Genomic DNA, 70,557 nt, shown 5'->3' on the forward strand with positions numbered 1-70,557 from the left:
TTCTCTTTTGAGGAGAATGATCTTTGGGATAGGAAGGATCGGACACCACAATGGATAATGGGGAATGGAAGCCCCAGATCAGTGTGGAGGTGGTAAGTCCATTCAGCTCTGTATAATCTGAGAAGTTCTTGCTACATTGTAGGGACTGAGATACAGAAAGAGCAGTGAAGTGGCCTCTGTCCTCAGAGAGCGTCTCTTCTGTTCCGTGTACATGAATGAGTCAGTATGAGGATGGCGAGAACCCTGACAACTGGGGCAGGGAAGGCATCGGATAAGAGGAGGCTGCTGAGATAGGAGCATGAGGATCCTGAGCAGTCTTAGCTATGGGCTCGCCACCAGGTGGTGACTTTTGGCCATGGCAATTCCTAAAACAAAAAGACAAAATTTGTGGGCATCCCTCTTGCAGGACTCCAGTGATAACAGACAGTGTCAGAAAAGGAAGCAGAAGGTGGCTATGAAATTGCAGCTTTGAACCTCATTTTCTTTTCTATTTAAAAAAATACTTCTTTTCAGCATTCACTTTTATAAGATTTTGAGTTCCAGAATCATTTTCTCCTTTCGTCTCCCCTTCCCTTTCCCCAAGACAGAAAACGCTCTGATATAGGCTATATGTGGACAATCATATTACGCGCGTTTCCACATTAGTCATGTTGTGAAAGAAGAATCAGAAGAAAAGGGAAAAACGAGAAAGAAAAACAGAGAAAAATAGTGCTCTTAAATCTGCAGTCAGACTTCACAGTTCTTTGTCTGGAGGTCGATGTCATTTCTTCCAACGAGTCTTTTGGAATTGTCTTAGAGCCTTGTACTTCTCAGAAGAACGAAGTCTATCAAAGTTACTTATCACACAAAGTGGCTGTTACTGTGTACAATGTTCTCGTAGTTCTGCTCACTTCACTCAGCATGAGTTCATGTGAGCCTTTCCAGGTTTTTCTGAAATCAGCCTACTCATGACTCTCATAGCACAGTAGTATTCCACTCCATTCATACACCCCAGCTTGTTCAGCCATTTCCCAATCGATGAGCATCCCTTCAATTTCCAATACTTTGCTCTCACAAAAAGCTGCTATAAACATTTTTGTGCATGTGGGTCCTTTCCCTTCTTTATGATCTCTTTGGAATACAGACCTAGTAGTGGTATTGCTGGGTCAAAGGGTACATATAACACAGTTGTATAGTCCTTTGGGTATAGTTTGAACTTCAGTTGAACTGCACTTCCTTAAATGTGAGATCCTTCTCCATTGATTCCTATTCAGCATTCCATTGGAGGATAGCATGTGTATCAATATTGACATTTTTGCTATAAATGAAGCCACAGAAATCAGGAAATGGAAGGATGGCTCACAGGCTCTTTGAGAAATCAAGAAAAGGATTGATATCATTGGATCTAACAAACAAGAAGTGACTCAGGTGATTCAGCCTACTTACTTTACAGATCTCATTAGCCAAACACAAATAAAGCAGCTCCCGAAACCTCCTTGGAGCTTTGGAGTCAACATCAGAGCAAAAGATGAGGACAAGAAATTCTATGGAGAAAAACGGTAGATTTCTCCAGATGAAGTCAATATACACCTTGATATTTGGTGATTTCAGTGCAAAGGTGGGCAGAGAAAATGGCAAAAAAGACATTGCAAAGTGTAACCTAGGATTAGGAAAGGAAAGAGTTCAGTCATCTATGTAGCAGAAATACTTGTTTCAGGAAGAGTTAGAAGAATTGAAAAAAATTTAATTGCAGGAATTTGAATTGTATATATTTATTATAAGGGGTTTTTTTTCTATAGATAAGGGAGACCAGAGGTGGATTTTCGTTAATATGAAAAAACATGAGTGGGGGGGCGGAGCCAAGATGGGGGACTAGAAAAACACACTTATGTAGGGTCTCCCCACACAGCCCACAAAATACCTGTAGAGAGGGACTCTCAACAAATCGTGGAGCAGCAGAAGTGGAGAACAACAGAGTGGAGGAGATTTTCAGCCGACGGTGACCTGAAAGGCCCACAGAAACATCGTTTGTTCTGGACGCTGAGCGGAGCGTGGAGCCCAGCCTGGCCTTGCCCGCCTGATGTGGCGTGGAGCAACGCGATGAGACTCTGGAAGGAGGACACCTCAGGAGTGGAATTTCCAGTTGTGGAATCTCCAGTTGCAGCAGCAGGTTCTCAGATCCCTCAACCCACAGGCGCCAAAGATCTGTGATGTGGTTTATTCAGTTGGCCAGGAAGGGAGCAGGGCCTTCCTATAGCTCCAGCAGCAGGCAGCAGCCACAGAGGGTGCACAGCAGCCCATACAGCGTAAAAACCCCTGGGGGCACTGAAGAGCTGAGTCTTACCTCAGCCCTGGGTGGAGGACCTGGCCTAGCTGGTCTTTGTCTCACACTGAATGGCGGCCCTGCCTGTTGGGGTCCCCTAGACCATTTACGGGAACCCCTGACCGCGACCCAAGGCTCTTGTCCAGCAAGAGGCCTTGATCTCGTGAGTAATGAAATGGGGCGGGAGACAAAGGTGGTGAAGACTCCGTGTATTTCATCTCATTCACATGCATATGTAGTCTTTATGTAAAACATTCCTAAGCCTTACGTTGAACCTATCAGCTATCACCTTTCACATTGAACCTATCACCTATCACCTTTCCTTATATGGGTGTCTTCTCCACTGGACATCCGGAGCCAGGACAAAGAACTGCCACGTTGCAAACAAAGACGAGACCCTTCCTCCTGAAATCCATCTAGTTCCACCCCTACTGACAAGCCCCTAGGTTATCTAGGCAGGCTCTCAGTGTGGCGTCCTGAAATGGATAGGGGTTGGCTCTAACTCGTCCCGTTACACCTGCCCATACAGCTTATCTGAAAATCAGCCCCCAGTGCTGACTTGATGGAACTGGAGGCTAGGTGGCTGTGGAGAGGTAATTGCTAAGATTCTGGACATAAAAATCCCTTTCTGCATCCAGAGCAGCACATGCTTGATTGTGCCACCTTGGAGCAACTGAGATCTCACAGATTCTCAAAGTATACCCTACTCTTGACAAAGGACCCAAGAGTCAAGTAACTCGTTGGGAAAATGCCCAAAAAATGGAAAAAAAAATAAGACCAGAGAAGGTTACTTTCGTGGTGAACAGACATCTCTTCCCATCCTTTCAGATGAGGAAGAACGAGGCTTACCATCAGGGAAAGACATAGAAGTCAAGGCTTCTGTATCCCAAACATCCAAAATCAACATTCAATGGGCTGAGGCCATGGAAGAGCTCAAAAAGGATTTTGGAAATCAAGTTAGAGAGGTGGAGGGAAAACTGGGAAGAGAAATGAGAGAGATGCAAGAAAAACAGGAAAAGCAGGTCAACACCTTGCTAAAAGAGACCCAAAAAGATGCTGAAGAAAATAATACCTTTAAAAATAGGCTAACTCAATTGGCAAAAGAGGTTCAAAAAGCCAATGAGGAGAAGAATGCTTGAAAAAGCAGAATCAGTCAAATGGAAAAGGATGTCCAAAAGCTCACTGAAGAAAATAGTTCTTTCAAAATTAGAATGGAACAGATGGAGGCTAATGACTTTATGAGAAACCAAGAAATCACAAAACAAAACCAAAAGAATGAACAAATGGAAGATAACATGAAATACCTCATTGGAAAAACACTGACCTAGAAAATAGATCCAGGAGAGACAATTTAAAAATCATGGGACTACCTGAAAGCCGTGATCAAAACAAGAGCCTGGACATCATCTTTCATGAAATTGTCAAGGAAAACTGCCCTGATATTCTCGAATGAGAGGGCAAAATAAATATTGAAAGAATCCACCCATCACCACCTGAAAGACATCCAAAAAGAGAAACTCCTAGGAACATTGTGGCCAAATTCCAGAGTTCCCAGGTCAAGGAGAAAATATTGCAAGCAGCTGGAAAGAAACAATTCAAATATTGTGGCAATACAATCAGGATAACACAAGATCTAGCAGCTTCTACATTAAGGGATCAAAGGGCGTGGAATATGATATTCCAAAAGTCAAAGGAAGTAGGACCAAAACCAAGAATCACCTACCCAGCAAAACTGAGTATAATACTTCAGGGGAAACAATGGTCATTCAATAAAATAGAGGACTTTTAAGCATTCTTGATGAAAAGACCAGAGCTGAAAAGAAAATCTCACTTTCAAACACAAGAATGAAGAGAAGCATGAAAAGGTAAACAGCAAAGAGAAGTCAAAGGGACTTACTAAAGTTGAACTGTTTACATTCCTACATGGAAAGACAATATTTGTAACTCTTGAAACTTTTCAGTATTTGGGTAGTTGGTAGGGTTACACATACACACACACATGCACACACACACAGAGCACAGAGTGAATTAAATAGGATGAGATCATATCTTAAAGAAATGAAATTAAGCAGCAAGAGAGAAATGTATTGGGAGGAGAAAGGGAGAAATGGAATGGGACAAATTATTTCTCATAAAAGAGGCAAGCAAAAGACTTTTCAGTGGAGGGAAAAAGAGGGGAGGAGAGAGAAAAACATGAAGCTTACTCTCATCACATTCGACTAAAGGACGGAATAAAATGCACACTCGTTTTGGTATGAAAACCTATCCTACAATACAGGAAAGTGGGGGAGAATGGGATCAGCAGGGTGGGAGGGATGACAGAATGGAGGGCAGTGGAAGGAGGGAGCTATTTGAAGTCAACACTTAGGGAGGGACAGGATCAAAAGAGAGAATAGAAGTAATGCGGGGCAGGATAGGATGGAGGGAAATATAGTTAGTCTTACACAACACGACTATTATGGAAGTCACTTGCAAAACTACACAGATATGGCCTATAGTGAATTGCTTGCCTTCCCAAAGGGAATGGTTGGGGAGGGAGGGATGAAGAGAAGTTGGAATTCAAAGTTTTAGGAACAACTGTCAAGTATTTTTCTTGCTACTAGGAAATAAGAAATACAGGTAATGGGGTATAGAAAGTTATCTGGCCCTACAGGACAAAAGAGAAGATGGGGACAAGGGAAGGGCAAGAAGAGAGGGCAGACTGGTGATTGGGGCAATTAGAATGCTTGGCGTTTTAGGGGGAAGGGGAGAAATGGGGAGAAAATTTGGAACCCATAATTTTGTGAAAATGAATGTTAAAAGTTAAATAAATAAATTAATTTAAAAAACAAAAACAAAAAACATGAGTGTAGGAAATCCCTGGGTGTGTCAAATGCCAAACAATCTCAGCCTAAAATGTATCTTAATGGATAAGAAATGATTGGTTATCGATGTGGGAATCATTTCTGAATAATCTTTGCAGTCAAATCATCTTGTTAAAGCAGAGGACAAAACCCCCAAATTAGAGAGAAAGATAAGATGGCATGCAATCCAAATAGCTTCAACTTGACCCACTCAAGTAAGTGAAAAGTGGTGAAAAGTAGGAAACAGAGGAAGGAAAGGGCAGAAATTGAATCAACATAAAGCAATTGCCACCTAGAGGAGGTCAAAATATCCTAGAAAATATTTAGCCAAGCACCACCTGATCCCATTATCAAATAGAGAAATGTGGCAACCAAGGGCAACACAGGTTTAGAACATGACCTCGTTCCCAAAACCTGAATTAGGGCGATGGAAGATCATGAAGAAAGATCCCCTCTGCCTTTATAAAAACGGAGAAAAATTGTGGAAGGAAAAGCTAAATTTCCAGCAATCTAGGTGTGAGATTGAACCACCCCGAGAGTATATATCAAAAACGAAACTGCCAAGGAGACAACAAAAATACTAAAAATGCAGCAGATGTGTTGGTGTTTCTGTAAGAAATGAGGTTACCATTGACCACATTTGGATGTTTCTGTCCCTCATGTCCTCTGCTGGATTGAGGAATGTTTATTGATTGGGTACATTGTCTACAAGAGGCACATTCACTTCCTTTCTTTCACTCTCTTTACCCTCTGTAGTCTGGCCTCCAACCTCATTATTCCACCCAAACTGGTGACTTCTTGACTGTCCGATCCTCTCTCAGTCCTCTCTCAGTCCTTATCCTCCATCCATCGCTCTGCAGCTTTTAATAGGATCATTCAGTCAATAAATATTTATTAAATACTTATCATGCACCAGGTGTGTTAAAAGGTAGGAATAGAAAGAAAGACAAAAACAGGGTGCCTGCCCTCAAGGGCCTCACAATCTGATGAGAGAGACAATGTGCAAAAAATGAGTACAAAGAATGTACTGAAAAAGAGGGAAAAGTCAGCAGAAGACAGAATGAAGGCGAGTTGGGGGAGGCTTCTTGTAGAAGGTAAGATTTTAACTGGTGCTTGAAGGGAGCTAGGGAAGCAGAAAAAAGGAGGGACAACATTCCCAGCATGGAAGATGGACGGTCATGTGCAAGGAAGAGTCAGGAGGCCAGTGTCACTGGATTGAAGAAGTGGGGAGTGAAGTGCGAGACGAGTGGAAAGGCAGGAGAGGGCTAGGTTAGGGAGGGTTTTGAACTCTCGTTCAGAGAGGATTCTGTATTTGATCCTGGAGGCAATAGAGAGTCACAGGTTTATTGAGGAGTTGAGTGGCATAGACCTGCACCTCAGGAAAATCAGTTTGACAACTGGAAGGAGGAGGGAGAGACTTGAGGGAGGCACATCCACCAGGAAATACTGCAGTAGTGCAGGCATGACCTATCCTGTCTCTAGCTTTGACTTCTTCTAGTGGGTGGAATGCCTGTTAGTGAAGGTTGTTGTGTAAAGATGGCTAAGTCTAAGAACCATACTAGCCACAACCAATCACAAAAATGGCACAGAAAGGGCATCAGGAAACCTAAGTCACGGTGATACATGTCTCTGAGATGGGTCAACTCCAAGTTTCTGAGAAACACATGCTTTGCCAAGAAACACAAGAAGGAGCTGAAGAAGATGTAAACCAAAGAAACCAAACAATTCCCAAGGTCCAAGCAGAAGCCATGAAGCCACCAAGGCCTTCGAGGTCAAACTTCTTAGGGCTAAGATCCCTGAGGCGAGTGCCCAGCATGCTGGCCACAAGGTGGCCACTAAGCATCCAGGCCCTAGGGTTGCCACCAAACGTCCAGGCTTCAGGATCATGAAGCCTGACTCTAAGGCTCCAAAGCGCACTGACCTTAAGGTCACCAAGTCTGCCATCAAGGTCACCAAGTCTGATCCCACGGCAGCCAAGTCTGATTCTAAGGACACAGAGCCCAGTGATTCCAAGGCTGGGAAGCCTGCTGAGTCCAAACCCAAAGATGCTGGAGCTAAGATTGCTAGTCCCAAGCCTTCAAAAGAGATGTTTCAAAATGAAAGAACTTGTTTAAATCCTAAAACATCATTTTCCCCCAGCCATGGTATGATTCTTCACTACTTTGTACAAATAAAATAAATGGTGAGTCATAAGAAAACAACAGTGCACAGGAGATGAGGCCTGGACTAGGGTAGGGGCAGCATCAGAGAAGAAAGTTCTGTTTTTGAAAGATGCTGCAGAGGTGAGCCTGAGGAGAGATGGTGCCAAGGTGAAATCTGCAAGAGACGTTGAAGGGTGAAATCTGCATGACATATTGGAGAGGTGAAACCGATGAGAGATGCTGTAAAGATGAAATCTGTGAGAGATATTGGAGAGGTGAAATTGATGAGAGGTGCTGCAAAGCTGAAATGGACAAGAGATGTTGGAGAGGTGAAATTGATGACAAATGTTGCAAAGCTGAAATGGACAAGAGATGTTGGAGAGGTAAAACTGATCAGAGATGCTGCAAAGATGAAATCTGAGAGATGTTGAAGGGTGAAATCTGCAAGGGATGTTGGAGAGGTGAAACTGATGAGAGGTGCTGCAAAGCTGAAATCCACAAGAGATGTTGCAGAGGTAAATTGGACAATCTTTGGCAATCCCTTGGACAGAAGTTAGGATTTGAAGATGATGCCAAGGTTAGGAGCCTGGAAGATGGTGGTGCCCTCTACAGTAATAGGGAAGGTAGGAGGGGAAAGAATAGGGGGAAGATGAAGAGTTCTGTTTTGGACATGTTGAGCTGAAAATATCTACACGACATCCAATTTGTGACATCAACAAAGCAACGAGAGATGAAAGACTGGAGGTCAGCAAAGGGTTTTAGGCAGAATAGGTAGATTTGAGAAATCATGAGCATGGAGAGGGTGATTCAATCCATGGCAGCTGATGAGATCACTGAGTGAAGTAGAATGAAGAGAGAAGAGTAACGGACCCAGGATTGAATCCAGGGTCTTCTTCTCCTTCCCACTCTTTTCTCTCCAGGTTTTCATGGGTCCAACCTCACCTGTTTTTCTTCCTTCATGTTTGACTGCCCTTTCTCAGTCTCCTGGTCGGGATCTTCATCCAGGTCATGCCTGTTAAGAGGCTGGGCTCCCTAGAGCTCTGTAAAATCTCTGCATCTCTGCCTACTGGATTGGACAGGTTACCTTTAGGTAATTGTAGGACCCAGATTAACTTACTTTCCTTTTTAAACTCTTCCCCCCCACCACTCCCCCCTTAAGTTAGAAGCATAGAGGCAAAGGTTTATTAACCTCACTCTCCCTTCTCTCCCATCTCAAGGTGAGCTCCAGCCTATTCTAAATGTCCCTTAGGTAACCCTGATTTTATGTTCTTGCCCCATTTGTGCTTTGTGCCTCAATGAGACATTATGGGCAAGTGACTCTGGACAGAGAATCCTGAACTCTCCCTTCCTGTTCACTGCTTTATATAAGGTGCATGAGTTCATCAAGCAGGTGGGAACTGCTCCATCAAGAAAGCCATTTCCAACCTCAGTTGAACAAGCACTTTTTCAGACTCTGAGCACTCTCTCTCCTTTGGTCCACGAAGCAGTTTGTTTTCGTGACAGGAGGGCAGAACTGCACAGGATAAAAATGTGCATTTCCTGCCTACGCTGCCAAGATCCCAGATCCCTTGTAAAATGGTGTCTGATGAGCTGCTAGTCTTTGCTTGGATCAGAGCAATTCTGCAAAGTGCAGTCAGATTTTAGCACAGTCTGAATCTCAGATGACAGGTGGATTTGGAAAGGGTTAACGGGTTACATTGCCCTACCTGTCGAGTGCTGGCTAATGAGCTGATGCCAGCTCCCTGGGAGGTCTCAGGGGAATTGTCCTGATTGCCCCAGGGATCTCCCCTTTTCTCCGTGCTTGTTCAGCATTTTTATCAACGACTTCAGTGAAATAGCACAAGGTGTGCTTGTCCAAATGTGCCAATGCTAGAGCTGGGAGGGAGGGGTGGAGATGTCACATGACTGATAGGATGGAGGAGGTTTCAGCTAGCTAAAATTTAGGATTCTATCCAAATGAAAATATCCAGTGGAGGTAAAAGCAGAGTCCTCAACAAGAATTAGAAAAGAAAAACCAATGAGTGGGGGAGGGTGATGCAGCCATGGCTCCTGTTAAAGGATTTGGGGATTTTAGGGGATAGCAGTGTCTGTGTGAATCACTAGTTAAACTTGATGGTTGGAATGACCAGTGCCTTCCTGAGGGGCATGGAGAGGCCTACGATCTAGGAAGGGGGGTCAGTAATAGGTCAGCCCAAGTCTGTCCTGAGGAGACCACAGCCAGAGGGCAGTGTTCAGGCCTGAGCATCACAGTGTGGGAAAGAAATGACCAAGGTGAGGTGCATTCAGAGAAGGGTGAACAGAAGGATGAAGGGCTCCAAGAACATGGTGTAAGGCCCTTGAGAAGCTGTCAGAGGACCATGAGAACTGTCTTCAGGTGGCACAGGAGATGGAACTCTGCACCTGGAAGCAGGAAGATCCAAGTTCAAATTCTCCCTCAGATACTTACCAGCTGTGTGACCCTGGACAAGTCATTTCACCTCTGTGCCTACATTTCCTCATCTGCAAAATGGGTCTAGAAATGGTGCCTACCTCACAGGGTTGTTGTGTGGATCAAAGGAGATATTTGTAAAGTGCTCGGCACAGTGGCTGGCACGCAGTAGCCACTCTCTAATGCTACTATTTGAAAAGTGATGTGGAAGGGGGATTAGCGTGTTCTGCTTGACCCAGGATGAAAGAACGAGGAATAGTGGGTGGAAGATGCCCAAAGATAGATTTCAGCCTGATTTCAGGACAAATTTCCCAACAACTTGAGCTGTCTGAAAGTGGAAGAGGACGGCTGGCAGTTTGTGATGTGTTTAACCCTTGCTGGAGCTGTCAAAGGCATGCTGGTGACCCCTTGTTGAGAAGGCTGTAGAGTATATTCTTTCTTTACACCTGAGTTGAAGTGAATAGCAATGCTCAGATAAAGTGTCTGCTGGGTGGCAGGCCTTGTGCTAGCTATGGGGGAGACCAAGGCAGACACAAAGCTCTTTTCCTTAGAAAGCTGTCCTGCTCCTGAAAGATGGAGCAGGCACACAGAGGAATGTCTGTCTGGATAGGTGTGTGTTTATGTATGGATATGCAGACACACACAAGGAAGTATAAAACATCAATTTGGGCGCACTGAGGGAGGATTAAGACCAGGAGAGGCCTTGGGTGAGCTTTAAAGGAGCAGGCAGAAATGAGAAAGCCTCCTCTGGTTCCCTTACCCAGCTTTGCTTCTCCCAGCCCAGGCCTGGGCTTAGCTCCCTCTCGATGCCCAGGACAATCCCTCCCAGGCCTCACTCAGCAGCAAGGAAGCCGCCCTTTAACCAGGGAGTTTCTACCAGAATACCACCTTCTTTTCCCCACTACTCCAAGTTGGCCTCAAGAGCAACAGGTGGACAAGGAGAAGCCACAGATCCCAGGGAAAATTTATATTTGCATAGGCATAAATTAGAATTTGTTGATTAAAAAATCAAAGTAAAGAATTAAACAGTAGCCTTTGTGATGGGGAAGAACTAAGACCCCATCTGTAGGTTCCTATGCAGGGCTGCTCAGACGCCAGCTTCCTGGTAAGCGAACAGAAGCAGAGGGAGCAAACTGGGTTGAGGGCCAGCTAGGGTCAGCCTGCCACTGTCTGCTGGTGACCCCCAAAGCCTGCAGATGAGTGAGTGCCCCTGCTTGCTTCAGGGACCAGTGGCCAGCCCTGTGGTGTGAAGGCCTGCCTTCCCTCCTACAGTAAAAGGCAGGAAGGATGGCAATGTCACTGTGAGGATCCGTGCCTGACAGCCTGCCCCCCACCCCAAGCTGGAGCTGGAGTGAATATCACCCTGGGCCCCAGGGGGAGGAAGCCAGAAATGAAGCCCGTAGCTTTTCTGTCTGATAACAAAGAACAAAGAGATCTATGTATAAATATAAATATCTATCTATATACATAATACAATGGGCCCGCAGGGCCAAAGAATTTGCCCTTCCCCTCCCATCCCAGCCTTAACTCCAAAAAACTAACCCCAACTCTATCCCAATAAACTTAACACCAGGGAATTGTGGCCAGTCCCAGATACTTCAGATTTCAAAGACTGCCCCCATCATGCCCCATGGTAAAGAGAACTATGCATGCTACCATGGACGGGAGCTTTAGCCACCTGCTGGGGCATGCCCAAGACAGACTGTCTACCAGTCTGCCCTTTGGAACTGCCCAAGTTGTCATGCCCTCAATAAACCAAGTTCTTTGACCTAGACTCTTGGGCAAGGTAAGCTAAGGTGGCCTAAGCTGTGGTTCTGAGTGCTGCTGAGCATAATAAGGCCCTCATGATGTCTTGACTCACACCTTCAAGATATCATACATAGCTGTGTATACACCTCCTGAGGGCAGGCAGGGCCTGGTAGGGAGCTGGGCCACCTGACCCTCAAGAGGATGGGGAGTGAAACAAATAGCTGAGCTGGTGATCTCCTCTCCATCAGAGAGGGCAGGGTGGGGCCAAACTGCTCCATGGTGGTAGGCTCCCACCTTGTATCTCTCCCAGAAGCCACAGTGGCCATAAGGGATGAAGTGTGGGAGAGGGCGAGAAAGTGGGATGAAGTGCTTGCTGGGGGAGGGGAGGGGCTGAAGGGGGAAAGAGGGGAAAGGCCCTGGGGGGGAGAGGCTAATTGGCAGGCTTCCCATGGACCCGGAAGCGGTAAATGCAGGTGTACTCAGGGTGACCCCAGTTGCTTAAGATCCGAAGTTCGACCACCTGGTATGGGGCTGTGTCATTGCCCTGTGGGAAGAGGAGACTGGGGTCAGGAAGGCTCGTGATCCCTTGGTGGACATCCTGACCCCAGAGCCCGTCCCCCCCAGGCCTTCTTCAGTGGCTGAATGTTATCCCTCAGGTTGCTATCAGAACCATGGGGTCCTGGCTCAAACTGCAGCTCCTAGCAAAGCCACAGCATCCCCATGGCTGGTGATCTAGCCTTCAAGAGCACCAGCCTCCCTGGGACACTGTGGGGCCAGCCCTCCATACCTGAAAGTGGAAGGTCTGAATGGACTCCCCAGCATTATCATAGGTAAAGTGCCCGAGGGCCACCCCTTCCGACTGTGAATCTTCATTTAGCCCCTACAGAGAAGGAAAAGCAAAGGGAAGGGATGGATGGATGGATGGATGGATGGATGGGAGGGGGTTAGAGGAAAGGTCATGCTGTTAAGACATGAATCCAGATCTATCCAGGGAGGCAAAGGAAGGGGAGGTTGTGGAGGAGAAGGTGGAAGAGGAGGAGGAAGGGGGTGTAGGGGGGGATACATTGGGGAGAGTAAAGGGGAGAAAGCAAAAGCCACCATGATGTTTCCTTCTTTGGTCCCCTCACCTTCCAGCATCTCTCACTAACTCAGTAGACAGATCCTTTTCCCTCCAAGCCCCTGGCCTCCTTCTCTGCCTCTTCCCCTAAGCTGCTGAATGGCTTTGGGACACACAATTTAATTGTAGGTGCCTCAGTTTCTTCATCTATCAGGATTTAGGTCCTGAAGCATCCTGTTCCCCTACACGTTTCTTCTTCTCCTCTGGCTCCACTTTTTTCACCCACATCCTCCTTATGAGGACATTCCAACTCTGCCCTAAGGAGGTGACTGTAGGGAATGGTGCTCATCATCCCCACTCAGCTCCCCCATGGGACACCTGGCCATGGAGGCACCCATGTATAAAGGAGTTGTATAAAAGGACCCTGAGACAGCATTGAAATCTTGACTGCTGTCAGCTGTCCTCTTCTGGCTTCTCTCTAAGAAGAGGGGGAGCAGGGAAAGGGCTGGTTGTGGAGTCCAGAGACCAGCCTCAATATCCCAGCTGTAAAATGGGCACATCCTTCCATTCCTCACCTCACAATGCTGCTGTTAAGAAATGGCTGTCAGGCATACTGGAATGGAGAGCTGCAAGGCTCAGATACTCACCAAGATGACAAAATCCTTGGGGGCGCTAGGGATGTTGCTGATGGGAGACAGGGCTTTGGGTACATGCTCCAAGGTGACAGCAGTGAGGTGGATGCGGGCAGATAATCGAACCACAGCAAAGCCCTGGGGGCCCCGGAATGCCCAGCAGTTGCCAGGGTAAACATCTGGCTGTGGGCAGAAGACAAGTCAGGTGACAAGTCAGGTGGGCAGCCAATGGAATAGATTTCCATTGTGTAATCCTCCCACCTTGAGAGCCCAGCCCCCACAGAAGGTGGGAGATGGCAGAGAGCCAAGCTGGGGGCCCTTTGTTCTGTCATACCTGGAGGATGGCTCTTGGGGACTGGAAATAGTACCACAAGGGGATGCCAAACAGACTGAGAAGGGCCGTCTTGGTATCATAGGTCTCTGAGCAGCGGCTACTGATGATGCTGGCCCCTGAAAGAACAAGAGGGAGAGAAGTGAGGTGGGGGCAGCTGAGGGCTGGCAGGACACAGAGGTAGTCCTGAAGATGAGGGGTCACTGCCAGGGCATCAGCCCTTCAACTGCCCCGTCCCATAAGGGGCATCATGAGTTTTTAATTCCTGCTGTCCCTTAATGGGCAACCATCATGTCCCCAGCCCTCTGGCTTTCTACAGGCTACCTACCTGAGGACTCCAGGGCATAATCCACTAGCCCAATGCGGTCTTCACTGTATCTCTTCAGGGCCTCATTCACAATCTGGTGCACATCCTAAAAGACAGGCATGGATGGACTCATGGGCCTAGCTGCCTGCAGAACTGGCCCAGCCCTTTCACCAGAGGGCCACGTGTGCTACCTGCTCTGCCAGGGCTTCCCCTTCCTTCCCTGGAGGCTCCTCTCAGGGCAAACCCATGACCTCCGACAGGCAGACAGGGAATGGGGCAGGCCTCACCTCCTCTGTGACCCCAGTCACTCCTTCCTTGTGAAGGGTCAGCCTCAGGCTGGCAGCAGCTTCACTGGCAGATTTGACCTGCCCTTCTGCCACCTGAGTGAGGATTCTGTGCTCCAGGTCCCGAAGTTGGGCCTGTACCTCCTCCAGCTGAAGAAGCCCAGCCTTAGCGCCCTTGTCTCGAAGAAGGTACTGACTGATCCAGGCTGGGAACTGAGACTCCACCTAGAAACCACCAGAGACCATCCACAAAACAGTAGAGGTAAGGAAGAAAGAGGGCCGGGACAGGGGACCTGGGGAGGGGGTGTCTAGAAAGACTCTGAGAGCTCAGAGCCTATGCATGTCTTCCTGGTGCCAGGGAAGGGACGGCTGTGAACCAAGTGACTGGCATTTTTCCACTGCTTTCAGGTCTACCAAAAAAGATCTCATTGGACCCCAGTGGACACCTTAGAGGGTTGGGTCTCCCTGGGCAGATGCTCAGGCAGCCCACCTTGGAGAGAGGGGCACATGTGGTCTAAGTGGTGGACTGGAGGACTCACATCACTGCGCAGGGCTGCCATCTTCTGTGGCCAAAGGTCTACTTCCTCTGCCGCTGCAGCCTGTCTCTGGCTCAGGGCTGCCAGTTCCTGTCTCAGGCCAGCCAGCTGGGCCTCCAGTGGACCCATAGCCTTTAATATGTTTTCCTGGAGGGCTTCTTGGGCCAAACTAGACAGTGACAAAAGGAAAAGGGAAGGGCAGCCACTGGCTAGTGACACAGGATAGAGTCAAGCAGAACCACTATCAAAGGGAAAGAACAGAACCAGAGATCTGGGTGCAAGTCTTCCCTGACATTTACTCCCTGTGTGACCCTGGGCAAGTCATTTCCCTCCCAGGCCTCAGGACCCTCATCTGCTCTCTGAGGTCCTTACCAGCTGGGATTAATCCTATGGACATGCTAACCCAAGTATTCTGGCTCTACTGACACCCCCCCAGAGAATCTCAGTGGTGCTTTCTCTGGTCTAGTTTTCTAGCCTTCCTTCCCTCCTCTTCTCTTTGCCAGTTAGTTTGGGGCCTTACCTCTGCCATTCAGATTTTAGCTGGAGCACCCAGCTTTCCAGCTCCTGTAAGGAAGATGATGGCACAATGAGACTGATGAAAACACCAAACCACACTCTGGGGACTCATTGTCTCCTCTGGGTGGACCCTCTGTCTGCTAAGGAGGATCTGAGTCTCTGCAAACTGTTGGGCTCCAGAAATCTTGACCTTGAGTTTGGGCTAGACCTTTCAAAGACTGGACTCCTCTCTTATCATCCCACCAAGAGGAGGCATCTGACAGAGACCCCAACTCAGCTGAGATTAGGCATGAACCACTTTCCCTAGAGTGGTGAGGTCACTTCTCAGTCCCTGAAAAGAGTTTCAAACTCAGCTGTTGAGTTACAGTCTTCTCATTGACAATCTTATCCCTCCCTAGTCTTCATGCATGGATGTGCTCAGTACAGGAAAGGGGTTCCAGAAAGGAGCTACAGGAGGAGGCTTAGGTTGCTTTAGATCAGTAAGCTCTCTGCTTATCTTTCGGACAAGGGGATCCAGAGTCCTCAGACAGGAGCTCTCAGGGACAATGAGTCAATCGAATATGCTCCCATACAAGTATGGAATCTGGCCAGAAACCTGTAAGCAAGTGTTAGGTCTACTGACAGCAGCACCAACATTTCCAGCTACAAGTGACCTCCCCCAAGACGTCTCTGCCCCCTCTCCCCCCCTCCCCGCACCCTTTCCCCCCCCCCCCACCCCCCCCCCCGCCCTCCATCCCCTGTGTCTCTGCCTCCAGAAGCGTCAGAGCTTCTGGATTACCTGGGATGCCTGAGAAATCTTCTTTAGAACATTATCCAAATCTTGCCGATGTTCTGCCCTGAGGGTGGTGAGTGCTTCCTGGAGACCACAAAAAAGGAGACAGGCGTTCAACAAGACCCAGAGAACTTGGCAGGTCCTGCCAAGCCCAGAGTGCTGCCTCACCTCAAGACCTCTATGCCTTCCACTAGCTGGGCTTGCCGACCTGGTCTTCTTAGCAGAGCGTTCTCCTCACCTGGATGTGGGCAGTGGTGTCCCTACGGAAGTCCTTCTTCAGGGTGGGTTCCCATTGGCTCATCAGGCCCTCCAGGAGAGTTGAAATATCCTCGTGGCTCAGGCTTTTTCCACCTCCATTCCCACTGGCCCCCTGCAGCTCCAGCAACTCCAGCCTGATGGCCTCCTTCTGCCAACGTGCAGAGTATTCAGAAGCCAGAGTTTCCAGCCGCCTTTCTAGGGCATGAACCTTGGACAGGACATGCTGTTCAGCCTTGGGAACAAGGAGGAAAACACACAAAGATGAAAAGTCTCTTAGGAGGAGGAACAAGGAGCACTGGGCATTTGTTAAGCACCACTGTGTGCCCGAGGTGGGGCTGAGTGCTGAGAACACAAGGACCAAGAAGGAAACCTTTCTTGTGTACGAAGAACTTCCATTTGAATGGAGGAGACAAGGACATTAAAAGCCACCAGGTCGTTTAACTGCTGTCGGCAGATTTCTTCATTTCACACTTACGCTATTTACAAAAACGTAAGCATTGTTGGTCTCCGCCTGAGAATGGAAGTTCCTGGTCAATGGGAATGGTTTCATTTTGGGTACCTGTGTCCCCTAGGCCGGGACCCGGCACTGAGGAAGTGCTTAATAAATACATGTGGGTTGACAGGCTGACTGGAAGAAAGAGCACCAGAATGAATTCTCAGCATGGGGGCAGCCATTTGGGTAGGGTCACCGAGTGTGAAAGGAGTACAGAAGACCAATGAGGCTAAGGCTGGAAAGACAGGGTGGGGCTGTTTTCCTCTGGGGGGCAAAGGGGAGGCCCTGCCATTGACTGAGGAGGGAAGTCACTTGGTCTGCTCTGTTCTTAAGGAAAGTTCCTTTGAGAGCAGAGTGCAGAACAGACTGGAGGCAGGGAGGCCACTCAGGACACTGCGGCAGTGAGCCAGGAGAGTGATGAGGGAGGGCCAGGGTCACCAGGGTCGAAATGGCAAAGAAGCTGAGAGAGCTCAGGGCAAAAAGCCAGGTCAGAGACCTCCCCAAGAGGTACAAAGGAGGCTAAGCATGCAGAAGGTCCCCTCCCCACCAACCACACAGCACAGGGGCAGAACCAAGAGAACAGAGGGAGGGTGGGCATTTTTGATGAGCCCAGCCCACCTCCTCTCTAACCATCTAGATAATGTGCCAGACCACATTCTCATGAGGAAAGCCAAGAAAACATCCCTGTGCGTCATTTCTCCAGCCCAGGGAAGCTTAAGAAATAAGAGAGCTGTGGACACTGAGGTGGGGGCTGGCCAGGAGCCCAACATAATGGCAGCCAGGACAGTGGGAAGCATTTCATTGCCCAAGGATGGTAAAAGGGCTAGAACTGAATCCCTGAGCAGGAGCAGATCCCAGGCTATCCTGGGAGCATGAAGGGGGCCAAATGACTCTTCTAGGCTACAGACGTAGGGCTGAGAGGAGCAGTTATGAGTGAGCGAGGCCCTAGCTGAGCACTGATCAAGAAAGGGGTTCTGCAAAGAGGTTCTGGACCTGAGCCCCAGAGCACAGCTGGGGGCTCAATGTTCACTTTTAGTCCTGCAGTGGGATACCTCGGGTAGGAGACCCAGACGCAAGAAGAGTCAATAAGTTCGGTCCCTCTGAACCTGCAGAACCTCAAAGTGTGCTAACAATGACTGAGTCCAATAACATTCTACAGAAACTCCAGCACCCGCAAGCCAGAAGACCTAAACCTGAGTCAGGAACTTGCACAACTCAGACAAGAATAGCAGTGAACAGATATCACCACTATGGAAGCACTGAAAGTTTGCGGACTGAACTAAGAAAGCCCAGAGGTGAGCTGAGCCCAATGCCAACATCAAGTTCATAGTCAAGAAATAGGCTGGAAGAATGAGTAAACAAAACTGAACCTGACCACAAAGGGCTACTATGGCTCAAGACAGAAAGACAGAAGAAGCCAATGACTTGAAGATATCTTTAAGCAAATCCTCCAAGAAAAAGGGTAGATTGGATAAGAGTTGAACAAGAATTCCTAGAAGAGTTAAAGAATGAGATAAAAATGAACAAAAAGTGATTTTAAGAGTGGAAGAGGAAAAATTTTTAAAAAGCGGTACAAGAAAGATATGAGAAGAGAATGAATAATTAGTAAAAGAGGCACAAAAATACTGAATTCCTTAAAAATTAGAACTGAGCAAATAGAAGCTAATAACTCTAGGAGACAACAACAAAAAATAAAATCAATTCAAGAGAAAATGTATAGGATCTCATACAAAACTCCAATGACCTAGAAATGGATTGAGGAGAGAGAATTGGAGAGTCATTTGTCTATCCAAAAGCCAGGAACAAAAAAGGAGCTCAACATAATATTTTAAGATATTACAAAGGAAAATGCCCAGATGTGTTAGAATCAGAGGGCAAAGTAGAACTTGAAACCACAAATCATTTCCTGAAAGAAACCCCTACATGAAAACTCCCAGCAACTGTTCTAAATCCAGAACTGCCAGGTCAAGGAGAAAATTCTGCAAATAGCCAGAGAGAAATAATCCAGTACTGTCAGGACACATGAGATTTAGAAGCTTCCACATTAAAGGAGTACAGGGCTTGGGATATCATATTCTGGAGTGGAAAAGATCTAGGATTAGAGCCCACAATAAGATTAAACTACCCAGCAAAACTGTGTATCGTCCTACAGGGGAATAAGGACCCTTCCTGAAATAGAGAACTTTCAAGCATTCCTGATGAAAAGACCAGAACAGAATAGAAAATTTGACATTCAAACACAGAACTCAGGAGAAGAATAATAAGGTGAACATGAGTGAGAAATCACAAGTCACTAAAAAAGGGCAAATTGTTTAGATCCCTTGTGTGGCAAGATGATACATGTAACCACTTCAGAATTTTATGATCACCACGGGTCCTAGAAGCAGTCTAAATAGATAGCGACCTGAATGACTGTATTATGTTGTGAGGATCTCAAAAGAATGTAAGGGTGGAGAAGAGAAATGCACTGGAAGGTTGTGGGGAAGGAGAGAAAGAATGGGGAAAGTTATCTCATAAATGGGGTGCACTAGAAAGAGTTTATACAATGGGAGGGACAGAAGAGGGGAACAGGCAACACGAACCTTATTCTCATCTGAACTGGTTGAAAGAGGGAAGAATACACATACACACACAATGAGATGGAGAGATTCATTTTACGCAAGGAGAAGTAGGAGGAAAAGCGTCTAAGAGAAAGGTGAGGGGGAGGGAAGAATGACGGGATAGATTAAGGGAGGCAAAGGTCAGAAACAAAAGACTACTGAAGAAGGGACAGAGTAAAAAACAAAAGGATGAGTGTAAAAGAATAGCATGGAAAAAAATATACATTTAATGAACACAACTGTGAATGGGAATGGGATGAACTCACTCATAAAATGGAAGAATACAGTTGAATGGATTAGAAACCAGAATCCAACAATATGTTATTTACAAGAAATATGCTTGAAACAGAAAGATACACAAATAGAGGAGTTGGAGAAAAAGAATGGATCTTACAGAATGGATCCTAAAGAATGGATGAGTCAAAGAACAAATCATAGAAATGGTTAACAATTTCATGGTGACAATGACATAACTAAATTTTGGGGATGCAGTCAATGCAGGACTTAGAGGGAAATGTATATTTTGAAATGCTTACATCAATCAAAGAGACAAAGAAACAGATTAAAGAATTAGACATGCAACTAAAATATTTAGAAAACCAACAGATTAATCCCTTCCCAATTAAACACCAAAATTAAAATCTTGAATCGATAGAAAGATGAACGAAATTGAAAGAACAAAACCCCAATGAACTAATAAATAAAACTATAAGCTTTGAGAAAAACAATTAAATAGATAAATCCTTGGCTAATTTAATTTTTACAAAAGAAAACCAAATTATTACATCAGAAAATGAAAACAGTGAATTTACAATCTATGAAGAGAAAATAAAAGTAATTACTAGGAGCTTTGTTGCCCAACTACATGCCAATAATAAAAATGAAAATCTAAATGAAATGAATTTTACAAATATAAATAGTCCTGTTTAACAGAGCCCTTAAATAACCCCATCTTAGAAAAAGGAACGAAACAAGCTATAAATGATCTCTCTAAGAAAAAACCCCAGGACTAAATCAAATTTTTCCAAATGATTAAAAAGTAATCAATTCCAACACTAAATAAACGATTTGAAAAACAGGTAAAGATAGAATCTTATCAAATTCTTTCTATGACAAAAATATAATCTTGATACCCAAACCAAGGAGAGTCACGTCTCCCCAAGAAAGGGAACTATAGATCAATTTCCTTAATGAATATTGATGAAAAATATTAAATGCTAAGAAAGGAGATTACAGGAATATATCACAAAGATATATTGTGACACTGTGACCAAGCTGGATTGATACCAAGAAGTTGGGCCTGGGTCAATTATTAGGAAAACTATAAATGTAACTGATTATATCAATAACATAAACAACAAATTTATATGATTTCAACAGGTGCAGACAAAGCTTTTGACAAAATGCCTCATCCCTGTTGAAAAACACTAGAAAGCACAGGAATAAATGGAGTCTTCTTTAAAATAAGTATTATCTAACTCAAACCAAGAGCAAGCATGATATGTAATGGGGATAAGCCTTCCCAGTAAGATCACGGTAAAGGAAGAAAGTCCATTGCCAACCATTGCTATTCAGTGTTGTACCAGTTACAGCAACTGCTAGATATAGCAATAAGGCAGAAAAGAAACTGAAGGGAAAAAACTGCAATGAGGAACCAAAACTATCTCTTTTGGTAGATGATACAATGGTTTACCAAGAGAACCCTAGAGAGTCATCTAAAAAACCAGTTTAAAACAAAACCAGTTCAAACAATTACTTAAAGAAAGTTGGAAGCCCATCAAAACCATCAGCATTTCTATACATTAATCAAGAAAATCCAGCAGGAAGAGATAGAAAGAGAAATTCCATTGAAAATAACTGTATACAATTGTATACTGTATACAACCTGAGAGTTTGCCTGCCAAGACACACACAGGAACTATATGAACACAATTACAAAACATTCTTCATACGTAGAGATCTCAACAGTTGGAGATGTACTCACTCCTCGTGGGTAGGTCAAGCCAGTAGCATAAAAATGATAAAACTACCTAAATTAACTTATTCAGTGCCATACCAACTGAACCACTAAGAAAGTTCTTTGGTAGCAAAGAACTCATTGACAGAGGAGTGGCTTATGGATACAAGGAAATATGACTATGCTGTACGAAGCCACAGCTCTGCTTAATTAGAAGACTTACATGAACTGGGGAAAAGTGGAATAAATGAATGAGGAGAACAAGAAAACAAGCACCACAGACAACCATGGAAATGGAAAGAACAGAGATGACACATGAGGATCTTCTTCCCTTCCCGTCCTGGCTAGGGTGGGAAATACTGGCAGGGAACCTGCATCTAATGCTGGGCTCGCCTGCTGTGTTCTGCTGAACTTTTCTTCCCCTTTTTGGTTTATTCTTTTGCTTAAGGGCTGGCTCTGTGGGAGGGCAAAATGGGAAGGATACACTGAGCAAGGTGGGTCACATGAAAGCAAAAGCTAGAGACAAGTCTTCAAAGTCAGTGGGATGTGTGCGTGTGTGTGTGTGTGTGTGTGTGTGTGTGTGTGTGTGTGTGTGTAAAGATGTACCTAATTCAAAATGATTTTCACTAGTAGATCACACAAGCTTTGCAGGGTTTTTCCAAATTCCCTGCTTCTCTTTCTGAGAAGACACACTGGGAAAGGTAGGTTAAGTAAAAACCAATGATATCAAGAAAACTTTTGGAAACACACAACACGATGAGGAGACGTGAAAATGGTTTTCAGACTTTGTGGACATGGACAGGGTTAGAGTTGCTTTGCTTGTCCTGGCAAGGTAGAAGTTGTGGCACATTTCAGAGGCAGGAACAGCTTCCTAACAAGGTGAGTCACTGAGCGGGGAAGGAGCTGCCTCAAGAATTTGGGGGCCTCCACTCTCAGGACTGAGCTGAAGAGGGAGGCTGAGGGCCCTTCCTGATGTTTGCCGTTTCACGGGGCCACTGTTTGTATCCTTTAGTCACCACCCTCTTCTTCTCTTGCGCCAGTGGCCTATTTTCAGATCCAGCGTTGCCTTTGGTTTCTTTGCTTGCCAAGAGCCGCTGGTCTCTGACGGAGGCAGCCTCTAGGATTGCTGGCCTTCTCACTGGAATGTGATGTTTTGGGGCAGCAGTCAAACATCCTTAGGAAACGATGCTATGAGTCAGTGTTCCTTTTGCCGTGCCTGAGTGGTTGACACATCTGAAGAGGAAGGACTGGAGCTGTTGGAGCTGTACGGTATGTTTTTTCCCCTTTTGTCCCCCTTTCTTCTAACTTGCTGGATTTTGACCTTTGTGGGGCCCAGTCACTGATCTGGTCCTTGATGCTGAAATGATTCGTGTAACCAGCATTTCTCATTCCGTGAAGATGGTCCTTTGGTTTCGTTGTGACATCTTTTGGTGCTGATCATGTATCCTGTGCCTGGGGACTTTCTTACTGACAAATAATAGTTGTGTCTTCTTCCCTTGCACGTTGTTTTGTGGACTTAGTACAATGACAGCCAACAAACACTGATACACTCCCACTAAGTGTAACAGGCTATGCCGAGTGTTGGGGTCACAAGGACAAAATGATCTTCTCAGCTTCCTCCTGGACTTCCTTTGCCCTCTGTTGCCTTATGCTCATTTGGAATAGCAACTATGGGGTTTTTTAGTTGCCTTTAAAAATGTGATGAAATCTAATCCTTGAGGCTGATTTGCCTCCTCCAAATTCTTCTGCCTGTGAGTGATCATTCCACTGATTGTTTTCCCCCCCACATCTGAAAAAAAAACTCCTTGCAGCTGACATGAGAAGTCAGACAAATCAAATTCTGACACTGGCTGTGTCCAAAATCGTGGACCTCATTGTGCATCTGACATCCAGCACCTCATCTGTTGCTGTTTCTAGAGCCATGTCCTTTATCCCACCACTCCATGTCACCCCTCAGATTACACTGGAATAATGTCAACCACTTAGACTGTGGTTGGACTGTGTGAGGACTGAGGGAGACCAAGTACTCTTTGTCCTTCTCTGACGTCCCCTGACCTCTGTCCACAAAAAGAAGGTGGCTGCAGAAGGCAAAGGTTGTTTGGTCTTTTTATCTGCTTCCCAAGTCATCATGACTCCCCAAATCCAATCACCTGGTGGCCAAGCTTCTGGTGGGCAGACACCAGGATCTGCACACAGCCTTCAAGTCTTCCCAGCTTGATCAACTCTGATAGTCTGGGCTCTGCTACCAATTTCTGGAGACCCCCCCCCCTCCAGAATCACTTCACTGTGTGACAAGGTGTTAGGGAAGGCCTTTTGGGGGAGGCAACTATGATTTCAGTTGAAGGCAGCGGGGGAACGCGGGAGGCTGAGTCTTGAGAGGTTGGCATTGAACTGCCCCAGGTCCCAAAGCTAGCAAGTGGCAAAGCTCAAACTTGAGCCCAGGTTTTCTGACCCTGGCTCCCCAGGGATCTGCATATCCAAGGTGAGAGAGTCTCCTAATGCTGCTTGTGAGTGGCCCTGGTGCAAAGATTGATGAGTTTGGAGATGGAAATCCATGGATAAATCGAGGTTACTAAATGAAGGCTTCATTATAGCCTGGATTTATATTCTCATCTCTTGCCCCACAGCACAGACCATTAAGAAGAGACTGTCACCACTGAGATGAATGACCTATCTTCTGCATGACACACACTTGGCACCCAAACAGCAAAGACAAAGAAATGGAAACTACTGGCTTGCCCCCGAACTGGGCAAGAGCTGAATAAATTATGGTGTAAGGATTGAATACAACCGTGCTCTAAGAAACAATGAAATAGGTGGTATTGAGAGAAACCTGAGAAGACTTTGTATGAACTGGTGCAGAGCAGAGTGAGAAGAACCACAAAGAAGCAACTTTGAAAGACTTTAGAACTCTGATCGATGCAGTGACCAAGTACTTTTCTGGAAAATGACCCAACTTCTGACAGAGAGATGGTCTCAGGAGGCAGAAGGAGACATAGATCTTTTAGACATGGCCAAAAAGGGACTGGTTTGCTTAACTCTGCACATTTGTTACAAGTGGTTTGCTTTTCATTTTTCTGAATGGGTGGGAGAGGGAGAAGGGAAATAAAACAGACTTTTGTTCATTACAAAATGGAAACAAAAGCAGCTTCCTCTGGCTAATCCTGCTTCCCCCTCCTCTGATGCCTCATAGTGCTGCAGAGCTGTTTCAAAGACAGCGCTAGGAGAGGACACCACCTGGAAGATCCTGCCAGGCCAGAACTGTCTTCAGAGATGGTATGGTAATAGTCTGTATGGCTGCCACAGAAGAAACAGCATAGCCAACTCCCTCTACTGCTTCACTCCCATCTGTCCTGGTAGATCTCCATTGTACCTAGTTGTTTCCTCATGACTCGGGGACTCCTTCAGGGCAGGGACTGTGGGCTTGTTTGTTTGGGTTTGAATTCTTTCTTTGAATTCCCATCCCTTAGCACAGTGCCTGACACACAGTAGGCCACACTTAAGAAATGGTAGTGGACTGAGTGATTCTGGGGTTGATTGGAACAGACTTGGTTGTGAGCAGACTGTCTGCCTGTCCTGCACAAAGTGTTCCTGGCACTCACCCAGGCACTCACCTGGAAATATGGGGTGGATTCTCCTGCTTCCCACACCTCCTCTCTCCTGTTGCTGCCCTTTGCTGCCCACCAGGACAGCATAGCAGGGTGGAATGTCTGTAGTCCATAGGGGTAAAAATACCAAGCACCTAGCACATGGGAGGAAAGGCTAATGAAGGCAGAGGCTGAGGCACCAGAAGGGAAACATGTCCAGGATGAGGACCTACACCTGGACTGTGTCTGGCAGTGTCACATCCACATGGGCTCAGACCCTGGCCCAAGGAAGGTGCATGCATTATGGGCCCCATGATCTGGAAGGCAAGACCCTTCAGGAAAGGCATCTCTCATGATCCTTTCAGGAGTCATTACACACTTTTGGATTATGAGAAAAATGAGGGACAAGAAGCAGCTGGGGAGAGGACATGGAGAAGTCCTGCCTCCTGGTCCCAAGCCTGGTCCACATACAGCCCTGTCTCTTCTGGAGGATCAGAGTGCTTTCAGGAGATGCCAGCTGAATAGAGGTCCTGGTAACTGACAGCTTGTGGTGTCACCATTCCCAAGCTGGGCTTCATCTCATAGTAGGGGGTAAGTGATGTCATGGTTCCTGAACAGAGTACAGCTCTTTTGGGACCATCCAGGGAGGACCACCCTGTCCATTCTCCCCAGTGAGAAGGGGCAAAGGCCTCCAGAGCTGGCATTGGCTGTGTCCTGCCCAGCTAACCCATTCATTGTGGACTCAGCTCTTCTACCAGTTCCCCCACCCTCAAGTGCCTTGACAGTGACCACTGAGGGGGCAGATCAAACACCCATGTAAAGCCAGCACTGTCATAGTAGGCATGCAGCATGAGTCTGGGAGGCCTGCATACAGAAGATGCACAAGAAAGGCTTGTGGGATTGGATCAAGAGGAGGAGACACAGGCCGTCTATCCCATTTCAGGCACAAGAACTTTCCCATACAAGGCCTGGGTCCCTTTTCCCCTAAAGGCTAAAGGCTCCCCTTCAAAGCTCTGTCTTCCAGACTTGCGTTCAGCAGCCCTGCCCCCAAGCCCTTGTCTGTCTGGGCTGGCAGGGTGCCCTGGGGACTCAGCAAGGCTCACCGTAAGCCAGCGAAGCCAGAAGCAACAGCATCAAGAGAAGCAGAAACAACTTCTTCAGAGTTGAAAAGCTCCTGGATTTCATGGGGATGAAGGAGGAGACATTAGTGCCTGGTCTTCCCCACCAGATTCCTGTGCGACCCTCCCTGAGCTGCTGAGGAAACCAACAAAGGGTGTGCCCCCACCCTGGGACAGCTACGATGGGGAGCTCTGGGCTTTTATGGACAGCCCTCGAGGTCAAGTGGAAGGAGAAAATTTGACCTTGGTCAAATGTGTGAATGTTGTTATGAAAGGTGACAGGGCTGGTGGAAGGCATCTCCCTCCCAGGGCTCTCAGGAATGTGCTTATATGCTAGTGAATTGGGCAGGCTTCTTTTGGCTAAATCATTTCAGTGCTTGTCAAATTGGGACTTGGAAGGAGTAAGCCCTGACAAGTTTGGCCAGTCTCCCTGGGCCTAGCCTGTGGCCCCAAGAATCCAGAGCTAGATAGGGAACCTGCAGCCTGGAGATCACATGTGGCACTTGAGGTCCTCAAGGGTGGCCCTTTGACTGAATCTAGACTTCCAAGAACAAATCTCCTTAAGAAAAGGATTTGTTCTGTAAAACTTGGCCTCAGTCCAAAGGTTGCACCCCAGGACCTAGAAGGCTACATGTGGCCTGGAGAGCGCAGGTTCCCTACCCCTGCTCTAGAGGCTCCTGGACACAGCCCTGGAGGCTGCCTGGAAACCTGGACATGACCCCCCACAGAGAAACTGTAAGGATGGCCTGGCTACCCGAAGGACTGGGAAGAGACTACAACCCCTGGGAGCTCAGGACTTTCCAACTGGCCAAGGTGAAGCCACCAGAGTCAGTGGAGATGAGAGGCAGGAACTACTGAGGGGACAGCTCCTCCAAGATACTCAGGAATAGAGCAGCACCTGTGCTCATGGGGATTGGCATGTGCTGGGGAAGGGTTAACAAGCAGTTCTGAAGGGGGTGAAGGCACACACAACTTGTCCCATCTTCTTCTTCAGTCTAGATACCCAGAGGAGCCCTGACTGGTAGCTGACACTCAGGAGCAGGTTCAAGCTGGTTCCAGCTGATTCCAGCACACCCCTGACCCTGACCTGACCTTCTGTCATAAGATTCATGGCACAAAAGTCTCAAAAGCTGAACTGAGCTCAAGCGTGGTGAAGCTTTTTCAAGCATGGGTTCTTTGGTTCTGGCAGAGCCCAGGGAGGCCTCACTGACCTGGTTAAGACAAAGACGTCCAGCAGGGAGGCAGCTGTGGTCAGGCGGTAGCAGGTAGTGCCCAGCCACCAGTAGAACAGGCCAAAGAGCCAACCTGTAAAAGTCCCAGCAGAGGGGTTCAAAGGCTTCGCCCTCCTATCCCAGAGTTAGCTTGCTCCCAGCCTGCCCACTCTGCAGCTGCTCCTTGAATCTCCCAAGGCTTTCTAGCTGTGCCTGGGGATCCTGCCATAAAAGCCTGTCTCCACACACTGTCCTAGGGTTAGCACCCAGGCCTGGTGTGCCCCAGCATAGGAATGAGGAAGCTCTTATGGGCCCACAGCAGGGACTGCCCTGGGCAGTGTGCCCACCCACTCCCAGAACCCACCTGGAAAAGTGATGGCCACCCACAAGAAAGCGCCAACTTGGGAGGCAGCATTCCTTAATGAGGATGCTGAGCCAGGCTGGTCCATAAGTGTGTGCCCTGCAGGAAAGTGAAGACATGAGGAGCCACCCAGAAGGAGACACAAGTGGGCCTCAGGCATCCCCATTACCATGCTGAGGCTTGGGCCCTTCCAACCTCCAAACCCCCACCTGGAGCCAGACTGCAGAGTTCTCTATCCTTTTATCTGAAATCTATGTTCTCCCCATCCCCCCTGGATGGGGCACCCTTCAAAGTACACGGGGCAGCGTCCAGGGGATGGAGTTCCAGTAGGCAGGAAGTGCTGCCTACCTGCAGAGTCATCCTCCGAGGAGTATCCTGAGGAAGATCCATAGATATCATAGGTGACTTTGCCCTCATTCAGTCCATTGATCTTACTCTTCTCAGCACCTCCCAGGCCTCTCCTCCTCCTCACCAAGTCCCCACCTGCACAGAGCATGGAGGTGCCTGATAAGCAGGGAGCTTCAGGCTTCCAGCAACAGCAGCTGCCAGAGGTGGAACACCTGGCAGAACTTTTCAGAATTCAGACTTCCCACCCCTTTGGGGGTCTGAACCCAGAAGCCCCCCCCATGTGGTTTAGGGCAGGAATGGAGTTCTGCACAAGGGCAAAATCCGGCCCCCTTCCTATTTCTGTATGAGGTAAGAACACTTTTTATGTTTTTAAGTGTAATGGAACTTTACTGAAACATGTAAAGATGATTTTTAGCTCATTGGCTGCACAAAACCAGGTGGCCTTCTGCCTTAGGAGGCATGGTTATTGTCACCCAGATCTGGAAAAGTGCCATCTATGGGACTGAGGGGCTTCAGGAGAATGGAAGGATCTCCCACCTGGGAGGATCCAGGGAGATGAGCCAACCTGGAGGAGTAAGGTAACTCCCAACAGACACTAGCCTCCTTAGGAATCTTTAGAAGACAGGGAGGAGCTTCCTTCCTTCTCCCCAGCCCAAGCCCTCGGGTTTGTCAAGCTCTGGCCAGAGCTCACCACGTTCACTCCAGTAGACATCGCTGTCCAGCTGATCTTGTAGGATGGAGCTTTTGTCCACCGAGGCGACCCGGGGGCCCCTGACGTAGGACTCGCTGACCACTGATTCACTGTAGTAGGTAGTGTGAGGATTGGAAGCAGGGCCCAGGTGAGGGGCTGGTGAGAGGCGTTTCACACTGCCAGATTTCCTCTTCAGAGTCCTGGGGGGCGCCAAGCATGAAGAGCAAAGGAAAGAGGGTGAAGGAGATGAAGCAGGAGAAAAACAGGGGGAGAAAGGCCTGGAGGAGGAAGAGACTTTCAAGGAGCTTCTAGGATGAAAAGAAATGATCCCCAAAGCCCTCTTCTGTTCTTATTCCTTCAACAGATGAATCCTTTATAACATTGGAACAAATCCCCAGCTCCCATGGGCCAGGCAGGGCCTCTTTCCAAATGGAACCACCATGATGAGGTACAAGAGGAGCTAAAGCCACCTGAACCTGTCTCCTCCCCCACAGGTCCATCACCCCCATGGCTTCCTATGCTCTTGCTAGGCCCTGCAGCTCACCCCAGAAACCGTGGGTACTGGGCCACATGATGGTTGTTCCCTGCCCAGCTTTAAGCCTCAGTTTCTGGCCCTCTCAATGCTCAAAGTCACCCCTCCCTAGTTCCTGTTCTCAGAGAGTGAAGGCAGCAGCAGCCCAGGTTGGGGTAGAAGGGGAAGAGACGGTGCTGGGGACAGGAAATTCTCGCATTTGTGGGGAAAGAAAGCACTAGAGTGATGTTTCCACCAAAGATGGGGGCAGGAAAGAAAGGTGCACATGGAAGCTGGCCAGGCCCTTGGCTGCCCTGAGTGGTTGTGATCTGGAAGATGACCTAGGGTCGCTGTGGAGTGGCTTACCTTAAGGGACTGTCCTTGAAGGCAGTGTGCTGACCAGCCACCAGGGAACTTCCTCCACTGCTGCTGCTGCTGCTGCCTCCATCATCATCAACATGGTAACGATGGCTCAGGCGCTGACTGCGTCGAGACATCATCAAAATCTCACTCTAGAAGTGCTAGAAATTCCTGGAAGAAGCAAAAAGTAATGAGAAGCTGTGCTTACTGACTGACTAGGTGTGATTTTCTGGGACCCCCTGAGAAGAGCCTGATGGGGGAGACGTTGAAGGGGAGGGATGGATTCCTCCAAAAGGAAAGCTGGCTGCACTGGGACAGAGAGGCGCTTTCCTAAAGAGTTTCTGAAGTGTCTCCCAGACGCTGAGGGTGGCTGCTCACCAGGGCCAAGCCTGCCAGCTTTGTGCCTGAGCTGGCCGTGACATCTTCTTGCAGGTGGCTTCCCTGGTGAAGCGCTGCCCCCACTCTCTCTCCAGCCTCCATTTGGAATGTCTCCCTTGGTGTCTTTACTGAATCTGGGGTTTTGACACTTGCCTTGGGATTGTTCTCAGGTCGCTTCACACACACACACAATTTCCTTCTCGCCATAGTTGTTAACTCTGAGGGAAAGGCCTGCTTTCCCTTCCATGTCTTTGTTTCCCCTCATCCCCAACAGCACCCAGTTCTGTGATCATTCTGGAGGGTGGATGGGGTCCAAGCTAACCATCAGATACTAACCCCACCCCTTAGGTCATGTGTTTCTTTAGTAAGAGCCCTCAATGGACAACTGGATTATTGAACTCATTTTACAAATGAGTAAACAGACAAGTGGTAAATTCTCCAGGGGTCCCCATACCTCTTTGGAGGAAGAGCCTCCAAAGCAGGCCCTGGGCCTTCCTGTCCCCCAGCTCCCTCAGCTCCAACCTCACTGCCTCCTCAGGGATTTCTGAATTGTCAAGGATTGCACAAGCAAAGTTTCAGTGACAGAGGGCTGATACAAAAGGGAGGCTGTCCCAGCCTTAGGAGACATGGATGTCATGAACATGAATTAGACCACCCCTAACTCAGATTACAGACGAGACCAGGTTGTAGGGGATCTCAGCTTGGTTTCCTAGTCTATCCATGCTATAAAACCATCTCTAATATACCCAACCTTGATTTTGGAGGGCCTGTGACCTTTGCCAGAAGCTGTATTCTGGGGGTTACTGCTTTCATTTCCAAGATGCTTGCTTGGGTCGTGGGACAGAGACCCCAATGGATGTCTCTGCCAGTTGGGAGAACAAGAAGGCCTGGTTTGGCTAGCAGGGAGAGTTCCTACTAGACTTGTCCTAAAAAGCAAGAAACCACATGTCTCCCTGGCTAAGGAAGCCCATTTGGTCGACCCGTGAGCTTCTCTGAAGATGGGGTGCCCACTTGGCAAGGACAGGAAGAGGGAAATCGGCAGCAGCCAAGGCAGACAGCTGGCCTGATGTCCCTTGCTAGCTTCCACCCCCACATGGTAATCAAGTCTGCCCCACTGGAGTCTTTGAATGCCCACCCACTCGGGCATCAGCATCAGCTCTCACCCTCCCTCCCCCATGCTTGGGTGGAGTCTTTGCCCGAGGCCTCAAACAAAGCAGTACAGCTAGTAGTCAGGCTGTTGTGGATACAAACCTAACCACATCCCAGGGGAGGCCTGAAAAGGCTGTATGGGCACCCCCCAAATTGCCAAGGAAAGCCCCCGGTCTGCCAGGTAGCCTTATCTTCAGCATTCCAGTATCATAAAGACAGAGAATCTAAGCTCTTGACTATTCTGAATTCTACAGTCAAAGGGAAAAGCCAACCCTACCCTCTGTCATCATAATCTAATCCCTGCTCTGCCCTCCCCCCCCTCAAAAAACCCCCATGTTTTGAACAGCACAAGGCATGGTTGCAGGCCCAGTAAAGGCAGAACTCTCTCTCTGCTGCTACTTCCTATGCTGACCTACAACCATAGAATATTAGTATTGAAAGGGCCCTTGGAGATTTCAGAGGCAGTCACAGTACTGGCCCCCAATAAGGTGGCGCTCATCAAGAAGAGTCCTTTGTTTTCATGTGAGAGGATAAAAGCCCAGTTTAGAAAGATACTGCCTCATCTGCCATCACATGGTCACCAGCAGGGCCAGGGTGGTGTTGGAACCTGGGGCACCTGCCCCCTACATCCCTCTGCTTTATCCTGACTCACCCCACTCCATCCTGTTATGTGCAAATGAGAGCTGATTTTACCCAGAATCTCACTAGTCTCCCACAGTCTCCTGGGGACTGTCAGGCCAAGATGCTACCATCCCCCTGCCTTGAACCTTCACATGCCTCCCCAGCCAAGTGACTTTCATCTGTAGGCCACCTACTGTCTTGCTCTGGCAGTCACTGACCCACAGGGATGGACTCCTGTTGGCTCAGGCTGGTGAGCACACAGGATCTGCCCAGACTGTGAACAGAATTTGCAGGGCCAGAGATGGACAGACTCTTCCAGGCTGCCCAGAAAGGGCCTGGGGGATTGGTAAGGTTTCAACCACAAACATTGACACTTTTCAATAGCTCCAGCGTGGAGCAGCCTGGCCTTCTCTCATCTGCCCAGCGATGACCCACAACACCCTCCACAGTCCTTTTCAGGATCTGCTAACCCAACAAAAAGGGATCACTTGCACGTGCCGGGAGTCTGAGTTTGGTTCAGCTCTGCAAAGTTCAGGGGAAGTGGAGGGAAGTGGCCAGTGGCCTGAGAGGATTTCCTTCAGGGAGGAACTAGGAAGGGGGCCATGATGCTCCGGCAGGGTCACCCAGTGAGCCAGGGGCAGCAGGGCCTTCATCCTGGGAGGATCATCCCCGGGCTGGGGTTGCCCCACGTTAGAGGGTAAGCTGGAGGGCAGCTGGCCTCTGGCACTGGGAGGATGAGCCTGGCCAAGACCAGGCAAAGAGTGGGTGATGAGTCCCAGTCTGGCCAGCCAAGGGGGGCATCTGGGGCCAGGGGACAGGGTGCATCAGGTCTGGGCACGGGACTGTTGCCAGCTCTCCCACCCTCTCCAAATACACACAAGTCACACAGACACGTGTATGCACACACTCACTGGGAAAATCAACACAACTTTGGCCCAGAGGGAGGTGGAAAGGCATGCCAGGCCTTGGCACTGGGAAGTGAGTCCGGGCCTGGGCAACTCCATTTTGGGGTTGTTTGTGGGGAGAGGAAGCAAGGGGGCAAGCAGGCCTGGCACCGAGGGACCCAACTCGGTTACCGACATCCCTGGATGCTGGGGATTTGGGGGAGAGGTTAGGGGATGAACCAGAGGCAGCTGCACCAGGGGCAACTCTGGCGGGAGAGCTGTGCCCAGGTTTGGGGGGCAGACAAGGGGAGGGGCCGCCTCTGTGCCCAGGTTTGGGGGGGCGGCCGTGTCCTGGCACAGAGGAGGGCACCGTGCCCGAGCCCTGGCCCCTCCCCCGCCCCTCCTCTCCCGGCCCTGACCCGCCCGGGTACATGCAGAGAAGGTACCTGCAGAAACGGCTCCGACCCTCCCCCGCCCGCCAGCCGCGATCGCGTCCGCGTCGGCCGCTACCGTGGACACGCGGGAGGAACATTGGGGGAACGCGGGGCGAACGTGGGGCGGGCGGACAATGGGGCGCGGGGGCAAAGCGGTGGCGAGCTGGGGCGGGGGCGCGCGCGGGGAGTGGGTCCACGTAAACCTCGTGTGTGAATTCCACAAATACCTTAATACCTGTTTTATTTCTCAACATCCTTTATTTGGGTGCCGATTAGACTACCTTCTTATCCTCCCGCTCCAGCTCTTAAAAAAATGGAAATAACTTGAGAATGGTTGGAATCATTCGATTTCCCATAATTAGGTCTAACTCGCTTCAATATTTTAGATTCAAGTGTAAATTTCTGCGTGTGTGTGTGTGTGTGTGTGTCTGTGTGTGTGCGTGCGTGCGAGTGCATTGCAAGCAAGCTATGTTGCAGGTAAGAGAAAGTACAAGGAAGGGATTGGCATAAATGAGCTGATACAATCTTCTCCTTTACTTCTATTTTCTCTTTTGAGGAGAATGATCTCTGGGATAGGAAGGATCGGACACCACAATGGATAATGGGGAATGGAAGCCCCAGATCAGTGTGGAGGTGGTAAGTCCATTCAGCTCTGTATAATCTGAGAAGTTCTTGCTACATTGTAGGGACTGAGATACAGAAAGAGCAGTGAAGTGGCCTCTGTCCTCAGAGAGCGTCTCTTCTGTTCCGTGTACATGAATGAGTCAGTATGAGGACGGCGAGAACCCTGACAACTGGGGCAGGGAAGGCATCGGACAAGAGGAGGCTGCTGAGATAGGAGCATGAGGATCCTGAGCAGTCTTAGCTATGGGCTCGCCACCAGGTGGTGACTTTTGGCCATGGCAATTCCTAAAACAAAAAGACAAAATTTGTGGGCATCCCTCTTGCAGGACTCCAGTGATAACAGACAGTGTCAGAAAAGGAAGCAGAAGGTGGCTATGAAATTGCAGCTTTGAACCTCATTTTCTTTTCTATTTAAAAAAATACTTCTTTTCAGCATTCACTTTTATAAGGTTTTGAGTTCCACAATTATTTTCTCCTTTCGTCTCCCCTTCCCTTTCCCCAAGACAGAAAACGCTCTGATATAGGCTATATGTGGACAATCATATTACGCGCGTTTCCACATTAGTCATGTTGTGAAAGAAGAATCAGAAGAAAAGGGAAAAACGAGAAAGAAAAACAGAGAAAAATAGTGCTCTTAAATCTGCAGTCAGACTTCACAGTTCTTTGTCTGGAGGTCGATGTCATTTCTTCCAACGAGTCTTTTGGAATTGTCTTAGAGCCTTGTACTTCTCAGAAGAACGAAGTCTATCAAAGTTACTTATCACACAAAGTGGCTGTTACTGTGTACAATGTTCTCGTAGTTCTGCTGACTTCACTCAGCATGAGTTCATGTGAGCCTTTCCAGGTTTTTCTGAAATCAGCCTACTCATCACTCTCATAGCACAGTAGTATTCCACTCCATTCATACACCCCAGCTTGTTCAGCCATTTCCCAATCGATGAGCATCCCTTCAATTTCCAATACTTTGCTCTCACAAAAAGCTGCTATAAACATTTTTGTGCATGTGGGTCCTTTCCCTTCTTTATGATCTCTTTGGAATACAGACCTAGTAGTGGTATTGCTGGGTCAAAGGGTACATATAACACAGTTGTATAATCCTTTGGGTATAGTTTGAACTTCAGTTGAACTGCACTTCCTTAAATGTGAGATCCTTCTCCATTGATTCCTATTCAGCATTCCATTGGAGGATAGCATGTGTATCAATATTGACATTTTTGCTATAAATGAAGCCACAGAAATCAGGAAATGGAAGGATGGCTCACAGGCTCTTTGAGAAATCAAGAAAAGGATTGATATCATTGGATCTAACAAACAAGAAGTGACTCAGGTGATTCAGCCTACTTACTTTACAGATCTCATTAGCCAAACGCAAATACAGCAGCTCCCGAAACCTCCTTGGAACTTTGGAGTCAACATCAGAGCAAAAGATGAGGTCAAGAAATTCTATGAAAAAAATGGTAGATTTCTCCAGATGAAGTCAATATACACCTTGATATTTGGTGATTTCAGTGCAAAGGTGGGCAGAGAAAATGGCAAAAAAGACATTGCAAAGTGTAACCTAGGATTAGGAAAGGAAAGAGTTCAGTCATCTATGTAGCAGAAATACTTGTTTCAGGAAGAGTTAGAAGAATTGAAAAAAATTTAATTGCAGGAATTTGAATTGTATATATTTATTATAAGGGTTTTTTTTTCCATAGATAAGGGAGACCAGAGGTGGATTTTCGTTAAAATGAAAAAACATGAGTGGGGTGGCGGAGCCAAGATGGGGGACTAGAAAAACACACTTATGTAGGGTCTCCCCACACAGCCCACAAAATACCTGTAGAGAGGGACTCTCAACAAATCATGGAGCAGCAGAAGTGGAGAACAACAGAGTGGAGGATATTTTCAGCCGACGGTGACCTGAAAGGCCCACAGAAACATCGTTTATGCTGGACGCTGAGCGGAGCGTGGAGCCCAGCCTGGCCTTGCCCGCCTGATGTGACGTGGAGCAACATGATGAGACTCTGGAAGGAGGACACCTCAGGAGTGGAATTTCCAGTTGTGGAATCTCCAGTTGCAGCAGCAGGTTCTCAGATCCCTCAACCCACAGGCGCCAAAGATCTGTGATGTGGTTTATTCAGTTGGCCAGGAAGGGAGCAGGGCCTTCCTATAGCTCCAGCAGCAGGCAGCAGCCACAGAGGGTGCACAGCAGCCCATACAGCGTAAAAACCCCTGGGGGCACTGAAGAGCTGAGTCTTACCTCAGCCCTGGGTGGAGGACCTGGCCTAGCTGGTCTTTGTCTCACACTGAATGGCGGCCCTGCCTGTTGGGGTCCCCTAGACCATTTACGGGAACCCCTGACCGCGACCCAAGGCTCTTGTCCAGCAAGAGGCCTTGATCTCGTGAGTAATGAAATGGGGCGGGAGACAAAGGTGGTGAAGACTCCGTGTATTTCATCTCATTCACATGCATATGTAGTCTTTATGTAAAACATTCCTAAGCCTTACGTTGAACCTATCAGCTATCACCTTTCACATTGAACCTATCACCTATCACCTTTCCTTATATGGGTGTCTTCTCCACTGGACATCCGGAGCCAGGACAAAGAACTGCCACGTTGCAAACAAAGACGAGACCCTTCCTCCTGAAATCCATCTAGTTCCACCCCTACTGACAAGCCCCTAGGTTATCTAGGCAGGCTCTCAGTGTGGCGTCCTGAAATGGATAGGGGTTGGCTCTAACTCGTCCCGTTACACCTGCCCATACAGCTTATCTGAAAATCAGCCCCCAGTGCTGACTTGATGGAACTGGAGGCTAGGTGGCTGTGGAGAGGTAATTGCTAAGATTCTGGACATAAAAATCCCTTTCTGCGTCCAGAGCAGCACATGCTTGATCGTGCCACCTTGGAGCAACTGAGATCTCACAGATTCTCAAAGTATACCCTACTCTTGACAAAGGACCCAAGAGTCAAGTAACTCGTTGGGAAAATGCCCAAAAAATGGAAAAAAAGATAAGACCAGAGAAGGTTACTTTCTTGGTGAACAGACATCTCTTCCTATCCTTTCAGATGAGGAAGAACGAGGCTTACCATCAGGGAAAGACATAGAAGTCAAGGCTTCTGTATCCCAAACATCCAAAATCAACATTCAATGGGCTGAGGCCATGGAAGAGCTCAAAAAGGATTTTGGAAATCAAGTTAGAGAGGTGGAGGGAAAACTGGGAAGAGAAATGAGAGAGATGCAAGAAAAACAGGAAAAGCAGGTCAACACCTTGCTAAAAGAGAACCAAAAAGATGCTGAAGAAAATAACACCTTTAAAAATAGCCTAACTCAATTGGCAAAAGAGGTTCAAAAAGCCAATGAGGAGAAGAATGCTTGAAAAAGCAGAATCAGTCAAATGGAAAAGGATGTCCAAAAGCTCACTGAAGAAAATAGTTCTTTCAAAATTAGAATGGAACAGATGGAGGCTAATGACTTTATGAGAAACCAAGAAATCACAAAACAAAACCAAAAGAATGAACAAATGGAAGATAACATGAAATACCTCATTGGAAAAACACTGACCTAGAAAATAGATCCAGGAGAGACAATTTAAAAATTATGGGACTACCTGAAAGCCGTGATCAAAACAAGAGCCTGGACATCATCTTTCATGAAATTATCAAGGAAAACTGCCCTGATATTCTCGAATGAGAGGGCAAAATAAATATTGAAAGAATCCACCCATCACCACCTGAAAGACATCCAAAAAGAGAAACTCCTAGGAACATTGTGGCCAAATTCCAGAGTTCCCAGGTCAAGGAGAAAATATTGCAAGCAGCTGGAAAGAAACAATTCAAATATTGTGGCAATACAATCAGGATAACACAAGATCTAGCAGCCTCTACATTAAGGGATCAAAGGGCGTGGAATATGATATTCCCAAAGTCAAAGGAAGTAGGACCAAAACCAAGAATCACCTACCCAGCAAAACTGAGTATAATACTTCAGGGGAAACAATGGTCTTTCAACAAAATAGAGGACTTTCAAGCATTCTTGATGAAAAGACCAGAGCTGAAAAGAAAATCTGACTTTCAAACACAAGAATGAAGAGAAGCATGAAAAGGTAAACAGCAAAGAGAAGTCAAAGGGACTTACTAAAGTTGAACTGTTTACATTCCTACATGGAAAGACAATATTTGTAACTCTTGAAACTTTTCAGTATTTGGGGAGTTGGTAGGATTACACACACACACACACACACACACAGACACATGCACGCACACACACACAGAGCACAGAGTGAATTAAATAGGATGGGATCATATCTTAAAGAAATGAAATTAAGCAGCAAGAGAGAAATATATTGGGAGGAGAAAGGGAGAAATGGAATGGGGCAAATTATTTCTCATAAAAGAGGCAAGCAAAAGACTTTTCAGTGGAGGGAAAAAGAGGGGAGGAGAGAGAAAAACATGAAGCTTACTCTCATCACATTCGACTAAAGGAAGGAATAAAATGCACACTCGTTTTGGTATGAAAACCTATCCTACAATACAGGAAAGTGGGGGAGAATGGAATCAGCAGGGTGGGAGGGATGATAGAAGGGAGGGCAGTGGAAGGAGGGAGCAATTTGAAGTCAACACTTAGGGAGGGACAGGATCAAAAGAGAGAATAGAAGCAATGCGGGGCAGGATAGCATGGAGGGAAATATAGTTAGTCTTACACAACACGACTATTATGGAAGTCACTTGCAAAACTACACAGATATGGCCTATAGTGAATTGCTTGCCTTCCCAAAGGGAATGGTTGGGGAGGGAGGGATGAAGAGAAGTTGGAATTCAAAGTTTTAGGAACAACTGTCAAGTATTTTTCTTGCTACTAGGAAATAAGTAATACAGGTAATGGGGTATAGAAAGTTATCTGGCCCTACAGGACAAAAGAGAAGATGGGGACAAGGGAAGGGCAAGAAGAGAGGGCAGACTGGTGATTGGGGCAATTAGAATGCTTGGCGTTTTAGGGGGAAGGGGAGAAATGGGGAGAAAATTTGGAACCCAAAATTTTGTGAAAATGAATGTTAAAAGTTAAATAAATAAATTAATTTAAAACACAAAAACAAAAAACATGAGTGTAGGAAATCCCTGGATGTGGCAAATGCCAAACAATCTCAGCCTAAAATGTATCTTAATGGATAAGAAATGATTGGTTATCGATGTGGGAATCATTTCTGAATAATCTTTGCAGTCAAATCATCTTGTTAAAGCAGAGGACAAAACCCCCAAATTAGAGAGAAAGATAAGATGGCATGCAATCCAAATAGCTTCAACTTGACCCACTCAAGTAAGTGAAAAGTGGTGAAAAGTAGGAAACAGAGGAAGGAAAGGGCAGAAATTGAATCAACATAAAGCAATTGCCACCTAGAGGAGGTCAAAATATCCTAGAAAATATTTAGCCAAGCACCACCTGATCCCATTATCAAATAGAGAAATGTGGCAACCAAGGGCAACACAGGTTTAGAACATGACCTCGTTCCCAAAACCTGAATTAGGGCGATGGAAGATCATGAAGAAAAATTGTGGAAGGAAAAGCTAAATTTCCAGCAATCTAGGTGTGAGATTGAACCACCCCAAGAGTATATATCAAAAACGAAACTGCCAAGGAGACAACAAAAATACTAAAAATGCAACAGATGTGTTGGTGTTTCTGTAAGAAATGAGGTTACCATTGACCACATTTGGATGTTTCTGTCCCTCATGTCCTCTGCTGGATTGAGGAATGTTTATTGATTGGGTACATTGTCTACAAGAGGCACATTCACTTCCTTTCTTTCACTCTCTTTACCCTCTGTAGTCTGGCCTCCAACCTCATTATTCCACCCAAACTGGTGACTTCTTGACTGTCCGATCCTCTCTCAGTCCTCTCTCAGTCCTCATCCTCCATCCATCGCTCTGCAGCTTTTAATAGGATCATTCAGTCAATAAATATTTATTAAATACTTATCATGCACCAGGTGTGTTAAAAGGTAGGAATAGAAAGAAAGACAAAAACAGGGTGCCTGCCCTCAAGGGCCTCACAATCTGATGAGAGAGACAATGTGCAAAAAATGAGTACAAAGAATGTACTGAAAAAGAGGAAAAAGTCAGCAGAAGACAGAATGAAGGCGAGTTGGGGGAGGCTTCTTGTAGAAGGTAAGATTTTAACTGGTGCTTGAAGGGAGCTAGGGAAGCAGAGAAAAGGAGGGACAACATTCCCAGCATGGAAGATGGACGGTCATGTGCAAGGAAGAGTCAGGAGGCCAGTGTCACTGGATTGAAGAAGTGGGGAGTGAAGTGGGAGACGAGTGGAAAGGCAGGAGAGGGCTAGGTTAGGGAGGGTTTTGAACTCTCGTTCAGAGAGGATTCTGTATTTGATCCTGGAGGCAATAGAGAGTCACAGGTTTATTGAGGAGTTGAGTGGCATAGACCTGCACCTCAGGAAAATCAGTTTGACAACTGGAAGGAGGAGGGAGAGACTTGAGGGAGGCACATCCACCGGGAAATACTGCAGTAGTGCAGGCATGACCTTTCCTGTCTCTAGCTTTGACTTCTTCTAGTGGGTGGAATGCCTGTTAGTGAAGGTTGTTGTGTAAAGATGGCTAAGTCTAAGAACCATACTAGCCACAACCAATCACAAAAATGGCACAGAAATGGCATCAGGAAACCTAAGTCACGGTGATACATGTCTCTGAGATGGGTCAACTCCAAGTTTCTGAGAAACACATGCTTTGCCAAGAAACACAAGAAGGAGCTGAAGAAGATGTAAACCAAAAAAACCAAACAATTCCCAAGGTCCAAGCAGAAGCCATGAAGCCACCAAGGCCTTCGAGGTCAAACTTCTTAGGGCTAAGATCCCTGAGGCGAGTGCCCAGCACGCTGGCCACAAGATGGCCACTAAGCATCCAGGCCCTAGGGCTGCCACCAAACGTCCAGGCTTCAGGATCATGAAGCCTGACTCTAAGGCTACAAAGCGCACTGACCTTAAGGTCACCAAGTCTGCCATCAAGGTCACCAAGTATGATCCCACGGCAGCCAAGTCTGATTCTAAGGACACAGAGCCCAGTGATTCCAAGGCTGGGAAGCCTGCTGAGTCCAAACCCAAAGATGCTGGAGCTAAAATTACTAGTCCCAAGCCTTCAAAAGAGATGTTTCAAAATGAAAGAACTTGTTTAAATCCTAAAACATAATTTTCCCCCAGCCATGGTATGATTCTTCACTACTTTGTACAAATAAAATAAATGGTGAGTCATAAGAAAACAACAGTGCACAGGAGATGAGGCCTGGACTAGGGTAGGGGCAGCATCAGAGAAGAAAGTTCTGTTTTTGAAAGATGCTGCAGAGGTGAGCCTGAGGAGAGATGGTGCCAAGGTGAAATCTGCAAGAGACGTTGAAGGGTGAAATCTGCATGACATATTGGAGAGGTGAAACCGATGAGAGATGCTGTAAAGATGAAATCTGTGAGAGATATTGGAGAGGTGAAATTGATGAGAGGTGCTGCAAAGCTGAAATGGACAAGAGATGTTGGAGAGGTGAAATTGATGACAAATGTTGCAAAGCTGAAATGGACAAGAGATGTTGGAGAGGTAAAACTGATCAGAGATGCTGCAAAGCTGAAATCTGAGAGATGTTGAAGGGTGAAATCTGCAAGGGATGTTGGAGAGGTGAAACTGATGAGAGGTGCTGCAAAGCTGAAATCCACAAGAGATGTTGCAGAGGTAAATTGGACAATCTTTGGCAATCCCTTGGACAGAAGTTAGGATTTGAAGATGATGCCAAGGTTAGGAGCCTGGAAGATGGTGGTGCCCTCTACAGTAATAGGGAAGGTAGGAGGGGAAAGAATAGGGGGAAGATGAAGAGTTCTGTTTTGGACATGTTGAGTTGAAAATGTCTACACGACATCCAATTTGTGGCATCAACAAAGCAACGAGAGATGAAAGACTGGAGGTCAGCACAGGGTTTTAGGCAGAATAGGTAGATTTGAGAAATCATGAGCATGGAGAGGGTGATTCAATCCATGGCAGCTGATGAGATCACTGAGTGAAGTAGAATGAAGAGAGAAGAGTAACGGACCCAGGATTGAATCCAGGGTCTTCTTCTCCTTCCCACTCTTTTCTCTCCAGGTTTTCATGAGTCCAACCTCACCTGTTTTTCTTCCTTCATGTTTGACTGCCCTTTCTCAGTCTCCTGGTCGGGATCTTCATCCAGGTCATGCCTGTTAAGAGGCTGGGCTCCCTAGAGCTCTGTAAAATCTCTGCATCTCTGCCTACTGGATTGGACAGGTTACCTTTAGGTAATTGTAGGACCCAGATTAACTTACTTTCCTTTTTAAACTCTTCCCCCCCACCACTCCCCCCTTAAGTTAGAAGCATAGAGGCAAAGGTTTATTAACCTCACTCTCCCTTCTCTCCCATCTCAAGGTGAGCTCCAGCCTATTCTAAATGTCCCTTAGGTAACCCTGATTTTATGTTCTTGCCCCATTTGTGCTTTGTGCCTCAATGAGACATTATGGGCAAGTGACTCTGGACAGAGAATCCTGAACTCTCCCTTCCTATTCACTGCTTTATATAAGGTGCATGAGTTCATCAAGCAGGTGGGAACTGCTCCATCAAGAAAGCCATTTCCAACCTCAGTTGAACAAGCACTTTTTCAGACTCTGAGCACTATCTCTCCTTTGGTCCACGAAGCAGTTTGTTTTCGTGACAGGAGGGCAGAACTGCACAGGATAAAAATGTGCATTTCCTGCCTACGCTGCCAAGATCCCAGATCCCTTGTAAAATGGTGTCTGATGAGCTGCTAGTCTTTGCTTGGATCAGAGCAATTCTGCAAAGTGCAGTCAGATTTTAGCACAGTCTGAATCTCAGATGACAGGTGGATTTGGAAAGGGTTAACGGGTTACATTGCCCTACCTGTCGAGTGCTGGCTAATGAGCTGATGCCAGCTCCCTGGGAGGTCTCAGGGGAATTGTCCTGATTGCCCCAGGGATCTCCCCTTTTCTCCGTGCTTGTTCAGCATTTTTATCAACGACTTCAGTGAAATAGCACAAGGTGTGCTTGTCCAAATGTGCCAATGCTAGAGCTGGGAGGGAGGGGTGGAGATGTCACATGACTGATAGGATGGAGGAGGTTTCAGCTAGCTAAAATTTAGGATTCTATCCAAATGAAAATATCCAGTGGAGGTAAAAGCAGAGTCCTCAACAAGAATTAGAAAAGAAAAACCAATGAGTGGGGGAGGGTGATGCAGCCATGGCTCCTGTTAAAGGATTTGGGGATTTTAGGGGATAGCAGTGTCTGTGTGAATCACTAGTTAAACTTGATGGTTGGAATGACCAGTGCCTTCCTGAGGGGCATGGAGAGGCCTACGATCTAGGAAGGGGGGTCAGTAATAGGTCAGCCCAAGTCTGTCCTGAGGAGACCACAGCCAGAGGGCAGTGTTCAGGCCTGAGCATCACAGTGTGGGAAAGAAATGACCAAGGTGAGGTGCATTCAGAGAAGGGTGAACAGAAGGATGAAGGGCTCCAAGAACATGGTGTAAGGCCCTTGAGAAGCTGTCAGAGGACCATGAGAACTGTCTTCAGGTGGCACAGGAGATGGAACTCTGCACCTGGAAGCAGGAAGATCCAAGTTCAAATTCTCCCTCAGATACTTACCAGCTGTGTGACCCTGGACAAGTCATTTCACCTCTGTGCCTACATTTCCTCATCTGCAAAATGGGTCTAGAAATGGTGCCTACCTCACAGGGTTGTTGTGTGGATCAAAGGAGATATTTGTAAAGTGCTCGGCACAGTGGCTGGCACGCAGTAGCCACTCTCTAATGCTACTATTTGAAAAGTGATGTGGAAGGGGGATTAGCGTGTTCTGCTTGACCCAGGATGAAAGAACGAGGAATAGTGGGTGGAAGATGCCCAAAGATAGATTTCAGCCTGATTTCAGGACAAATTTCCCAACAACTTGAGCTGTCTGAAAGTGGAAGAGGACGGCTGGCAGTTTGTGATGTGTTTAAACCTTGCTGGAGCTGTCAAAGGCATGCTGGTGACCCCTTGTTGAGAAGGCTGTAGAGTATATTCTTTCTTTACACCTGAGTTGAAGTGAATAGCAATGCTCAGATAAAGTGTCTGCTGGGTGGCAGGCCTTGTGCTAGCTATGGGGGAGACCAAGGCAGACACAAAGCTCTTTTCCTTAGAAAGCTGTCCTGCTCCTGAAAGATGGAGCAGGCACACAGAGGAATGTCTGTCTGGATAGGTGTGTGTTTATGTATGGATATGCAGACACACACAAGGAAGTATAAAACATCAATTTGGGCGCACTGAGGAGGATTAAGACCAGGAGAGGCCTTGGGTGAGCTTTAAAGGAGCAGGCAGAAATGAGAAAGCCTCCTCTGGTTCCCTTACCCAGCTTTGCTTCTCCCAGCCCAGGCCTGGGCTTAGCTCCCTCTCGATGCCCAGGACAATCCCTCCCAGGCCTCACTCAGCAGCAAGGAAGCCACCCTTTAACCAGGGAGTTTCTACCAGAATACCACCTTCTTTTCCCCACTACTCCAAGTTGGCCTCAAGAGCAACAGGTGGACAAGGAGAAGCCACAGATCCCAGAGAAAATTTATATTTGCATAGGCATAAATTAGAATTTGTTGATTAAAAAATCAAAGTAAAGAATTAAACAGTAGCCTTTGTGATGGGGAAGAACTAAGACCCCATCTGTAGGTTCCTATGCAGGGCTGCTCAGACGCCAGCTTCCTGGTAAGCGAACAGAAGCAGAGGGAGCAAACTGGGTTGAGGGCCAGCTAGGGTCAGCCTGCCACTGTCTGCTGGTGACCCCCAAAGCCTGCAGATGAGTGAGTGCCCCTGCTTGCTTCAGGGACCAGTGGCCAGCCCTGTGGTGTGAAGGCCTGCCTTCCCTCCTACAGTAAAAGGCAGGAAGGATGGCAATGTCACTGTGAGGATCCGTGCCTGACAGCCTGCCCCCCACCCCAAGCTGGAGCTGGAGTGAATATCACCCTGGGCCCCAGGGGGAGGAAGCCGGAAATGAAGCCTGTAGCTTTTCTGTCTGATAACAAAGAACAAAGAGATCTATGTATAAATATAAATATCTATCTATATACATAATACAATGGGCCCGCAGGGCCAAAGAATTTGCCCTTCCCCTCCCATCCCAGCCTTAACTCCAAAAAACTAACCCCAACTCTATCCCAATAAACTTAACACCAGGGAATTGTGGCCAGTCCCAGATACTTCAGATTTCAAAGACTGCCCCCATCATGCCCCATGGTAAAGAGAACTATGCATGCTACCATGGACGGGAGCTTTAGCCACCTGCTGGGGCATGCCCAAGACAGACTGTCTACCAGTCTGCCCTTTGGAACTGCCCAAGTTGTCATGCCCTCAATAAACCAAGTTCTTTGACCTAGACTCTTGGGCAAGGTAAGCTAAGGTGGCCTAAGCTGTGGTTCTGAGTGCTGCTGAGCATAATAAGGCCCTCATGATGTCTTGACTCACACCTTCAACATATCATACATAGCTGTGTATACACCTCCTGAGGGCAGGCAGGGCCTGGTAGGGAGCTGGGCCACCTGACCCTCAAGAGGATGGGGAGTGAAACAAATAGCTGAGCTGGTGATCTCCTCTCCATCAGAGAGGGCAGGGTGGGGCCAAACTGCTCCATGGTGGTAGGCTCCCACCTTGTATCTCTCCCAGAAGCCACAGTGGCCATAAGGGATGAAGTGTGGGAGACGGCGAGAAAGTAGGATGAAGTGCTTGCTGGGGGAGGGGAGGGGCTGAAGGGGGAAAGAGGGGAAAGGCCCTGGGGGGGAGAGGCTAATTGGCAGGCTTCCCATGGACCCGGAAGCGGTAAATGCAGGTGTACTCAGGGTGACCCCAGTTGCTTAAGATCCGAAGTTCGACCACCTGGTATGGGGCTGTGTCGTTGCCCTGTGGGAAGAGGAGACTGGGGTCAGGAAGGCTCGTGATCCCTTGGTGGACATCCTGACCCCAGAGCCCGTCCCCCCCAGGCCTTCTTCAGTGGCTGAATGTTATCCCTCAGGTTGCTATCAGAACCATGGGGTCCTGGCTCAAACTGCAGCTCCTAGCAAAGCCACAGCATCCCCATGGCTGGTGATCTAGCCTTCAAGAGCACCAGCCTCCCTGGGACACTGTGGGGCCAGCCCTCCATACCTGAAAGTGGAAGGTCTGAATGGACTCCCCAGCATTATCATAGGTAAAGTGCCCGAGGGCCACCCCTTCCGACTGTGAATCTTCATTTAGCCCCTACAGAGAAGGAAAAGCAAAGGGAAGGGATGGATGGATGGATGGATGGATGGATGGATGGATGGGAGGGGGTTAGAGGAAAGGTCATGCTGTTAGGACATGAATCCAGATCAATCCAGGGAGGCAAAGGAAGGGGAGGTTGTGGAGGAGGAGGTGGAAGAGGAGGAGGAAGGGGGTGTAGGGGGGGATACATTGGGGAGAGTAAAGGGGAGAAAGCAAAAGCCACCATGATGTTTCCTTCTTTGGTCCCCTCACCTTCCAGCATCTCTCACTAACTCAGTAGACAGATCCTTTTCCCTCCAAGCCCCTGGCCTCCTTCTCTGCCTCTTCCCCTAAGCTGCTGAATGGCTTGGGACACACAATTTAATTGTAGGTGCCTCAGTTTCTTCATCTATCAGTATTTAGGTCCTGAAGCATCCTGTTCCCCTACACGTTTCTTCTTCTCCTCTGGCTCCACTTTTTTCACCCACATCCTCCTTATGAGGACATTCCAACTCTGCCCTAAGGAGGTGACTGTAGGGAATGGTGCTCATCATCCCCACTCAGCTCCCCCATGGGACACCTGGCCATGGAGGCACCCATGTATAAAGGAGTTGTATAAAAGGACCCTGAGACAGCATTGAAATCTTGACTGCTGTCAGCTGTCCTCTTCTGGCTTCTCTCTAAGAAGAGGGGGAGCAGGGAAAGGGCTGGTTGTGGAGTCCAGAGACCAGCCTCAATATCCCAGCTGTAAAATGGGCACATCCTTCCATTCCTCACCTCACAATGCTGCTGTTAAGAAATGGCTGTCAGGCATACTGGAATGGAGAGCTGCAAGGCTCAGATACTCACCAAGATGACAAAATCCTTGGGGGCGCTAGGGATGTTGCTGATGGGAGACAGGGCTTTGGGTACATGCTCCAAGGTGACAGCAGTGAGGTGGATGCGGGCAGATAATCGAACCACAGCAAAGCCCTGGGGGCCCCGGAATGCCCAGCAGTTGCCAGGGTAAACATCTGGCTGTGGGCAGAAGACAAGTCAGGTGACAAGTCAGGTGGGCAGCCAATGGAATAGATTTCCATTGTGTAATCCTCCCACCTTGAGAGCCCAGCCCCCACAGAAGGTGGGAGATGGCAGAGAGCCAAGCTGGGGGCCCTTTGTTCTGTCATACCTGGAGGATGGCTCTTGGGGACTGGAAATAGTACCACAAGGGGATGCCAAACAGACTGAGAAGGGCCGTCTTGGTATCATAGGTCTCTGAGCAGCGGCTACTGATGATGCTGGCCCCTGAAAGAACAAGAGGGAGAGAAGTGAGGTGGGGGCAGCTGAGGGCTGGCAGGACACAGAGGTAGTCCTGAAGATGAGGGGTCACTGCCAGGGCATCAGCCCTTCAACTGCCCCGTCCCATAAGGGGCATCATGAGTTTTTAATTCCTGCTGTCCCTTAATGGGCAACCATCATGTCCCCAGCCCTCTGGCTTTCTACAGGCTACCTACCTGAGGACTCCAGGGCATAATCCACTAGCCCAATGCGGTCTTCACTGTATCTCTTCAGGGCCTCATTCACAATCTGGTGCACATCCTAAAAGACAGGCATGGATGGACTCATGGGCCTAGCTGCCTGCAGAACTGGCCCAGCCCTTTCACCAGAGGGCCACGTGTGCTACCTGCTCTGCCAGGGCTTCCCCTTCCTTCCCTGGAGGCTCCTCTCAGGGCAAACCCATGACCTCCGACAGGCAGACAGGGAATGGGGCAGGCCTCACCTCCTCTGTGACCCCAGTCACTCCTTCCTTGTGAAGGGTCAGCCTCAGGCTGGCAGCAGCTTCACTGGCAGATTTGACCTGCCCTTCTGCCACCTGAGTGAGGATTCTGTGCTCCAGGTCCCGAAGTTGGGCCTGTACCTCCTCCAGCTGAAGAAGCCCAGCCTTAGCGCCCTTGTCTCGAAGAAGGTACTGACTGATCCAGGCTGGGAACTGAGACTCCACCTAGAAACCACCAGAGACCATCCACAAAACAGTAGAGGTAAGGAAGAAAGAGGGCCGGGACAGGGGACCTGGGGAGGGGGTGTCTAGAAAGACTCTGAGAGCTCAGAGCCTATGCATGTCTTCCTGGTGCCAGGGAAGGGACGGTTGTGAACCAAGTGACTGGCATTTTTCCACTGCTTTCAGGTCTACCAAAAAAGATCTCATTGGACCCCAGTGGACACCTTAGAGGGTTGGGTCTCCCTGGGCAGATGCTCAGGCAGCCCACCTTGGAGAGAGGGGCACATGTGGTCTAAGTGGTGGACTGGAGGACTCACATCACTGCGCAGGGCTGCCATCTTCTGTGGCCAAAGGTCTACTTCCTCTGCCACTGCAGCCTGTCTCTGGCTCAGGGCTACCAGTTCCTGTCTCAGGCCAGCCAGCTGGGCCTCCAGTGGACCCATAGCCTTTAATATGTTTTCCTGGAGGGCTTCTTGGGCCAAACTAGACAGTGACAAAAGGAAAAGGGAAGGGCAGCCACTGGCTAGTGACACAGGATAGAGTCAAGCAGAACCACTATCAAAGGGAAAGAACAGAACCAGAGATCTGGGTGCAAGTCTTCCCTGACATTTACTCCCTGTGTGACCCTGGGCAAGTCATTTCCCTCCCAGGCCTCAGGACCCTCATCTGCTCTCTGAGGTCCTTACCAGCTGGGATTAATCCTATGGACATGCTAACCCAAGTATTCTGGCTCTACTGACACCCCCCCAGAGAATCTCAGTGGTGCTTTCACTGGTCTAGTTTTCTAGCCTTCCTTCCCTCCTCTTCTCTTTGCCAGTTAGTTTGGGGCCTTACCTCTGCCATTCAGATTTTAGCTGGAGCACCCAGCTTTCCAGCTCCTGTAAGGAAGATGATGGCACAATGAGACTGATGAAAACACCAAACCACACTCTGGGGACTCATTGTCTCCTCTGGGTGGACCCTCTGTCTGCTAAGGAGGATCTGAGTCTCTGCAAACTGTTGGGCTCCAGAAATCTTGACCTTGAGTTTGGGCTAGACCTTTCAAAGACTGGACTCCTCTCTTATCATCCCACCAAGAGGAGGCATCTGACAGAGACCCCAACTCAGCTGAGATTAGGCATGAACCACTTTCCCTAGAGTGGTGAGGTCACTTCTCAGTCCCTGAAAAGAGTTTCAAACTCAGCTGTTGAGTTACAGTCTTCTCATTGACAATCTTATCCCTCCCTAGTCTTCATGCATGGATGTGCTCAGTACAGGAAAGGGGTTCCAGAAAGGAGCTACAGGAGGAGGCTTAGGTTGCTTTAGATCAGTAAGCTCTCTGCTTATCCTTCGGACAAGGGGATCCAGAGTCCTCAGACAGGAGCTCTCAGGGACAATGAGTCAATCGAATATGCTCCCATACAAGTATGGAATCTGGCCAGAAACCTGTAAGCAAGTGTTAGGTCTACTGACAGCAGCACCAACATTTCCAGCTACAAGTGACCTCCCCCAAGACGTCTCTGCCCCCTCTCCACCCCTTCGCCCCACTCCCCCCGTGCCCCCCCCCCCCCCGCCCTCCATCCCCTGTGTCTCTGCCTCCAGAAGCGTCAGAGCTTCTGGATTACCTGGGATGCCTGAGAAATCTTCTTTAGAACATTATCCAAATCTTGCCGATGTTCTGCCCTGAGGGTGGTGAGTGCTTCCTGGAGACCACAAAAAAGGAGACAGGCGTTCAACAAGACCCAGAGAACTTGGCAGGTCCTGCCAAGCCCAGAGTGCTGCCTCACCTCAAGACCTCTATGCCTTCCACTAGCTGGGCTTGCCGACCTGGTCTTCTTAGCAGAGCGTTCTCCTCACCTGGATGTGGGCAGTGGTGTCCCTACGGAAGTCCTTCTTCAGGGTGGGTTCCCATTGGCTCATCAGGCCCTCCAGGAGAGTTGAAATATCCTCGTGGCTCAGGCTTTTTCCACCTCCATTCCCACTGGCCCCCTGCAGCTCCAGCAACTCCAGCCTGATGGCCTCCTTCTGCCAACGTGCAGAGTATTCAGAAGCCAGAGTTTCCAGCCGCCTTTCTAGGGCATGAACCTTGGACAGGACATGCTGTTCAGCCTTGGGAACAAGGAGGAAAACACACAAAGATGAAAAGTCTCTTAGGAGGAGGAACAAGGAGCACTGGGCATTTGTTAAGCACCACTGTGTGCCCGAGGTGGGGCTGAGTGCTGAGAACACAAGGACCAAGAAGGAAACCTTTCTTGTGTACGAAGAACTTCCATTTGAATGGAGGAGACAAGGACATTAAAAGCCACCAGGTCGTTTAACTGCTGTCGGCAGATTTCTTCATTTCACACTTACGCTATTTACAAAAACGTAAGCATTGTTGGTCTCCGCCTGAGAATGGAAGTTCCTGGTCAATGGGAATGGTTTCATTTTGTGTACCTGTGTCCCCTAGGCCGGGACCCGGCACTGAGGAAGTGCTTAATAAATACATGTGGGTTGACAGGCTGACTGGAAGAAAGAGCACCAGAATGAATTCTCAGCATGGGGGCAGCCATTTGGGTAGGGTCACCGAGTGTGAAAGGAGTACAGAAGACCAATGAGGCTAAGGCTGGAAAGACAGGGTGGGGCTGTTTTCCTCTGGGGGGCAAAGGGGAGGCCCTGCCATTGACTGAGGAGGGAAGTCACTTGGTCTGCTCTGTTCTTAAGGAAAGTTCCTTTGAGAGCAGAGTGCAGAACAGACTGGAGGCAGGGAGGCCACTCAGGACACTGCGGCAGTGAGCCAGGAGAGTGATGAGGGAGGGCCAGGGTCACCAGGGTCGAAATGGCAAAGAAGCTGAGAGAGCTCAGGGCAAAAAGCCAGGTCAGAGACCTCCCCAAGAGGTACAAAGGAGGCTAAGCATGCAGAAGGTCCCCTCCCCACCAACCACACAGCACAGGGGCAGAACCAAGAGAACAGAGGGAGGGTGGGCATTTTTGATGAGCCCAGCCCACCTCCTCTCTAACCATCTAGATAATGTGCCAGACCACATTCTCATGAGGAAAGCCAAGAAAACATCCCTGTGCGTCATTTCTCCAGCCCAGGGAAGCTTAAGAAATAAGAGAGCTGTGGACACTGAGGTGGGGGCTGGCCAGGAGCCCAACATAATGGCAGCCAGGACAGTGGGAAGCATTTCATTGCCCAAGGATGGTAAAAGGGCTAGAACTGAATCCCTGAGCAGGAGCAGATCCCAGGCTATCCTGGGAGCATGAAGGGGGCCAAATGACTCTTCTAGGCTACAGACGTAGGGCTGAGAGGAGCAGTTATGAGTGAGCGAGGCCCTAGCTGAGCACTGATCAAGAAAGGGGTTCTGCAAAGAGGTTCTGGACCTGAGCCCCAGAGCACAGCTGGGGGCTCAATGTTCACTTTTAGTCCTGCAGTGGGATACCTCGGGTAGGAGACCCAGACGCAAGAAGAGTCAATAAGTTCGGTCCCTCTGAACCTGCAGAACCTCAAAGTGTGCTAACAATGACTGAGTCCAATAACATTCTACAGAAACTCCAGCACCCGCAAGCCAGAAGACCTAAACCTGAGTCAGGAACTTGCACAACTCAGACAAGAATAGCAGTGAACAGATATCACCACTATGGAAGCACTGAAAGTTTGCGGACTGAACTAAGAAAGCCCAGAGGTGAGCTGAGCCCAATGCCAACATCAAGTTCATAGTCAAGAAATAGGCTGGAAGAATGAGTAAACAAAACTGAACCTGACCACAAAGGGCTACTATGGCTCAAGACAGAAAGACAGAAGAAGGCAATGACTTGAAGATATCTTTAAGCAAATCCTCCAAGAAAAAGGGTAGATTGGATAAGAGTTGAACAAGAATTCCTAGAAGAGTTAAAGAATGAGATAAAAATGAACAAAAAGTGATTTTAAGAGTGGAAGAGGAAAAATTTTTAAAAAGCGGTACAAGAAAGATATGAGAAAAGAATGAATAATTAGTAAAAGAGGCACAAAAATACTGAATTCCTTAAAAATTAGAACTGAGCAAATAGAAGCTAATAACTCTAGGAGACAACAACAAAAAATAAAATCAATTCAAGAGAAAATGTATAGGATCTCATACAAAACTCCAATGACCTAGAAATGGATTGAGGAGAGAGAATTGGAGAGTCATTTGTCTATCCAAAAGCCAGGAACAAAAAAGGAGCTCAACAAAGGAAAATGCCCAGATGTGTTAGAATCAGAGGGCAAAGTAGAACTTGAAACCACAAATCATTTCCTGAAAGAAACCCCTACATGAAAACTCCCAGCAACTGTTCTAAATCCAGAACTGCCAGGTCAAGGAGAAAATTCTGCAAATAGCCAGAGAGAAATAATCCAGTACTGTCAGGACACATGAGATTTAGAAGCTTCCACATTAAAGGAGTACAGGGCTTGGGATATCATATTCTGGAGTGGAAAAGATCTAGGATTAGAGCCCACAATAAGATTAAACTACCCAGCAAAACTGTGTATCGTCCTACAGGGGAATAAGGACCCTTCGTGAAATAGAGAACTTTCAAGCATTCCTGATGAAAAGACCAGAATAGAATAGAAAATTTGACATTCAAACACAGAACTCAGGAGAAGAATAATAAGGTGAACATGAGTGAGAAATCACAAGTCACTAAAAAAGGGCAAATTGTTTAGATCCCTTGTGTGGCAAGATGATACATGTAACCACTTCAGAATTTTATGATCACCACGGGTCCTAGAAGCAGTCTAAATAGATAGCGACCTGAATGACTGTATTATGTTGTGAGGATCTCAAAAGAATGGAAGGGTGGAGAAGAGAAATGCACTGGAAGGTTGTGGGGAAGGAGAGAAAGAATGGAGAAAGTTATCTCATAAATGGGGTGCACTAGAAAGAGTTTATACAATGGGAGGGACAGAAGAGGGGAACAGGCAACACGAACCTTATTCTCATCTGAACTGGTTGAAAGAGGGAAGAATACACATATACACACAATTAGATGGAGAGATTCATTTTACCCAAGGAGAAGTAGGAGGAAAAGCGTCTAAGAGAAAGGTGAGGGGGAGGGAAGAATGACGGGATAGATTAAGGGAGGCAAAGGTCAGAAACAAAAGATTACTGAAGAAGGGACAGAGTAAAAAACAAAAGGATGAGTGTAAAAGAATAGCATGGAAAAAAATATACATTTAATGAACACAACTGTGAATGGGAATGGGATGAACTCACTCATAAAATGGAAGAATACAGTTGAATGGATTAGAAACCAGAATCCAACAATATGTTATTTACAAGAAATATGCTTGAAACAGAAAGATACACAAATAGAGGAGTTGGAGAAAAAGAATGGATCTTGCAGAATGGATCCTAAAGAATGGATGGTTAACAATTTCATGGTGACAATGACATAACTAAATTTTGGGGATGCAGTCAATGCAGGACTTAGAGGGAAATGTATATTTTGAAATGCTTACATCAATCAAAGAGAGAAAGAAACAGATTAAAGAATTAGACATGCTACTAAAATATTTAGAAAACCAACAGATTAATCCCTTCCCAATTAAACACCAAAATTAAAATCTTGAATCGATAGAAAGATGAACGAAATTGAAAGAACAAAACCCCAATGAACTAATAAATAAAACTATAAGCTTTGAGAAAAACAATTAAATAGATAAATCCTTGGCTAATTTAATTTTTACAAAAGAAAACCAAATTATTACATCAGAAAATGAAAACAGTGAATTTACAATCTATGAAGAGAAAATAAAAGTAATTACTAGGAGCTTTGTTGCCCAACTACATGCCAATAATAAAAATGAAAATCTAAATGAAATGAATTTTACAAATGTAAATAGTCCTGTTTAACAGAGCCCTTAAATAACCCCATCTTAGAAAAAGGAACGAAACAAGCTATAAATGATCTCTCTAAGAAAAAACCCCAGGACTAAATCAAATTTTTCCAAATGATTAAAAAGTAATCAATTCCAACACTAAATAAACTATTTGAAAAACAGGTAAAGATAGAATCTTATCAAATTCTTTCTATGACAAAAATATAATCTTGATACCCAAACCAAGGAGAGTCACGTCTCCCCAAGAGAGGGAACTATAGATCAATTTCATTAATGAATATTGATGAAAAATATTAAATGCTAAGAAAGGAGATTACAGGAATATATCACAAAGATATATTGTGACACTGTGACCAAGCTGGATTGATACCAAGAAGTTGGGCCTGGGTCAATTATTAGGAAAACTATAAATGTAACTGATTATATCAATAACATAAACAACAAATTTATATGATTTCAACAGGTGCAGACAAAGCTTTTGACAAAATGCCTCATCCCTGTTGAAAAACACTAGAAAGCACAGGAATAAATGGAGTCTTCTTTAAAATAAGTATTATCTAACTAAAACCAAGAGCAAGCATGATATGTAATGGGGATAAGCCTTCCCAGTAAGATCACGGTAAAGGAAGAAAGTCCATTGCCAACCATTGCTATTCAGTGTTGTACCAGTTACAGCAACTGCTAGATATAGCAATAAGGCAGAAAAGAAACTGAAGGGAAAAAACTGCAATGAGGAACCAAAACTATCTCTTTTGGTAGATGATACAATGGTTTACCAAGAGAACCCTAGAGAGTCATCTAAAAAACCAGTTTAAAACAAAACCAGTTCAAACAATTACTTAAAGAAAGTTGGAAGCCCATCAAAACCATCAGCATTTCTATATATTAATCAAGAAAATCCAGCAGGAAGAGATAGAAAGAGAAATTCCATTGAAAATAACTGTATACAATTGTATACTGTATACAACCTGAGAGTTTGCCTGCCAAGACACACACAGGAACTATATGAACACAATTACAAAACATTCTTCATACGTAGAGATCTCAACAGTTGGAGATGTACTCACTCCTCGTGGGTAGGTCAAGCCAGTAGCATAAAAATGATAAAACTACCTAAATTAACTTATTCAGTGCCATACCTATTGAACCACTAAGAAAGTTCTTTGGTAGCAAAGAACTCATTGACAGAGGAGTGGCTTATGGATACAAGGAAATTTGACTATGCTGTACGAAGCCACAACTCTGCTTAATTAGAAGACTTACATGAACTGGGGAAAAGTGGAATAAATGAATGAGGAGAACAAGAAAACAAGCACCACAGACAACCATGGAAATGGAAAGAACAGACATGACCCATGAGGATCTTCTTCCCTTCCCGTCCTGGCTAGGGTGGGAAATACTGGCAGGGAACCTGCATCTAATGCTGGGCTCGCCTGCTGTGTTCTGCTGAACTTTTCTTCCCCTTTTTGGTTTATTCTTTTGCTTAAGGGCTGGCTCTGTGGGAGGGCAAAATGGGAAGGATACACTGAGCAAGGTGGGTCACATGAAAGCAAAAGCTAGAGACAAGTCTTCAAAGTCAGTGGGATGTGTGCGTGTGTGTGTGTGTGTGTGTGTGTGTGTGTGTGTGTGTGTGTGTGTGTAAAGATGTACCTAATTCAAAATGATTTTCACTAGTAGATCACACAAGCTTTGCAGGGTTTTTCCAAATTCCCTGCTTCTCTTTCTGAGAAGACACACTGGGAAAGGTAGGTTAAGTAAAAACCAATGATATCAAGAAAACTTTTGGAAACACACAACACGATGAGGAGACATGAAAACGGTTTTCAGACTTTGTGGACATGGACGGGGTTAGAGTTGCTTTGCTTGTCCTGGCAAGGTAGAAGTTGTGGCACATTTCAGAGGCAAGAACAGCTTCCTAACAAGGTGAGTCACTGAGAGGGGAAGGAGCTGCCTCAAGAATTTGGAGGCCTCCACTCTCAGGACTGAGCTGAAGAGGGAGGCTGAGGGCCCTTCCTGATGTTTGCCGTTTCACGGGGCCACTGTTTGTATCCTTTAGTCACCACCCTCTTCTTCTCTTGCGCCAGTGGCCTATTTTCAGATCCAGCGTTGCCTTTGGTTTCTTTGCTTGCCAAGAGCCGCTGGTCTCTGAGGGAGGCAGCCTCTAGGATTGCTGGCCTTCTCACTGGAATGTGATGTTTTGGGGCAGCAGTCAAACATCCTTAGGAAACGATGCTATGAGTCAGTGTTCCTTTTGCCGTGCCTGAGTGGTTGACACATCTGAAGAGGAAGGACTGGAGCTGTTGGAGCTGTACGGTATGTTTTTTCCCCTTTTGTCCCCCTTTCTTCTAACTTGCTCGATTTTGACCTTTGTGGGGCCCAGTCACTGATCTGGTCCTTGATGCTGAAATGATTCGTGTAACCAGCATTTCTCATTCCGTGAAGATGGTCCTTTGGTTTCGTTGTGACATCTTTTGGTGCTGATCATGTATCCTGTGCCTGCGGACTTTCTTACTGACAAATAATAGTTGTGTCTTCTTCCCTTGCACGTTGTTTTGTGGACTTAGTACAATGACAGCCAACAAACACTGATACACTCCCACTAAGTGTAACAGGCTATGCCGAGTGTTGGGGTCACAAGGACAAAATGATCTTCTCAGCTTCCTCCTGGACTTCCTTTGCCCTCTGTTGCCTTATGCTCATTTGGAATAGCAACTATGGGGTTTTTAAGTTGCCTTTAAAAATGTGATGAAATCTAATCCTTGAGGCTGATTTGCCTCCTCCAAATTCTTCTGCCTGTGAGTGATCATTCCACTGATTGTTTTCCCCCCCACATCTGAAAAAAAACTCCTTGCAGCTGACATGAGAAGTCAGACAAATCAAATTCTGACACTGGCTGTGTCCAAAATCGTGGACCTCATTGTGAATCTGACATCCAGCACCTCATCTGTTGCTGTTTCTAGAGCCATGTCCTTTATCCCACCACTCCATGTCACCCCTCAGATTGCACAGGAATAATGTCAACCACTTAGACTGTGGTTGGACTGTGTGAGGACTGAGGGAGACCAAGTACTCTTTGTCCTTCTCTGAGGTCCCCTGACCTCTGTCCACAAACAGAAGGTGGCTGCAGAAGGCAAAGGTTGTTTGGTCTTTTTATCTGCTTCCCAAGTCATCATGACTCCCCAAATCCAATCACCTGGTGGCCAAGCTTCTGGTGGGCAGACACCAGGATCTGCACACAGCCTTCAAGTCTTCCCAGCTTGATCAACTCTGATAGTCTGGGCTCTGCTACCAATTTCTGGAGACCCCCCCAGAATCACTTCACTGTGTGACAAGGTGTTAGGGAAGGCCTTTTGGGGGAGGCAACTATGATTTCAGTTGAAGGCAGCAGGGGAACGCGGGAGGCTGAGTCTTGAGAGGTTGGCATTGAACTGCCCCAGGTCCCAAAGCTAGCAAGTGGCAAAGCTCAAACTTGAGCCCAGGTTTTCTGACCCTGGCTCCCCAGGGATCTGCATATCCAAGGTGAGAGAGTCTCCTAATGCTGCTTGTGAGTGGCCCTGGTGCAAAGATTGATGAATTTGGAGATGGAAATCCATGGATAAATCGAGGTTACTAAATGAAGGCTTCATTATAGCCTGGATTTATATTCTCATCTCTTGACCCACAGCACAGACCATTAAGAAGAGACTGTCACCACTGAGATGAATGACCTATCTTCTGCATGACACACACTTGGCACCCAAACAGCAAAGACAAAGAAATGGAAACTACTGGCTTGCCCCCGAACTGGGCAAGAGCTGAATAAATTATGGTGTAAGGATTGAATACAACCGTGCTCTAAGAAACAATGAAATAGGTGGTATTGAGAGAAACCTGAGAAGACTTTGTATGAACTGGTGCAGAGCAGAGTGAGAAGAACCACAAAGAAGCAACTTTGAAAGACTTTAGAACTCTGATCGATGCAGTGACCAAGTACTTTTCTGGAAAATGACCCAACTTCTGACAGAGAGATGGCCTGAGGAGGCAGAAGGAGACATAGATCTTTTAGACATGGCCAAAAAGGGACTGGTTTGCTTAACTCTGCACATTTGTTACAAGTGGTTTGCTTTTCATTTTTCTGAATGGGTGGGAGAGGGAGAAGGGAAATAAAACAGACTTTTGTTCATTACAAAATGGAAACAAAAGCAGCTTCCTCTGGCTAATCCTGCTTCCCCCTCCTCTGATGCCTCATAGTGCTGCAGAGCTGTTTCAAAGACAGCGCTAGGAGAGGACACCACCTGGAAGATCCTGCCAGGCCAGAACTGTCTTCAAAGATGGTATGGTAATAGTCTGTATGGCTGCCATAGAAGAAACAGCATAGCCAACTCCCTCTACTGCTTCACTCCCATCTGTCCTGGTAGATCTCCATTGTACCTAGTTGTTTCCTCATGACTCGGGGACTCCTTCAGGGCAGGGACTGTGGGCTTGTTTGTTTGGGTTTGAATTCTTTCTTTGAATTCCCATCCCTTAGCACAGTGCCTGACACACAGTAGGCCACACTTAAGAAATGGTAGTGGACTGAGTGATTCTGGGGTTGATTGGAACAGACTTGGTTGTGAGCAGACTGTCTGCCTGTCCTGCACAAAGTGTTCCTGGCACTCACCCAGGCACTCACCTGGAAATATGGGGTGGATTCTCCTGCTTCCCACACCTCCTCTCTCCTGTTGCTGCCCTTTGCTGCCCACCAGGACAGCATAGCAGGGTGGAATGTCTGTAGTCCATAGGGGTAAAAATACCAAGCACCTAGCACATGGGAGGAAAGGCTAATGAAGGCAGAGGCTGAGGCACCAGAAGGGAAACATGTCCAGGATGAGGACCTACACCTGGACTGTGTCTGGCAGTGTCACATCCACATGGGCTCAGACCCTGGCCCAAGGAAGGTGCATGCATTATGGGCCCCATGATCTGGAAGGCAAGACCCTTCAGGAAAGGCATCTCTCATGATCCTTTCAGGAGTCATTACACACTTTTGGATTATGAGAAAAATGAGGGACAAGAAGCAGCTGGGGAGAGGACATGGAGAAGTCCTGCCTCCTGGTCCCAAGCCTGGTCCACATACAGCCCTGTCTCTTCTGGAGGATCAGAGTGCTTTCAGGAGATGCCAGCTGAATAGAGGTCCTGGTAACTGACAGCTTGTGGTGTCACCATTCCCAAGCTGGGCTTCATCTCATAGTAGGGGGTAAGTGATGTCATGGTTCCTGAACAGAGTACAGCTCTTTTGGGACCATCCAGGGAGGACCACCCTGTCCATTCTCCCCAGTGAGAAGGGGCAAAGGCCTCCAGAGCTGGCATTGGCTGTGTCCTGCCCAGCTAACCCATTCATTGTGGACTCAGCTCTTCTACCAGTTCCCCCACCCTCAAGTGCCTTGACAGTGACCACTGAGGGGGCAGATCAAACACCCATGTAAAGCCAGCACTGTCATAGTAGGCATGCAGCATGAGTCTGGGAGGCCTGCATACAGAAGATGCACAAGAAAGGCTTGTGGGATTGGATCAAGAGGAGGAGACACAGGCCGTCTATCCCATTTCAGGCACAAGAACTTTCCCATACAAGGCCTGGGTCCCTTTTCCCCTAAAGGCTAAAGGCTCCCCTTCAAAGCTCTGTCTTCCAGACTTGCGTTCAGCAGCTCTGCCCCCAAGCCCTTGTCTGTCTGGGCTGGCAGGGTGCCCTGGGGACTCAGCAAGGCTCACCGTAAGCCAGCGAAGCCAGAAGCAACAGCATCAAGAGAAGCAGAAACAACTTCTTCAGAGTTGAAAAGCTCCTGGATTTCATGGGGATGAAGGAGGAGACATTAGTGCCTGGTCTTCCCCACCAGATTCCTGTGCGACCCTCCCTGAGCTGCTGAGGAAACCAACAAAGGGTGTGCCCCCACCCTGGGACAGCTACGGTGGGGAGCTCTGGGCTTTTATGGACAGCCCTCGAGGTCAAGTGGAAGGAGAAAATTTGACCTTGGTCAAATGTGTGAATGTTGTTATGAAAGGTGACAGGGCTGGTGGAAGGCATCTCCCTCCCAGGGCTCTCAGGAATGTGCTTATATGCTAGTGAATTGGGCAGGCTTCTTTTGGCTAAATCATTTCAGTGCTTGTCAAATTGGGACTTGGAAGGAGTAAGCCCTGACAAGGTTGGCTAGTCTCCCTGGGCCTAGCCTGTGGCCCCAAGAATCCAGAGCTAGATAGGGAACCTGCAGCCTGGAGATCACATGTGGCACTTGAGGTCCTCAAGGGTGGCCCTTTGACTGAATCTAGACTTCCAAGAACAAATCTCCTTAAGAAAAGGATTTGTTCTGTAAAACTTGGCCTCAGTCCAAAGGTTGCACCCCAGGACCTAGAAGGCTACATGTGGCCTGGAGAGCGCAGGTTCCCTACCCCTGCTCTACAGGCTCCTGGACACAGCCCTGGAGGCTGCCTGGAAACCTGGACATGACCCCCCACAGAGAAACTGTAAGGATGGCCTGGCTACGCGAAGGACTGGGAAGAGACTACAACCCCTGGGAGCTCAGGACTTTCCAACTGGCCAAGGTGAAGCCACCAGAGTCAGTGGAGATGAGAGGCAGGAACTACTGAGGGGACAGCTCCTCCAAGATACTCAGGAATAGAGCAGCACCTGTGCTCATGGGGATTGGCATGTGCTGGGGAAGGGTTAACAAGCAGTTCTGAAGGAGGTGAAGGCACACACAACTTGTCCCATCTTCTTCTTCAGTCTAGATACCCAGAGGAGCCCTGACTGGTAGCTGACACTCAGGAGCAGGTTCAAGCTGGTTCCAGCTGATTCCAGCACACCCCTGACCCTGACCTGACCTTCTGTCATAAGATTCATGGCACAAAAGTCTCAAAAGCTGAACTGAGCTCAAGCGTGGTGAAGCTTTTTCAAGCATGGGTTCTTTGGTTCTGGCAGAGCCCAGGGAAGCCTCACTGACCTGGTTAAGACAAAGACGTCCAGCAGGGAGGCAGCTGTGGTCAGGCGGTAGCAGTTAGTGCCCAGCCACCAGTAGAACAGGCCAAAGAGCCAACCTGTAAAAGTCCCAGCAGAGGGGTTCAAAGGCTTCGCCCTCCTATCCCAGAGTTAGCTTGCTCCCAGCCTGCTCACTCTGCAGCTGCTCCTTGAATCTCCCAAGGCTCTCTAGCTGTGCCTGGGGATCCTGCCATAAAAGCCTGTCTCCACACACTGTCCTAGGGTTAGCACCCAGGCCTGGTGTGCCCCAGCGTAGGAATGAGGAAGCTCTTATGGGCCCACAGCAGGGACTGCCCTGGGCAGTGTGCCCACACACTCCCAGAACCCACCTGGAAAAGTGATGGCCACCCACAAGAAAGCGCCAACTTGGGAGGCAGCATTCCTTAATGAGGATGCTGAGCCAGGCTGGTCCATAAGTGTGTGCCCTGCAGGAAAGTGAAGACATGAGGAGCCACCCAGAAGGAGACACAAGTGGGCCTCAGGCATCCCCATTACCATGCTGAGGCTTGGGCCCTCCCAACCTCCAAACCCCCACCTGGAGCCAGACTGCAGAGTTCTCTCTCCTTTTATCTGAAATCTATGTTCTCCCCATCCCCCCTGGATGGGGCACCCTTCAAAGTACACGGGGCAGCGTCCAGGGGATGGAGTTCCAGTAGGCAGGAAGTGCTGCCTACCTGCAGAGTCATCCTCCGAGGAGTATCCTGAGGAAGATCCACAGATATCATAGGTGACTTTGAACTCATTCAGTCCATTGATCTTGCTGTTCTCAGCACCTCCCAGGCCTCTCCTCCTCCTCACCAAGTCCCCACCTGCACAGAGCATGGAGGTGCCTGATAAGCAGGGAGCTTCAGGCTTCCAGCAACAGCAGCTGCCAGAGGTGGAACACCTGGCAGAACTTTTCAGAAGTCAGACTTCCCACCCCTTTGGGGGTCTGAGCCCAGAAGCCCCCCCCCATGTGGTTTAGGGCAGCAAGGGAGTTCTGCACAAGGGCAAAATCCGGCCCCCTTCCTATTTCTGTATGAGGTAAGAACACTTTTTATGTTTTTAAGTGTAATGGAACTTTACTGAAACATGTAAAGATGATTTTTAGCTCATTGGCTGCACAAAACCAGGTGGCCTTCTGCCTTAGGAGGCATGGTTATTGTCACCCAGATCTGGAAAAGTGCCATCTATGGGACTGAGGGGCTTCAGGAGAATGGAAGGATCTCCCACCTGGGAGGATCCAGGGAGATGAGCCAACCTGGAGGAGTAAGGTAACTCCCAACAGACACTAGCCTCCTTAGGAATCTTTAGAAGACAGGGAGGAGCTTCCTTCCTTCTCCCCAGCCCAAGCCCTCGGGTTTGTCAAGCTCTGGCCAGAGCTCACCACGTTCACTCCAGTAGACATCGCTGTCCAGCTGATCTTGTAGGATGGAGCTTTTGTCCACCGAGGCGACCCGGGGGCCCCTGACGTAGGACTCGCTGACCACTGATTCACTGTAGTAGGTAGTGTGAGGATTGGAAGCAGGGCCCAGGTGAGGGGCTGGTGAGAGGCGTTTCACACTGCCAGATTTCCTCTTCAGAGTCCTGGGGGGCGCCAAGCATGAAGAGCAAAGGAAAGAGGGTGAAGGAGATGAAGCAGGAGAAAAACAGGGGGAGAAAGGCCTGGAGGAGGAAGAGACTTTCAAGGAGCTTCTAGGATGAAAAGAAATGATCCCCAAAGCCCTCTTCTGTTCTTATTCCTTCAACAGATGAATCCTTTATAACATTGGAACAAATCCCCAGCTCCCATGGGCCAGGCAGGGCCTCTTTCCAAATGGAACCACCATGATGAGGTACAAGAGGAGCTAAAGCCACCTGAACCTGTCTCCTCCCCCACAGGTCCATCACCCCCATGGCTTCCTATGCTCTTGCTAGGCCCTGCAGCTCACCCCAGAAACCGTGGGTACTGGGCCACATGATGGTTGTTCCCTGCCCAGCTTTAAGCCTCAGTTTCTGGCCCTCTCAATGCTCAAAGTCACCCCTCCCTAGTTCCTGTTCTCAGAGAGTGAAGGCAGCAGCAGCCCAGGTTGGGGTAGAAGGGGAAGAGACGGTGCTGGGGACAGGAAATTCTCGCATTTGTGGGGAAAGAAAGCACTAGAGTGATGTTTCCACCAAAGATGGGGGCAGGAAAGAAAGGTGCACATGGAAGCTGGCCAGGCCCTTGGCTGCCCTGAGTGGTTGTGATCTGGAAGATGACCTAGGGTCGCTGTGGAGTGGCTTACCTTAAGGGACTGTCCTTGAAGGCAGTGTGCTGACCAGCCACCAGGGAACTTCCTCCACTGCTGCTGCTGCTGCTGCCTCCATCATCATCAACATGGTAACGATGGCTCAGGCGCTGACTGCGTCGAGACATCATCAAAATCTCACTCTAGAAGTGCTAGAAATTCCTGGAAGAAGCAAAAAGTAATGAGAAGCTGTGCTTACTGACTGACTAGGTGTGATTTTCTGGGACCCCCTGAGAAGAGCCTGATGGGGGAGACGTTGAAGGGGAGGGATGGATTCCTCCAAAAGGAAAGCTGGCTGCACTGGGACAGAGAGGCGCTTTCCTAAAGAGTTTCTGAAGTGTCTCCCAGACGCTGAGGGTGGCTGCTCACCAGGGCCAAGCCTGCCAGCTTTGTGCCTGAGCTGGCCGTGACATCTTCTTGCAGGTGGCTTCCCTGGTGAAGCGCTGCCCCCACTCTCTCTCCAGCCTCCATTTGGAATGTCTCCCTTGGTGTCTTTACTGAATCTGGGGTTTTGACACTTGCCTTGGGATTGTTCTCAGGTCGCTTCGCACACACACAATTTCCTTCTCGCCATAGTTGTTAACTCTGAGGGAAAGGCCTGCTTTCCCTTCCATGTCTTTGTTTCCCCTCATCCCCAACAGCACCCAGTTCTGTGATCATTCTGGAGGGTGGATGGGGTCCAAGCTAACCATCAGATACTAACCCCACCCCTTAGGTCATGTGTTTCTTTAGTAAGAGCCCTCAATGGACAACTGGATTATTGAACTCATTTTACAAATGAGTAAACAGACAAGTGGTAAATTCTCCAGGGGTCCCCATACCTCTTTGGAGGAAGAGCCTCCAAAGCAGGCCCTGGGCCTTCCTGTCCCCCAGCTCCCTCAGCTCCAACCTCACTGCCTCCTCAGGGATTTCTGAATTGTCAAGGATTGCACAAGCAAAGTTTCAGTGACAGAGGGCTGATACAAAAGGGAGGCTGTCCCAGCCTTAGGAGACATGGATGTCATGAACATGAATTAGACCACCCCTAACTCAGATTACAGACGAGACCAGGTTGTAGGGGATCTCAGCTTGGTTTCCTAGTCTATCCATGCTATAAAACCATCTCTAATATACCCAACCTTGATTTTGGAGGGCCTGTGACCTTTGCCAGAAGCTGTATTCTGGGGGTTACTGCTTTCATTTCCAAGATGCTTGCTTGGGTCGTGGGACAGAGACCCCAGTGGATGTCTCTGCCAGTTGGGAGAACAAGAAGGCCTGGTTTGGCTAGCAGGGAGAGTTCCTACTAGACTTGTCCTAAAAAGCAAGAAACCACATGTCTCCCTGGCTAAGGAAGCCCATTTGGTCGACCCGTGAGCTTCTCTGAAGATGGGGTGCCCACTTGGCAAGGACAGGAAGAGGGAAATCGGCAGCAGCCAAGGCAGACAGCTGGCCTGATGTCCCTTGCTAGCTTCCACCCCCACATGGTAATCAAGTCTGCCCCACTGGAGTCTTTGAATGCCCACCCACTCGGGCATCAGCATCAGCTCTCACCCTCCCTCCCCCATGCTTGGGTGGAGTCTTTGCCCGAGGCCTCAAACAAAGCAGTACAGCTAGTAGTCAGGCTGTTGTGGATACAAACCTAACCACATCCCAGGGGAGGCCTGAAAAGGCTGTATGGGCACCCCCTAAATTGCCAAGGAAAGCCCCCGGTCTGCCAGGTAGCCTTATCTTCAGCATTCCAGTATCATAAAGACAGAGAATCTAAGCTCTTGACTATTCTGAATTCTACAGTCAAAGGGAAAAGCCAACCCTACCCTCTGTCATCATAATCTAATCCCTGCTCTGCCCTCCCCCCCTCAAAAAACCCCCATGTTTTGAACAGCACAAGGCATGGTTGCAGGCCCAGTAAAGGCAGAACTCTCTCTCTGCTACTACTTCCTATGCTGACCTACAACCATAGAATATTAGTATTGAAAGGGCCCTTGGAGATTTCAGAGGCAGTCACAGTACTGGCCCCCAATAAGGTGGCGCTCATCAAGAAGAGTCCTTTGTTTTCATGTGAGAGGATAAAAGCCCAGTTTAGAAAGATACTGCCTCATCTGCCATCACATGGTCACCAGCAGGGCCAGGGTGGTGTTAGAACCTGGAGCACCTGCCCCCTACATCCCTCTGCTTTATCCTGACTCACCCCACTCCATCCTGTTATGTGCAAATGAGAGCTGATTTTACCCAGAATCTCACTAGTCTCCCACAGTCTCCTGGGGACTGTCAGGCCAAGATGCTACCATCCCCCTGCCTTGAACCTTCACATGCCTCCCCAGCCAAGTGACTTTCATCTGAAGGCCACCTACTGTCTTGCTCTGGCAGTCACTGACCCACAGGGATGGACTCCTGTTGGCTCAGGCTGGTGAGCACACAGGATCTGCCCAGACTGTGAACAGAATTTGCAGGGCCAGAGATGGACAGACTCTTCCAGGCTGCCCAGAAAGGGCCTGGGGGATTGGTAAGGTTTCAAACCACAAACATTGACACTTTTCAATAGCTCCAGCGTGGAGCATCCTGGCCTTCTCTCATCTGCCCAGCGATGACCCACAACACCCTCCACAGTCCTTTTCAGGAGCCGCTAACCCAAAGAAAAGGGATCACTTGCACGTGCCGGGAGTCTGAGTTTGGTTCAGCTCTGCAAAGTTCAGGGGAAGTGGAGGGAAGTGGCCAGTGGCCTGAGAGGATTTCCTTCAGGGAGGAACTAGGAAGGGGGCCATGATGCTCTGGCAGGGTCACCCAGTGAGCCAGGGGCAGCAGGGCCTTCATCCTGGGAGGATCATCCCCGGGCTGGGGATGCCCCACGTTAGAGGGTAAGCTGGAGGGCAGCTGGCCTCTGGCACTGGGAGGATGAGCCTGGCCAAGACCAGGCAAAGAGTGGGTGATGAGTCCCAGTCTGGCCAGCCAAGGGGGGCATCTGGGGCCAGGGGACAGGGTGCATCAGGTCTGGGCACGGGACTGTTGCCAGCTCTCCCACCCTCTCCAAATACACACAAGTCACACAGACACGTGTACGCACACACTCACTGGGAAAATCAACACAACTTTGGCCCAGAGGGAGGTGGAAAGGCATGCCAGGCCTTGGCACTGGGAAGTGAGTCCGGGCCTGGGCAACTCCATTTTGGGGTTGTTTGTGGGGAGAGGAAGCAAGGGGGCAAGCAGGCCTGGCACCGAGGGACCCAACTCAGTTACCGACATCCCTGGATGCTGGGGATTTGGGGGAGAGGTTAGGGGATGAACCAGAGGCAGCTGCACCAGGGGCAACTCTGGCGGGAGAGCTGTGCCCAGGTTTGGGGGGCAGACAAGGGGAGGGGCCGCCTCTGTGCCCAGGTTTGGGGGGGCGGCCGTGTCCTGGCACAGAGGAGGGCACCGTGCCCGAGCCCTGGCCCCTCCCCCGCCCCCTCCTCTCCCGGCCCTGACCCGCCCGGGTACATGCAGAGAAGGTACCTGCAGAAACGGCTCCGACCCTCCCCCGCCCGCCAGCCGCGATCGCGTCCGCGTCGGCCGCTACCGTGGACACGCGGGAGGAACATTGGGGGAACGCGGGGCGAACGTGGGGCGGGCGGACAATGGGGCGCGGGGGCAAAGCGGTGGCGAGCTGGGGCGGGGGCGCGCGCGGGGAGTGGGTCCACGTAAACCTCGTGTGTGAATTCCACAAGTACCTTAATATCTGTTTTATTTCTCAACATCCTTTATTTGGGTGCCGATTACACTACCTTCTTATCCTCCCGCTCCAGCTCTTAAAAAAATGGAAATAACTTGAGAATGGTTGGAATCATTCGATTTCCCATAATTAGGTCTAACTCGCTTCAATATTTTAGATTCAAGTGTAAATTTCTGCGTGTGTGTGTGTGTGTGTGTGTGCGTGCGTGCGAGTGCATTGCAAGCAAGCTATGTTGCAGGTAAGAGAAAGTACAAGGAAGGGATTGGCATAAATGAGCTGATACAATCTTCTCCTTTACTTCTATTTTCTCTTTTGAGGAGAATGATCTTTGGGATAGGAAGGATCGGACACCACAATGGATAATGGGGAATGGAAGCCCCAGATCAGTGTGGAGGTGGTAAGTCCATTCAGCTCTGTATAATCTGAGAAGTTCTTGCTACATTGTAGGGACTGAGATACAGAAAGAGCAGTGAAGTGGCCTCTGTCCTCAGAGAGCGTCTCTTCTGTTCCGTGTACATGAATGAGTCAGTATGAGGACGGCGAGAACCCTGACAACTGGGGCAGGGAAGGCATCGGACAAGAGGAGGCTGCTGAGATAGGAGCATGAGGATCCTGAGCAGTCTTAGCTATGGGCTCGCCACCAGGTGGTGACTTTTGGCCATGGCAATTCCTAAAACAAAAAGACAAAATTTGTGGGCATCCCTCTTGTAGGACTCCAGTGATAACAGACAGTGTCAGAAAAGGAAGCAGAAGGTGGCTATGAAATTGCAGCTTTGAACCTCATTTTCTTTTCTATTTAAAAAAATACTTCTTTTCAGCATTCACTTTTATAAGGTTTTGAGTTCCAGAATCATTTTCTCCTTTCGTCTCCCCTTCCCTTTCCCCAAGACAGAAAACGCTCTGATATAGGCTATATGTGGACAATCATATTACGCGCGTTTCCACATTAGTCATGTTGTGAAAGAAGAATCAGAAGAAAAGGGAAAAACGAGAAAGAAAAACAGAGAAAAATAGTGCTCTTAAATCTGCAGTCAGACTTCACAGTTCTTTGTCTGGAGGTCGATGTCATTTCTTCCAACGAGTCTTTTGGAATTGTCTTAGAGCCTTGTACTTCTCAGAAGAACGAAGTCTATCAAAGTTACTTATCACACAAAGTGGCTGTTACTGTGTACAATGTTCTCGTAGTTCTGCTCACTTCACTCAGCATGAGTTCATGTGAGCCTTTCCAGGTTTTTCTGAAATCAGCCTACTCATGACTCTCATAGCACAGTAGTATTCCACTCCATTCATACACCCCAGCTTGTTCAGCCATTTCCCAATCGATGAGCATCCCTTCAATTTCCAATACTTTGCTCTCACAAAAAGCTGCTATAAACATTTTTGTGCATGTGGGTCCTTTCCCTTCTTTATGATCTCTTTGGAATACAGACCTAGTAGTGGTATTGCTGGGTCAAAGGGTACATATAACACAGTTGTATAGTCCTTTGGGTATAGTTTGAACTTCAGTTGAACTGCACTTCCTTAAATGTGAGATCCTTCTCCATTGATTCCTATTCAGCATTCCATTGGAGGATAGCATGTGTATCAATATTGACATTTTTGCTATAAATGAAGCCACAGAAATCAGGAAATGGAAGGATGGCTCACAGGCTCTTTGAGAAATCAAGAAAAGGATTGATATCATTGGATCTAACAAACAAGAAGTGACTCAGGTGATTCAGCCTACTTACTTTACAGATCTCATTAGCCAAACACAAATAAAGCAGCTCCCGAAACCTCCTTGGAGCTTTGGAGTCAACATCAGAGCAAAAGATGAGGTCAAGAAATTCTATGAAAAAAAACGGTAGATTTCTCCAGATGAAGTCAATATACACCTTGATATTTGGTGATTTCAGTGCAAAGGTGGGCAGAGAAAATGGCAAAAAAGACATTGCAAAGTGTAACCTAGGATTAGGAAAGGAAAGAGTTCAGTCATCTATGTAGCAGAAATACTTCTTTCAGGAAGAGTTAGAAGAATTGAAAAAAATTTAATTGCAGGAATTTGAATTGTATATATTTATTATAAGGGGTTTTTTTTCCATAGATAAGGGAGACCAGAGGTGGATTTTCGTTAATATGAAAAAACATGAGTGGGGGGGCGGAGCCAAGATGGGGGACTAGAAAAACACACTTATGTAGGGTCTCCCCACACAGCCCACAAAATACCTGTAGAGAGGGACTCTCAACAAATCGTGGAGCAGCAGAAGCGGAGAACAACAGAGTGGAGGAGATTTTCAGCCGACGGTGACCTGAAAGGCCCACAGAAACATCGTTTGTTCTGGACGCTGAGCGGAGCGTGGAGCCCAGCCTGGCCTTGCCCGCCTGATGTGGCGTGGAGCAACGCGATGAGACTCTGGAAGGAGGACACCTCAGGAGTGGAATTTCCAGTTGTGGAGTCTCCAGTTGCAGCAGCAGGTTCTCAGATCCCTCAACCCACAGGCGCCAAAGATCTGTGATGTGGTTTATTCAGTTGGCCAGGAAGGGAGAAGGGCCTTCCTATAGCTCCAGCAGCAGGCAGCAGCCACAGAGAGTGCACAGCAGCCCACACAGCGTAAAAACCCCTGGGGGCACTGAAGAGCTGAGTCTTACCTCAGCCCTGGGTGGAGGACCTGGCCTAGCTGGTCTTTGTCTCACACTGAATGGCGGCCCTGCCTGTTGGGGTCCCCTAGACCATTTACGGGAACCCCTGACCGCGACCCAAGGCTCTTGTCCAGCAAGAGGCCTTGATCTCGTGAGTAATGAAATGGGGCGGGAGACAAAGGTGGTGAAGACTCCGTTTATTTCATCTCATTCACATGCATATGTAGTCTTTATGTAAAACATTCCTAAGCCTTACGTTGAACCTATCAGCTATCACCTTTCACATTGAACCTATCACCTATCACCTTTCCTTATATGGGTGTCTTCTCCACTGGACATCCGGAGCCAGGACAAAGAACTGCCACGTTGCAAACAAAGACGAGACCCTTCCTCCTGAAATCCATCTAGTTCCACCCCTACTGACAAGCCCCTAGGTTATCTAGGCAGGCTCTCAGTATGGCGTCCTGAAATGGATAGGGGTTGGCTCTAACTCGTCCCGTTACACCTGCCCATACAGCTTATCTGAAAATCAGCCCCCAGTGCTGACTTGATGGAACTGGAGGCTAGGTGGCTGTGGAGAGGTAATTGCTAAGATTCTGGACATAAAAATCCCTTTCTGCGTCCAGAGCAGCACATGCTTGATCGTGCCACCTTGGAGCAACTGAGATCTCACAGATTCTCAAAGTATACCCTACTCTTGACAAAGGACCCAAGAGTCAAGTAACTGGTTGGGAAAATGCCCAAAAAATGGAAAAAAAAATAAGACCAGAGAAGGTTACTTTCGTGGTGAACAGACATCTCTTCCCATCCTTTCAGATGAGGAAGAACGAGGCTTACCATCAGGGAAAGACATAGAAGTCAAGGCTTCTGTATCCCAAACATCCAAAATCAACATTCAATGGGCTGAGGCCATGGAAGAGCTCAAAAAGGATTTTGGAAATCAAGTTAGAGAGGTGGAGGGAAAACTGGGAAGAGAAATGAGAGAGATGCAAGAAAAACAGGAAAAGCAGGTCAACACCTTGCTAAAAGAGACCCAAAAAGATGCTGAAGAAAATAACACCTTTAAAAATAGGCTAACTCAATTGGCAAAAGAGGTTCAAAAAGCCAATGAGGAGAAGAATGCTTGAAAAAGCAGAATCAGTCAAATGGAAAAGGATGTCCAAAAGCTCACTGAAGAAAATAGTTCTTTCAAAATTAGAATGGAACAGGTGGAGGCTAATGACTTTATGAGAAACCAAGAAATCACAAAACAAAACCAAAAGAATGAACAAATGGAAGATAACATGAAATACCTCATTGGAAAAACACTGACCTAGAAAATAGATCCAGGAGAGACAATTTAAAAATTATGGGACTACCTGAAAGCCGTGATCAAAACAAGAGCCTGGACATCATCTTTCATGAAATTGTCAAGGAAAACTGCCCTGATATTCTCGAATGAGAGGGCAAAATAAATATTGAAAGAATCCACCCATCACCACCTGAAAGACATCCAAAAAGAGAAACT

The 70,557-nt window shown here is 47.8% G+C and overlaps 2 protein-coding genes across 2 annotated transcripts; both read right to left on the reverse strand.

Moving 5' to 3' along the window:
• Positions 1 to 11,156: 11,156 nt before the first annotated feature.
• On the reverse strand, positions 11,157 to 32,968 carry LOC140534735 (SUN domain-containing protein 2-like). The gene is made up of 18 exons (XM_072656145.1): positions 32,872 to 32,968; positions 29,400 to 29,564; positions 28,523 to 28,722; positions 27,832 to 27,966; positions 27,487 to 27,582; positions 27,123 to 27,216; positions 25,897 to 25,967; positions 24,821 to 24,948; positions 16,137 to 16,388; positions 15,905 to 15,982; positions 15,131 to 15,174; positions 14,614 to 14,779; positions 14,078 to 14,299; positions 13,812 to 13,896; positions 13,487 to 13,602; positions 13,168 to 13,335; positions 12,251 to 12,343; positions 11,157 to 12,007 (listed from the first exon to the last, which is right to left on the reverse strand). Exons 2-18 carry the CDS (start codon positions 29,531 to 29,533, stop codon positions 11,894 to 11,896), a joined length of 2,196 nt encoding a protein of 731 aa, XP_072512246.1. The 5' UTR covers positions 29,534 to 29,564; positions 32,872 to 32,968; the 3' UTR covers positions 11,157 to 11,893.
• A 12,313-nt stretch (positions 32,969 to 45,281) lies between these two features.
• On the reverse strand, positions 45,282 to 62,874 carry LOC140532057 (SUN domain-containing protein 2-like). The gene is made up of 17 exons (XM_072650604.1): positions 62,744 to 62,874; positions 61,867 to 62,066; positions 61,175 to 61,309; positions 60,830 to 60,925; positions 60,466 to 60,559; positions 58,904 to 59,000; positions 58,164 to 58,259; positions 49,528 to 49,779; positions 49,296 to 49,373; positions 48,526 to 48,569; positions 48,009 to 48,174; positions 47,473 to 47,694; positions 47,207 to 47,291; positions 46,882 to 46,997; positions 46,563 to 46,730; positions 45,639 to 45,731; positions 45,282 to 45,395 (listed from the first exon to the last, which is right to left on the reverse strand). Exons 1-17 carry the CDS (start codon positions 62,872 to 62,874, stop codon positions 45,282 to 45,284), a joined length of 2,187 nt encoding a protein of 728 aa, XP_072506705.1.
• Between the last annotated feature and the right edge of the window lie 7,683 nt (positions 62,875 to 70,557).

Source organism: Notamacropus eugenii, chromosome 3 (assembly GCF_028372415.1).
Source record: "Notamacropus eugenii isolate mMacEug1 chromosome 3, mMacEug1.pri_v2, whole genome shotgun sequence".
Taxonomy (NCBI): domain Eukaryota; kingdom Metazoa; phylum Chordata; class Mammalia; order Diprotodontia; family Macropodidae; genus Notamacropus; species Notamacropus eugenii.

Coding starts and splice junctions, on each gene's coding strand:
- LOC140534735 (XM_072656145.1), bottom strand. CDS start 29,533: ATGATGTCTCGACGCAGTCAGCGCCTGAGCCATCGTTACCATGTTGAT. Junction 25,968..27,122: donor GACGTCTTTGTCTTAACCAG/GTCAGTGAGGCC, acceptor CATGAAATCCAG/GAGCTTTTCAACTCTGAAGA. Junction 15,983..16,136: donor ACACCACTGCCCACATCCAG/GTGAGGAGAACG, acceptor TGTGGTCTCCAG/GAAGCACTCACCACCCTCAG.
- LOC140532057 (XM_072650604.1), bottom strand. CDS start 62,874: ATGTCTCGACGCAGTCAGCGCCTGAGCCATCGTTACCATGTTGATGAT. Junction 49,374..49,527: donor ACACCACTGCCCACATCCAG/GTGAGGAGAACG, acceptor TGTGGTCTCCAG/GAAGCACTCACCACCCTCAG. Junction 47,695..48,008: donor TGGCAGCCCTGCGCAGTGAT/GTGAGTCCTCCA, acceptor GGTGGTTTCTAG/GTGGAGTCTCAGTTCCCAGC.